The sequence below is a fragment of the Cryptomeria japonica genome, chromosome 10 (assembly GCF_030272615.1).
Source record: "Cryptomeria japonica chromosome 10, Sugi_1.0, whole genome shotgun sequence".
Lineage (NCBI taxonomy): Eukaryota > Viridiplantae > Streptophyta > Pinopsida > Cupressales > Cupressaceae > Cryptomeria > Cryptomeria japonica.
Genome location: NC_081414.1, coordinates 795,860,027 through 795,932,115, shown reverse-complemented (window position 1 = coordinate 795,932,115; position 72,089 = coordinate 795,860,027).

Here is a 72,089-nt window from a genome sequence, read left to right as displayed (position 1 = left end):
AAAGAATATATCGGATGATATACTGATCACTCCGAAAGGAAAGATTGATGTTGAAACTATTCAAGCAGATATGAAGAAAACTTGGAAAAAGAAGCCAAACGAAGTGTCTCTAGAAGAACTAGTTTTTTCACCTGGTGTGGAAATCTCTGAACCGACAAACTAAGCTATATGAAAGCTTAGGGGGAAACAAATCGGTAAAATATTTCAAACCCCCGATTTACACCGATAAAAGACCTTAATCGATATGTGATACTTGTCAATTGGCGAAAAACCAGAAATGGTAGAAGGCAAATTAGGGTTTATGCCCTAATGGTGGAGCATTTATTATGGTAGGCGGAGAATTCATTTAAAAGGGATTTTCAAGTCATTTTCACTTATCAATTTTTGAGCGAAGAAGTTTTCAAGTGCAGAGCGATAAAAGACGATTTGTCTTGCAATTAGGAGAGATTTCAAAACCTTGAAGAAGAATCTGAAGATAACATCAATCGGTCAAGTGTAGAACTCAAAGCGGTAACCCAATAACTAAAGTAGTGAGTGGAAAAGAAAAATTTGCAAGCCCTAAATATCGACTTTCGAAGGTATTTTTTGAGTTTTTCTATTTATCATGGCTTCATCATCTCACTCTAGTTCTAGTGCACCTGTTGATTCAGTAGATTTCATCCAATGGTAGGCAAAATATAATGCACTATCCCAAATACCCACTGGTGTTATAGTAGAGGAAGGTATTTCAGATTATATTGACTGTAAAATTGAAGACCTAGGATCTCTAGTGATCCATTCTCAGTTGAGTTTGTTCTACGGAAAGGATAAGAAGATCAAACCGGAATTCAACATCTTGGAAAAGAAGAAGCTTCATAATGCGGTCTATTTCCTTGAAGAATTCATAAATGATCACATCCGCATTCTAAGCAGAGTGCACAGTGACAAAATATATTTGTAGCGGACACATGACATCACACCAGAAGTGATTCATATTGTCACCAGTTTCTGTAACGCTGGAGAAGTGCCAGCCCTAAGCAAGATTAGCAAGACTGATATGACCAAGCTCACCAGTTGTGTGAGTGACCAATGGGGAATGACCATCAATACCATCAAGGATGATCTGGTCAAGTATGCCTGCATGGTGATAGGTTATCGGACATTCTATGCTAGCAGGATCAACTCTGTCTCTGCTATAGCGGTAAATGTTGGCTACAGGATGATCATGGAAGATGCCTCATTTGATTTATGCACCTGTATGCAAAGGCAATTACTGGTGAACCTAAAGTCAATCAAACAGGACAATGCCTTGAGATTTAAATTCGGACAACTATTGGTCGGATTGTTCTTCTACTTCCAAGGCTACTTCCCAGGAGTCCGCGATATTCAGTGGTCTGCTGACCAACCGGTTACAAAGAAAATCAGGGAAAGTCTTCAAGTGGTTGGAACCAGTTATCCTAAAGTCCTGAACAAATACTTTGATGAGTTCAGATGCAAGATGAGCCAAAGGGTGAGAATATCTGGTGACATTGTCAAGAAGTATGAAGAGGACATCTACTTCACCATCAAAGTAGATGAGTGCTTAATGGAGGCTGTTGAGCCCAGAAAGGAAGAAGTGGAACCTATGGGTTATGAGGTGATGTATGATATGCTAGATGGGTATGCTTCTACCCTACTTGCCTCACCGCTTGACCCTAAGAAGAAGAGAACTGACACCTATCTAGAAAGGGTTACACCGGTTGAAGAACCCTTAGTGAAGAAAGGAAAGGCAGTGCCATTTGTATCAGCACCGGTTACTTCATCAAGTCCTAAAGTGACCAAGCGGTCATTGACAAAGAAGAAACTGAAAGTTGCACCCGCCAAAGTATTTGAGAGAAAGCGGAAGACAAAAGGCAACACACCGGACTCAGAAGCTACAGAATCTAAAGAACAACCTAAGAAGACTAGACAGACAAGAAAGAAGACAAAGACAACCAGCAATGAACCGACATCATCAACACCGGTAAATATTGATATTTCTTCTTACAAACCTTTGACACATTGTCAAAGAACTATTAAGAAAATTAGGAGAAAAGTGCTGAGTGATTTGGCAGATTATTTTGATGATTTCAATGATAATGAGAAGGAGGAAGTAGAACAGGAAGTCATTCAATATTTATGTATTAATGACCGGTCGCCATCAGAAATTAAATCTGGGACACCAGATTCTTTATATAATTCTTTAGACAACAAATGACACATTGCAATAGAAAAGGAACAGGAGATAAGAGATGAAATATTTTCTCAATATTTTCCTAATGTGTCTAATTCTGAACTTTATGAAGTTATGGAAAAATATAAAGGCCTCTTCTTTAAGAGAAGAAGGAGACTCTTGTTGCTAGAAGGGAAAGTCCCCGAGGTGGTAAAAGATACCCACTCTCATGCCCAAGCTGCTCTGAAGTTGCACCAAGTGTCTGAAGCCAACAAGAAGGCTGAACAAGAACCAAAAATTGCAAAATTGGATGAGGTGTATAACAGTGAAGGAGAACAGGTCATTGAGCAAATGGACCCTATTGATGTTGATGCTTTGGATGGTGAAGATGTTGGCATATGCACACTCCAATGAGACATTGTAGGTGATTGAAGGTTTTGTCATTGATGGCAACCTTGCAATCCTATGGCACGAGCAAGGCATTACACCAACAAGATAGTGCACCGGTATCAATAGATCACACTCTACACTGGCACTTAGGACACCAACACCGACACAAAGAAAGGAAGTATACTAGCACAAAGGCTGACATGATTTTGTTATATTATATTTTGTTTATTATTGTAAAAACTTTGTAAGCCGACTTGGCAAATTGTAAAATGACTCTTATATATAAAAGAGATCATTGTAGACATTTTGTAAGTGAAGAAAAATAAAAAAATATAAGGTAGACCTATTATATGAAATATAGGCTAAAATGTTTATGTAAGAAGTAGAGCAACAACCGGTATTGGATCTGGCATTATAGATGCTATTGTAAAGCAGTATAAGATATTAGATTTGTATAATCCACATTGTAAGTCAGTGAGACTTCCCATTGAGCAGTGGCCTCTAGGCAGTTGGCCTTCTTGCATGTGCAGGCCCCTATTGTAAATAATATTCTCTTATTGGCCAGTGAGTGAATATTGTGGGTCACAAATCCCACCGAGGTTTTTCCCACACAGGGTTTCCTCATTAAATCCTTGTGTTATGGTGTGATTTTCATGTAGATGTTCTTGATTCTGTTTATTGCATTATTTCTTCCATACCGGTACTCTGTTATAATATGTTCTGCATGTTTTAAGTTAAGAAATTCTAATTACCGGTTAGATACTGATTCACCCCCCCCTCTCAGTATTTGTGGATTCCTAACAGAAGATGTTACTCTGGATACACCAACAGAAAAAATAGGATAGGAAAAACTAGACAAGGAAAAGGATGACAAGGAGCAAGAAGAGAAATAGAAAAAGAATCAAGAGGAAGAAAAGAGAAAGTAGGTGGAGGAAGAGAAGAGGAAACAGGCAGAAGAAGAGAAGAAGCAATAGGAAGAAGAGAAGAGAAAAGAAGAGGAGAAGAGAAAAGAGAAGGAATAAGAAAAGAAATAGGAAGAGGAGATGAAGAAGAAGGAAGAAGAAAAGAAATAGGAAGAGGAGAATAAGAAGAAGGAAGAGGAGAAGAAAGAAGAAGAGAAGAAGAAGAAAGAAGAGGAGAAGAAATAAGAGAAGAAGAAGAAGGAAGAGGAGAAGAAAGAAGAAGAGAAGTGGAAAGAAGAAAAAAGGAAGCAGGAAGAAGAGAAAAGAAAGAAAGAAGTTGAGGAGAAAAAGAAGGTAGAAGAAGATAAGCAAAAAGCCAAGGAAAAGGAGGAAGTGGCAAAGAGTGTACATGTAGAGACCCCAAAGGCAACTGGTGGTCAAGCTAAATCGGCTGACATCACCAGTCCAATTGACCTCCAATCTGCAAATGTAACAGAGCTACTACAGAGCATTAAGCTTGCTCAAGAGCGACTGGAATCGCCGAGGAGGAAGAAGGAGCAAGATGTCATTCAAACTATGGTAGAAACTCTTACCAACTTGATTCCCAGTACCAATCTCCCAAGTATCGATTCCTCTCTAGCTCAGTTGAAACTCCTATGCATAGTTGTAGAGGACCAGCTGCAATGCCTGGAAGATGTTTCTGAAGCCAATGCTCAAAAGAGCATCAAAAGGCTTTAAACACTACCCTGGTGAAGAAGTTGAATGAGCTCCGGTCCAAACTTCAAAAGGCATAGAAGGACATAAGAGATGCTCTGGATGAGGGGAATTTACTGCTCAGTAAGATATGTCAACCTCATCTATTTTGTGATGTTGTGCTTTCTCAAAAAGACAAATTGCAAACTGATTTGCAGACATACATAAGCACCTTCAAGATGCCTTATGATTCCTTCATCGCATATGGGCAAACCGTTCACCGGTTTCAACTTCAGGCTGCAAGAATAGAGTTAGAAATCAGCAATCGGACTAGAGATTTGCAGGAACTTCAACTAGTTCTGCTACCAAGACTACAAATACTTCAAAAATGCGATTTCAATCTGGATGCCTTAACCGTTAGTCAAGAGATGAGTACCTTGGATGCCATGGAGGAACAAGTATCCTAGATGTAAACAAAGAGCGAGGTTGCTACCTCATTGCTTGAGTCATGGTCTGTATCCATGAAGACATTTATGCAAGACTTTAAATCAGTTTTTGACAAGTTTCACTCTTTATTTTCATAAACACTTATTATTTAATGATAATGAAACAAGGGTTATTCAGCTGTACTTTGTCATTGTTGGCAAAGGGGGAGTAGTATTCTGTATTTAAAAATTTGATGCATGTTATGTATACTTTCATGTTTATCTCTTTAAGAGAGTAGTATACATTGTATTTTCTACAAAAGGGATAGTGTATATGCTTAGGGGGAGTAATTTTGATTATGGCATATTTTTGTAAAACACTTAGATGTCAAAATTTTACTAAGTGTTGCCATCAATGCCAAAGGGGGAGATTGTTGGCATTCTTAATGATTATGTTGTGATTGTCATTGATCAACACACACTTGCTTTGAGATCACTTTTTATGTATGATTTATGCTCAACCGGTATTACGTATTATAGTCTTTAGGCTATCAGTGTTTTGCAGAAAGTGTTTACCAATCTCAAGCATGTTGGCAATATTGCATTATAACAGACAATGAAAGATTGTTGGCATTTCTTAAGGATATTGAGAAGGTTGTTGATGGTTATGGATATAACTGATTAAAGATGTTTTACTGTCTTGATATTATTATTTTATCATTGATGTCAAGAAATTGATTTTCTAATTCAGTATGATGTTGCCATATCTTGAGAAGTATGATATGAAGATTATAAAGTTGTTGGTAAAAGACACAGGAAAGAATATGATGAATAAGGTATTCAATGGGCAACTACTACTGAGTCAGACAATGATGAGATCATGATGTTTTAGATTGTTTTAACATCATACATATATTGTAAATTGTAAAGGTTTATACTATACTATGTTATCCAACAAAGAACCTAGTCAGTAAACCCTAAGGTTGTCGCTATCGGTTAATGAAGGCAGAATGTCTACCGAGTGGAGTTTAGTATTCACCGAGTTGTTACCGAGTTGTAACCGAGCTATAACAAAATGCATTAAATGTTTACATGCGGTATTTAATGAAGGAAGCTGATGAGCTGGAGCGGATTAAATGATTGGTAAGCTAAGGAAGAAGTTTGTTAACGAATCTAAGGAAATGGAAAGTCGGCATGAAGATCTACAACTCAGATTGAACTGCAATACCCTGTCACAAGTTCCAAGGCGGGGTAAAATGTTTTCAGATCAAAAGATGCATTGAACCTGGACAAGATTGAAGATCTGATGGCTATCATTGATCATGGGAAATGTGATCAAGGAGATTAAGCGGTTACCTAATTGTTTATAAATAGGAAACCGTTGATAAACAATGTATGCAAGCAAGTGTATGCACAGGGATGCTACATAGTGATTACCGAGCACAGAAGCTTGAAGACCTGTTAGAATAACAGAGTATAGAAGCCCAGTAGATAGACAAGATTAGTTCTATGTCTAGATTGTATTGAACAAATAGGAATTTGCTTTAGCATTTTAGATGTGAAGTTGCAGATAGATTTTTATTATTGTTATTTTGTGAAAGTGATAGAAAATCTCTTAACCGAGTAGACTTAACAGTCTTATATGTAAACCCTCTAGCAAGGTGACATTCTGATTGAATGTTTGAAATCCTTTAACAAGGCCACTTCTAACAAAGTGAAGATCCTAATAGATCTGAGGGAAATCCCTTAACTGGGTCACATCTAGCAATGTGTTTGTAATCTTTAATAGGAATTGCTTTTAACCGAGGATACTCTAGAAGAGTATATTTCTTAGTGGGTCCAAAATCCCACAGTGGTTTTTCCCTATTTGGGTTTCCATGTTAAATCTAGTGTTATGAGGTTTATATTGTTCATATGCTTTTGAGTTTGCATGTTTAATACTTTTGGTTATATTACTGTTATATATGTTACTGAGGTTGAATCTGATGTTTTTATGGACGATTAAGTTTGTATGATTCACCCCCCCCCTCTCATCTTGTTGGCTATTGGATCTATACTTATATTAAGTATCAAAACTATCAATTGGTATCAGAGCTTTGGACTCAGGAAAGAAAGTTTAAAGGCACTTGAGTTAAAGATCCAAAGATGTATAAGAGGGATGTACCGAAGCTGAAAAAGTCAAGTTTCTCTACATGGCAGAAAAGGATGAAGCTACATCTATCAAGAGTTGGAGAATATGCTGTATACTATCTGGAGAATGATTTTGTTACACCAAGCACCTATCCATTGACTATGGAAGAAATAAAGGCAAAGCAAGAACATATTCAAGCAATGATTGAAATAACATCTGCATTGACCGATTCAGAGTTTAATGATCTAGAAGGCTGCAATGATGCAAAGGCAATGTGGGATAAGCTCATATCAGTATATGGAGGAGATGAACATGTTCAAAGAGAAAAAGTAGACAGTCTGAGAGGACAACTTGAATCTATGAGGATGAATGAAGGTGAGAACATAACTCAGTACAGTACAAGCCTAAAGGAGATTGTCAATCAAATCAAAGGAGCAGGTGGAACTATTGAAGAAAAGGATATAACAAGTAAGTTGTTAAGAACCCTTCTACTAGCTTATGTAATCCAAGTCTCTGCAATCAATGAATTGAGGTCTGTACCTAATATGCCAGTTTCTTTGGATGCTACTATTGGTAAGCTACATGCATTTGAGTTAAGTAATTTTGATAATAGTGGATCTTCGGTAAATAAAGTTGAATCTGCATTTAGTTCTTTTCATCTTGATGAATCTAATGATTACAATGAAAGAAAGTATAAGTACTCTAAACGAGATCATAGTGGAGCAAGTGAAAGATTTTGGAAGAACATGGAAGAAGTACACAAACTGTATGAAGAAATCAGAAAGCAAGAAGAGTTTGAAGCACTATTAGCCAAAAGGTTACCGAGAGGCAAAGGTAAGTATAAAGGAAAACTACCTTTGAAATGTTTCAATTGTGATAAGATAGGACATATGGCTTCTAACTGTCCTGACAAAGATTTTATTGAAAAGAGAGATTACTGAGATAACAGACAGAAAGATAACCATTACAGAGGACACCGAGACTTCAGAAGAAGAGATAGAAAGACATGCTTAATAGCTGATGAGGAATCTAACAATGATAAATCAGATGAGACTAATACAGAGGAAGTAGTTTATGTGGCTATCAAGGATGGCTTAGATGAACAAAGGTATGAAGAAAAAGCCCTAATATCTCACATAAACACTAATGATTCTTGGATTATAGATAGTGGATGCTCACATCATATGACAGGTGATAAACACAAGTTTGTTATGTTAGAAGATTATGATGGAGGCTATGTTAGATTTGGTAATGATGCACCATGTCTGATAAGAGGTAAAGGATCTATAACACTTCTTGATAATGCAAGATGCAATGATGTTTATTGGGTTGAAGGTTTGAAATACAATTTGTTGAGTGTAGCACAGCTAAACAACACAGGTTACTGAATAGAATTTCAGAAAGGAATTGTCAAAGCTCATGACAAGAATGGAAAGTTAGCTGCTACCAAGACACAAACAAAAGGTAATACATTTCACCTTGACTCAACTCGGAATAAGTGTTTGAATGAAAAGATTGATGATACCTGGTTATGGCATAAAAGGTTTTGTCATGTAAATTTTGATAATCTGATCAAGATAAGTAAGAAGCACAAAGTAAGAGGTCTACCGAGTCTTGAAAAACCTGAGAATGCTATGTGCTGAGGATGCCAGATGGGTAAGATGACAAGATCAAGATTTACAAGTAAGTCTTACACTTCTAAGGGAATTTTAGATCTAGTGCACACTGATCTTTGTGGTCCTATGAAAGTTCAAAGTTATTATGGTGATAAGTATTTCATATTATTTGTGGATGACTATTCAAGGATGATGTTAGTAATGTTTTTAAAGGAAAAATCAGAAGCTTTTCAAATGTTTAAATGGTACAAGGCAAGAGTTGAAAATGAAACAGGAAGACAACTGAAATGTCTTAGATCAGATAGAGGAGGAGAGTTCACATCTGATGAATTCAACTTATTCTGCAATGATCATGGTATTAAAAGACAAGTCTCTGCACCGAGAACTCCACAGCAGAATAGAATAGCTGAAAGAAGAAACAGATCTATTGTGGATTGTGCTAGAACACTGATGATTGAAAAGAAGGTGCCACAAACATTTTGGAGAGAAGCAATAAGTACAGTTGTTTACACCTTGAACCGAGTTCAATTGAAGAAAGGTACTTTGAAGACACCATATGAAATCTGGTATGATAAGAAACCTAATGATAGTTATTTTAAAATCTTTGGAAGTAGATGCTATGTTCATAAAGATGATAGAAATGGCAAGTTTGATGAGAAAAGTGAAGAAGGAACATTTCTAGGTTATTCTTCCAGAAGCAAAGCATTTAAATGTCTGACCAAATCATCTAACAAAATAGTAGAAAGTGCAAATGTGAAAATTGATGAATTTGCAGAAAGAAACGATGAAGGAAATACCAAGGAACCAAAAGACTATGATGAATTTGTCTATGTTCAACCGTGAAGTCCTACCGAGAAGACTGTTGAAGAAAATGAAGAGAATATCCAGTTACCGAGTGATGAAGAAGATCATACAGAGCCTACCAAGCCTGTATTAGCCAAGTATGTCAGAAGACATCATGCACCAAGTCAGATTATAGGAGATAAGGATGATCCAGTGATGACAAGGAACAAACTGAGAGAGAACACATGTTTGATATCTGAATTTGAACCGAGAATAGTGAAAGAGGCATTTAACAGTGAAGATTGGGTAAATGCTATGATAGAAGAGATTGATCAAATCAAGAAGAATGACACATGGACACTAATCCCAAGACCGAAGGACAAAAATGTAATCGGTACAAAGTGGATTTTCATAAACAAGCTAAATGAAAAAGGAGAAGTCATTCGAAACAAAGCAAGATTAGTTTGCAAAGGTTATGCTCAAGAAGAAGGAATTGATTATGGTGAAACCTTTGCACCTGTTGCTAGACTTGAAGGAGTAAGAACATTGTTGGCCTATGCTGCTTTAAAGAACTTCAAGGTATATCAAATGGATGTCAAATCTGCATTTCTGAATGGAATATTAGAAGAAGAAGTTTTCATTGAACAACCTGAAGGATTTGTTGAAGACAATAATAAAGATCAGGTATGTAAATTGAACAAAGCTTTATATGGTTTGAAACAAGCACCAAGAGCATGGTATGAAAGATTGCACTCTTATTTGATTGAGATTGGTTTTATAAGGACAAGTGAGAACAACAACATGTACATGAAGAATGATAAAAATGGAATACTGATCTCAGCCATATTTGTTGATGATATTATATTTTGTGGAAATGACTCTTTATGCAAGAACTTTGGAAATGAAATGAGCAAAGAATTTGAGATGTCATTAATCGGTGAGATAAAGTATTTTATAGGTTTACAGATACTGCAAATGAAAAATGAGATTTTCATTACTCAATCCAAGTACATAAAGGAAATCTTGAAGAAATTTGGAATGGATGATTCAAAACCAGTAAGTACTCCTATGGCTACCAACTATAAATTATCTAAGAATGATGAAACTACATCTGTTGATGAGACACTCTACCAATCCATGATTGGAAAACTACAATATGTTGTTCATAGCAGACTAGACATAGCACATGCAGTAGGTATAGTTGCAAGATTCTCTGCAGATCCTAAGGAAACACACATGACAACAATCAAAAGAATTTTTAGATACTTGAAAGGCACAGAGGATTATGGCTTAGTATATCAGAAAGGAAATGATTTTGATTTAAAAGTTTATACTGATGCTGATTGGGCAGGCAACATTGATGACAGAAAAAGCACAAGTGGAGGAGCTTTCTTTTTACAAGAAAGACTAGTGAGTTGGCTTAGCAAGAAACAAGGATGTGTTTCACAGTCAACAACAGAAGCTGAATACGTTGCTACAACATTGAATTGTACCAACATTGCATGGATCAAACAACTGTTGGAAGGTATAAATGAGAAAGTTACCGAGCCAGTAACTATATTCTGTGACAATACTAGTGCCATTAATATTTCAAAGAATTCTGTTATGCACTCTAAGACAAAGCACATATCTATCAAATATCATTATCTTAGAGAAGAAGCTCAAGAGAAGAAAGTGGTGTTGGAATATGTTAGCACAAAGGAGCAAATAGCAGATATCTTCACCAAGTCACTACCAAAGGACACTTTTGAATATCTCAGAAGCAAGTTAGGGGTCCTACCCCTATCTTCTACTCACTGATCAAGTTCAGTGAAAGCATCAATCCAATGACTCTAATGAATATGTTTTAGGAGTTGATGCTGAGTTATACACTTTAGGATATTTTCTAAAAGTGTACTGGAATTAATATAGGAAATATTATAGGGAACATGAATTGCAGACAAATGCTCTGATTGAGATTCAGTTGATACACAATAGTAGGAAATCACTTCTTACATAAAGAAATTTTGTTTTAGTTCTTTATTTTCTTTTTGGAATTGTTGTCAAAGGGGGAGAAGAGTACTATAAAGGAGAGAAGACTAAGAGAAGATCTATCAGGGGAGAAGACTAAGAGAAAATTGAGCAGACTACAGATTGGGAAGAAGACTGAAGAAATGAGGAGAAGTCTAATGTATGGGGGAGAGCATTTCAGCATTTCAGAATCATAGCAATCTGAATCTATTAAGGTCAAATCAATTGGTTTTTCCATCAATGCCAAAGGGGGAGATTGTTGGAAATATTGCATTATAATAGACAATGAAAGATTGTTGGCATTTCTTAAGGATATTGAGAAGGTTGTTGATGATTATGGATATAACTGATTAAAGATGTTTTACTGTCTTGATATTATTATTTTGTCATTGATGTCAAGAAATTGATTTTCTAATTCACTATGATGTTGCCATATCTTGTGAAGAATGATATGAAGATTATAAAGTTGTCGGTAAAAGACACAGGAAAGAATATGATGAATAAGGTATTCAATGGGCAACTTCTACCGAGTCAGACAATGATGAGATCATGATGTTTTATATTGTTTTAACATCATACATATATTGTAAATTGTAAAGGTTTATACTATACTATGTTATCCAGCAAAGAACCTAATCGGTAAACCCTAAGGAACCTAGTCGGTAAACCCTAAGGTTATCACTATTGGTTAATGAAGGCGGAATGTCTACCGAGTGGAGTTTAGTATTCACCAAGTTGTAACCGAGCTATAATAGAATGCATTAAATGTTTACATGTGGTATTTAATGAAGGAAGCTGATGAGCTAGAGCAGATTAAATGATTGGTAAGCCGTGGAAGAAGTTTGTTAATGAATCTAAGGAAATGGAAAGTCGGCATGAAGATCTACAACTTAGATTGAACCGCAATACCTTGGCACAAGTTTCAAGACTATTATGCAAGTTCCAAGGCGGGGTAAAACATTTTCAGATCAAAAGATGCATTGAACCTGGACAAGATTGAAGATCTGATGGCTATCATTGATCATGGGAAACGTGATCAAGGAGATTAAGCAGTTACCTAATTGTTTATAAATAGGAAACTGTTGATAAACAATGTATGCAGGCAAGTGTATGCACAAGGATGCTACATAGTGATTACCGAGCACAGAAGCTTGAAGACCTGTTAGAATAACAGAGTATAGAAGCCCAGTAGATAGACAAGATTAGTTATATGTCTAGATTTCTATTGAACAAATAGGAATCTGCTTTAGCATTTTAGATGTGAAGTTGCAGATAGATTTTTATTACTGTTATTTTGTGAAAGTGACAGAAAATCTCTTAACCGAGTAGACTTAACAGTCTTATATGTAAACCCTCTAGCAAGGTGACATTCTGTTTGAATGTTTGAAATCCTTTAACAAGGTTACTTCTAACAAAATGAAGATCCTAATAGATCTGAGGGAAATCCCTTAACTGGGTCACATCTAGCAATGTGTTTGTAATCTTTAACAGGATTTGCTTTTAACCGAGCATACTCTAGAAAAGTATATTTCTTAGTGGGTCCAAAATCCCACAGTGGGTTTTCCCTATTTGGGTTTCCATGTTAAATCTGGTGTTATGAGGTTTATATTGTTCATATTCTTTTGAGTTTGCATGTTTAACAATTTTGGTTATATTACTGTTATATATGTTACCGAGGTTGAATCTGATGTTTTTATGGATGATTAAGTTTGTATGATTCACCCCCCCCTCTCATCTTGTTGGCTATTGGATCTGTACTTATATTAAGTATTAGAACTATCAAAGCAGTATGAAGACCTCAAGCGGTTCGAGGATCTCAAGCGGTGTGAAGAAACTAAAGCAGCAGTTATCATTTTCCTAGTCTTCATTTTTGACAACCGGTAATCGGTTTAATGTTTGAACCGGTATTACTCTGTGATGAGTTACCAACTAGTGATCGGTAAAGTTGTATGAACCAGTAATACTCTATGATGAGTTACCAACTGGTATTTTTGTGATGAGTTACCATCCCCTGACACTTTGACGGTGATTTTGTGCCATGTTATCAAATGGGTTTAGATGCAATGAACCTAGGAACTTGCAATGTAATCCTATTGGACCGACATGAAATCAGATTCCTTTTTTTAAGGACATCATGTCTAGAGTTTGAGTAGATGTAGCTATTAGGGTTTTTGTTGGTTGATGAGTTTTTGTATGTGCGATCTTAGAAGAGAAGATCGAGTCTGTGTGCTGTAACAAAGTGTGGATTTATTGAAGACTAAAGTAATGCTGAAATGCATTAGCAATGAGCTATCATGGATCTAACCAAACAGACTGTGCTATTTGCTAGATCATTCACTTGTTGATTACTCACATCTTTGACAAGTCTGAAACCCTTAACCGGGTAGCCCAGAAAAGCCTTTGTGAATCCTCTAACAAGGTGGTTCACATCTGTGGATCAGAAATCCTTTCACAAGGTAGTCTTTAATCAAGATTATCTCCTAACTGAGATTGAGATTCCTAATAGGATCTGTAATGGTGAAGAACATTGTATGACCTTAATCGGTCTGGTTACTATTCTGTAGATAGTTACTTGTGAGTTTCATCTCACCGTGGTTTTTCCCATTTGGGTTTCCATGTCAAAATCTCATGTTATGGTGATTGTGCTTATATGGGTGAATGCCTTTTTTGGTGTCTGGTTTGCATTTGTGTTAACCGGTTTGTTAGTAAAAGTGTTATACCGATTTACTACTAAACTGTTTAAGTGTTTAAGTTTAGTATTCTTGGGTATACTAATTCACCCCCCCTCTCAGTATTCATCAACGACTTGTGGGAAGGTATTATGTTATGGAATTTTCCTATCAGTGTAACTTTGGTTGATGAACATGTTGTAGAAAAGTATCAAGTTAGGTTTACCCAATGTATCCTCCTTGTTTGGTTATTAGGAAGTAGTGTTCGGATCCGCTTTTGTGGTCATCGAGTTAACATTGCCTATCAGGTTAGCCATATTGAAGTCGTTCCGATGTCTTGATGTAGCCTGCTGGATGTTGTCCTGATCACCCAATGAAGTCGCCTTCACGTGCTTCATCTATCAGAGGAGCACTGTTGGAGTCTAGTCGATGACCCGATGAAGTCACCTTCGACGATCGGGTTGTCATCGGCTATCGGTGGAACAAGTTGGAAGCTATGCCGATGTCCGATGAGTTTGACTTTTTCTGACTTGGAGTGCATCGCTCATCGGGGAAATAGTTTAGGGTATGTGCTGATGACCTGATGAAGCTGCTTGAGGTGATCAGGGTAACTTTTTAGTGTTGGTTCTAATGGCTGATGGGGAAGTATCTGACTACAGATGGTTGCCCGAACTGAAGTCCAAAAGACTAGTAGGCGGACACTTGGAATGTTTCTGTCAGCGTATTTGAATACAAACTGATCCGACTTCCGGATGAATGTGGGATAATATGTTTTCCACGAGTTCATGAATGGACAGGCTGTTACTTAATGATTATGTTCCAAGGCCGTTATACAAACTGATAGAGGAATGTTTGGTTGGATAGATGGCGGTTGCTAGAGATGTAATCGATGAGCAGAGTGAAGAAGGGTGTGTGGAGGTGATGGTTTTATAAGTAGCCAAGTCGATGTGTCTGCATGTGAGCATGAAAGTTTTAAGATTAGAGTCCGTAAAATAGGATCTAATAACTTTATTGTAATCATGTTGTTTACTAAATAAAGTGATCTCTCTTTAGTGGTGGGTTTTTTTACCCGTAAGGGTTTTCTCACGTATATCTGGTGTCTTTCTCTAGTGCTATTTTGTCTAGTTCATCTTAATCTTCTGTTTGTGTTTATTTTAATATACTGCAAACTGAAATTGAAATACTTCCTTGCTTGCTAATCCCCTTAGAATTGACAATAGGAGAGCATTTTCCACACATGGCTTTCCTTACAATATGTGTATATGTATATATATAAATAACAAACTGAAACAAATCTCTTTCTGCAAAAAAATAGACGACAAACATATAACTGAGGCCAAATTTCCATTGGCTGGGCCCGTGAAAGTGATGCAGAGGCCTCCTTATCACCTAAGGAAAAGTACAAAAGGTTAGGGTTTGACCCTTCAAATGACAAAAATGACCCTACAAGGAAGGACTCCACATCTTAAGGTTTTGAACTACTCTCCACTACTCAAGCCTAACACCTACTCAAGATGAGTAAATGACATGAACTTCTCAAACATGCCTCACTGGTAAATCCTTCTCTTAGGGGCTTTGGAATTGGTCCATTATTGACTACTAAGGACTGTTACAAGCATTGGTTTATGGTTTTGTCTTCAAATCCTTATATCTCCTTTGGAAACCTACCCCCTAGGCTAGTAGCCCTCCTAGACCGATATTTTGCCTTTAACTCCAAAATATTCCACACACTCTGACAAAATAATCACCATTATAGACACCCTTTTGGGAGTTACACTCATCCCCAAAATGGGTTGGCAATATCTGCAACCTAAGGGTCTGAACCCCTTAGAAGCCTAGAGACGTAATTAGGGCGATTAGGCCTAATTTACAAAGCAACCCCCATTACCGGTATCCCAACTAAAAAAAAAACTTTATGAGCATGTGAAGAATGGTGAATAACCTCTAATTATAGGGTTACATGCCTAGAATCCATCGCTATCAGATTTTATGATGACTGTCCTAAATTTGCTTAAGGTAGTCACATAGAGATGCCAACCTAGTTTTGCTTCTTTCTCCTCACAACCAAGTATCCCCTGCAAACCCCCATGAAAATCCTAAAATAAATTGGCCAATCCTACACTCCACCAAAGGAAGAAACTTCTAGTTGACTAGAATGCAAGATATGACCATTTTTTTGCTAATACCCTAGTTAAACCCTTACTTTCTAGGTTACAGTCAAAAAATGGAGGGTTCTCTCTTCACAGACACAATCAAACCTCTGACCACCACAAAATAAAATCTAATTAATTCCTCCATCTAATCCATGAATTATTTTTGTCAAGGATGTACAACCCCTGTAAACTGAAAATTTCTGGGAAAACTCAATTTTCCAGTATTTTATTGCTTTCAAACTTCAATCCAAAATAACACCCAACCTTGAGAATCATGTCCACAATCCACAAGGTATATAGCACTTTCCAATGGTTACCAACCAAATTTGGAAGAGGTTGGAGCCATTGAAAGGCTTACATCAACCACATTTTGAAAAGTTGCACTTTTGCTCTTAAAAATTGCATTTTTGCATAAAAGTTGTCAAACACTACCGGTTTGGGATCCACACAACTTGGATAAACCAAAAACCACTAAGACATCCTAAAAACCTATCAAACACAAAAACAAACATCCTACTACCCCTATTGACCACATTGTCCCAATTGGCTTATCAAGTTGCCTAATCAGTGACATTGGTTTACATGGTGGGGTCTTTATTGAATACATAAAACTTGCATAAACAAAAAACACTAAGACAAACACTATGATCCTAGTCTTCATCCTCAGATCCATGATTTTCTTGTTGAAGAGGTGCTCCTTCACCATACTCCTCAAGAGAATACATCTCAAGCCCACTTGAGATCAAAGTTTGGAGGTCTGTACCATGGTTGGAAATTTAGTTGTCTATCATCCAAACTGCTTCAGAGTCTGGTTTGCCTTGCCAAGCCACTAAATACTCGATGCAATCCTTGATCCTTGTCCTCTTGGTGATTCTAGTGTCTAGAATCTTGCTCAACTTTGGTGAATCATGCTTTGGAATATCATCATCTGCTGCAACCAACATTGGTTCTTCTTCTTCATTACCATTACCTTTGAAAAGTGTAAGATCACACACATTGAAAATGGGTGACAATCCAAGATCAAGAGGAAGTTGGATTTCATAGGCATTCTGTCCATATTTCTTCAAAATATGAGATGGTCCAATATTCCTCTGCATGAGCTTAGTGTGCTTACCTTTTGGGAGTCTCTCCTTCTTCAAATGTACCCATACCAAGTCCCCAACACTAAACTGCACATCCCTCTTTTTCTTGTCAGCATAAGCCTTGTACTTCTCTATGGATTGTTGGAGATGAGACTTCACTTGGTCATGGACTTCCTTTATGGCTGATGCAAAAGATTCACCATTTTCACTAATGGGTTCTTCTTTGGGAAAATCCCTCAACTCCAATACACCCCATGGGTGGATGACATACACAATTTGAAAAGGAGACTTACCTATGCTTCTATTTATGGTGTCATTGTATGAGAACTCTGCCCCTGATAGTATATTGTCCCATTTCTCTCCATGTTTTCTAGTCAAACATATTAATAGGTGATGCTCTGCAAAAAGGACAAGGTTAGGATAAACAAACACCTGAACAAGAAACAACAAGAGTCGATTGTTAGATGTTAGAAAATCATAAATTAAAAACTATCCAAAGCAAGCATATCAAAAAAGACACTACTAAGCAAAAAATTAAACTTAAGGAATCTACAAAAAGCAACTAAGCTCCTCCAAATGCTCTCTACCATGCTGGTAGTTTCTCCTTCCTTGTTCCTCTCCTCTCCAAGTTCCAAAATGGTTGAGCTCTCAGCAGATTTTTGCACTATGGATGCTTATGGAGATTCAAGATTAAAGTATTTGCTCTAAATATGAATGAAAATTTAATACTAGATGCTATAGATACTAAGATGATTTGTTTTAAACCAAAATGACAATTATATGAGTTTATTATGCTAAAATGCTCTCTAAAATTCACTATAGATTAAATGCATACAAGTTTTCAGGATTATGACTATGAATGCTAAATGCTTGAGAATGCTTGAGGCTTGAGCATTTGAAAATGAGGAATGTGAGCTCTATTTATAGGTAAAATGGAGCAATGGATGGTTTGAGATTGAGTAATCTCAACAAGGGTCAGCATTGAATGAAATTCAATCCATGTGAGGGCTTTCAACCCAATCCCAGGATGACAAATGTCAATGTGAGATAGGTTGAGAGGAGAGGGAATAAACATTAAATGCTTGACATGACCTGAGAGTTAACTTGGGAGTTAAGGTCAAGGTTGGGTTGAGTGAATAAATTCTTTATTCAAAGAATAAAGCCTTTATCCAATGGATAAACTCTTGTGCAAAAAGAAAAAGGGATAACCATGGTCAAAGCAATAAATGCTTGAGGAGACACATGAGTGCAAGTTGAAATAACCATAAATGGTTATCTAAGAGCCATAAATGGTCATGTAAGAGCCATTAGTGGTTTTGGAAGACTTTGGAGGTTAAATTGTTGAACACACAAAGCATTAAATGCTTTTCAAAGACTTTGAAGTCTTTGAGAAGTGACTCCAAGTTTTTTAGGACCGTGACAATAATTAGGGGATGGACTAGGCTAATTAGGAAGGGGTTAGAAGAATCTAGAAGGGGGTTTATGAATGCAAGTGGATTTGGTGGGTGAGGGAAAATAGGATTTATTAAAATAAAATTCATTTATTTCAATAAATGTGTGCAAGTTGCATTTGTAGGAAAATACAAGTGGGGGGGGCATAAATGATTTAAATAAATGTTTTATTTATTTTATTTAAAAGAGGAAAAGGGGATTTAATTAAATAAATAGTATTTATTCATTTAATTGATTTGTGATTTTGGTTGAATGAATTAATTAAAATAAATTGAATAATTTATTTAATTAATAGGAAAATGTTTGAAGATGAATTAATTAAATATTAATTTAATTAACTGATGGCTAGTGGATTTTTAATCAAATAAATACAAAATATTCGTTTAATTAAAATGGACAGATTTATGTAACTACATTTGCCCCTCTTTGAGATGGTGCGGTTTATCGCGTCGTTTCAAAGAAAGAAACATAGGTGTGAAGAATATGCCCCATAAATGTTAATTTAGTGGGTGGTATGCCCCCTTGAGAGATGGGCTGAAATTTTTTGAAAAAATCGGACGATCTCTAGAAAAAGAATGAAAATTGGCAGGGTGATAGAAGAGAAGAAGTTAGCAACACGGGTGAAAAATAGAAGAAATCGGAGGTAAAATAGAGAAATGGGAGGCTTGGGAAGTTCACGGGGACCACGATGGTGAGCGGGGGAAAGTTACGGTGATGATGAAGGGTTTATATGGGGAGAAAGGGGTGAAAACATGACCATTTGTTGCCGCGACCAGTGTAAAACTAGAGCTTTGATAGTGACATTTTTAGAGGAGCGAGCAATAGTCAGGATGCCAGTACCCATTGCAGAGCACCTTTTCAAGCGAGTCCATCGATTCCATCGGCCAGACGACTACGGACCAACAGTACGCAAATTCAAAAATTTGAATTTTACGCATTTTTGTCATGTTTTTTGCTGAGTCCAAGTTGAGTCAGGACAATAGCGCTGAAACTATGTTTTGGCACTTTTGTCCAATTAACTAGTGCTTTTGTGCCGCAATGGCAATGGCTATTGTGCTGTTGTTTGAGCGCTATTGAAAATATTAGCGCTATTGTGTGCATGTTTAAGCGCTATTGTTTGTTGAGCGCTATTGAGGGGTCAATTGAGTGCTTTTGTCTTTAAGTAGTGCTATTGCATAGGTCTTGTAGCGCTTTTGCAATTTGAGCACTTTTGTAGGGTTGATTAAGCGATTGTGTTAGGGGTTTAGTGCTATTGTGAGGGGTTTAGTGCTATTGTTTAGGAAGTAGCACTTTTTGTTGAGGAAAATAGATGCCCCAGTTTGTGTGAACAAAAAATCTCTCGATGCCAATGATGGATGAAAAAGGGATGTGAAGTGAGAGTTGTTTTGAACCATAGCAGCCCTGATGAGACTTAGGTCATTAGGATAAATGCCTGTTGAAGTCTAGGTGTGCCATGATTGCTTACCTATTGAGACCCGAAGATACTTGATCAAAGTATCTATTGATAGTCTAAGTTTAAACTTTAAGAAAGTTTGAAAATAAAACAACTGATGATGATTGATTGATGTCCGTGTGTAGGAGGATCTACGTGTGTTACAGTTATGTGAGAGACATCTAGTGACACAGGGGTTACAGGATCGGCTGACAAAGGCCGAGATTGATTGCATTGTAGCGACTAGGCTGTATGATGTGATGCATATGCTCATGATTAAGATGAATCACGGTTTGATTACAGCCTTGGCAGAGCGCTGGCACAGTGAGATGTGCATGTTTCAGCTAGCACAGGGGGAGATGACAGTGACATTGGAGGATGTGTGGCATATCCTTTATATTCGCATTTGGGGTGAGCTAGTCACATATGATAGATCATGGGGGACTCTAGCATTGCAGTGATTCTTTGATGAGGATGTGTTCATTGATGACGGCTCCATAGCCTGGGAGGAGATCACGGCATTGTACGAGCCATTGCCCGTAGTTTTGTCTAGGATCGTGGGAGGGCTTCTCTGTCCTGATAGGTGATCGCATGGTCTGGCCGTTGGATGGGGATAGTTTATAGAGCAGATGATGATGGAGGGGACCCGATTTGCCTGGGGACCGTGCGTGTTAGTGCACATGTATCAGGAGCTGCATGAGGTAGCGTACTGTGGGAGAGGCTCGTTGGCAGTGGGAGTGACGCTGCTGCATATTTGGGCATGGGAGCACTTAGCGATGACTTGACCAGTGAGTCTGAGATTTTAGGCAGTTGATCAGACCTATATGTTCATGTACAACGGTATGATAAGTCAGCCCCACCTGGGGAAGTTAGAGTGGTGGCGGTGGGCATTAGATGATCTTGATGTGATGATCTAGAGACCTTATCTAGAGTGTGAGCCATGGGAGGATGATGCAGAGGCCTTTCCATATGTATTCATGACCCGATTCTTGATTGGGCGGACATCCTAAAATGTAGAGAGACAGATGCCAAGAAGGGTTCTGAGGCAGTTTGGATGGCAGCAGGGATTGTCGAGGGGATCAGGAGAGTATGCCAGAGTGGTCTGAGAGAGATATGCATGTGGGCCAGTACTTCCATATGATCAGGCATTGGTGGAGTTTTAGATGCTTCAGGCAAGGCCATGGGATATACGGTCGAGGGTGGTGGATGCTGGGGTGTCAGATGAGTATACACAGTATATGGCAGCTCATCTGATTATGCGGATATCAGATCTAGCAGAGCCTATTCCTGATTTTGAGGAGGAGAGGGGATAGAGACAGAGGAGGGGAGGAAGTCGAGGACCGATGATAGGTGGACAAGGGAGGGGGGATGGTGGTCCAGGAGGTGGCTTAGGTGGTCGGGTCCAGCAGAGAGAGAGAGGCAGATTGGCACTGCAGATATCATAGGGACTGTTGGTGCCAGGTGGAGTCAGATTAGGTGGCCAAGGTATGGAGAGGGAGATACCGATGGACAGAGGGGAGGGAGCCACTGGAGAGGCACCTATGGAGATAGGGGAGGGAGCGATAGGGGGTGGTGATCCTCTTGAGCATATGCTAGCACATTTGCATACTCGACTGATAGTAGCTGAGACATGGGTAGAGGATCTGGAGGTGGAGGTTGCAGTGAGAGATGTGCAACTATTTGCACGAGAGTCAGAGCTGACTGTAGTGCTGCGGGAGAGAGATTAGGCTGTTGATAGGGTGGTCCAGTTGCAGGATAGAGTGAGGGTTTTGGAGGGAGTACAGGGACAGGGGCCATCTGTGGAGGCTTTGGCGAGGGAGGTATGGAGAGCAGGTGGAGAGGTTGACTACTAGCAGGGTCTATATGAGCAGGTGGTGCCGTCTAGTTAGCGAGCACTGAGATATTCACAGATGCGACAGGCCAGATCACAACGATCTCAGAGGATGCAGAGCAGTGGAGGTGTGATGGGTCCTCTACCGAGAGATAGGTCAGGGGGTGCCGAAGCTAGTGGGGGTTTGATGGGGCCTCCACGGAGAGATAGATCAGATGGTGTGGGGACTAGTAGTGGAGCAAGTGGCGGTGGGGGTGCATCATCTGGTCAGAGTGGCATCTGCGAGAGCATTTTGCATGCATGTATTTTATATTTGTTATTTTTGGACTGTATCTTGGATGGCTCTTGGTAGCCGATTTTTGTAGACTTCATTGTACTTTGATACATGAGATGATATATATGAGGAGATCCCATATTTTGATGATATGCATTTGATATGTATGGATGTTATGCAGGATGGTGATTTTATGAGTTTATTCTTAGATGGATACGTGTATATGTATGCATTTATGAGATGATTCCTATATGCATGTTTTTATGATGATTTTATGATGTTGGATACTGACATATGAATGCAGGTTTATACATGTGTGCATGTTTTGTTTGATGTAATTCTTTATGTATGTAATGCCATGATGATGATGTATGCTCATGATGATTTATGAACAGGATTTTGTGATATATTTATGAGATAATGATATGCAATGATGTTAATGCAAAGAATGAATGATTTATGTATGGATATGCATCTAGATGTTTTTTAGATGAATGAAATATGGATAAACAAATGTAAAGTACAAATGTTTATATGATGATGTCTAAATGAATGCATATGTATAATAGATATATAAAATGGTATGAACCAATGTTTGAGACAAATGTTTTTATGATTCTAAATGCCTAAATATGATTAAGTAAAATGATAATGTGATGATAATGCAACTTATGGTTAATAACTGCACCTTAATGCAATTAAAAAAGGATAATGAATGCAATGTAAATGAATCCTAAAATGAGCATAATAAGACATTTAATAATGGATGAATGAATGCACTTTTTTAACTAATGAATAGATAAATGAATGTATGCAACGATACATGATAAAGGATAATAAAGGATGATAATATGATAATTGATAACTGACACTTAAATGAATGCATAGTAAATGGCTAATACAATCAGGGATAATTGGTTTATATGAATGAATCTAAACATCCTGATTATGCAATGATGAGATGATATAAATGTTTAATAAATGATAATGAACTATATGCATTTTAACCTACTAAAATGATATGAAATGTACTTGATGCAAAATGCAACTAAATGTAATGATGATGATGATATGACCATGATGAATGCAAGGTATTTTAGACTTTGCATGATACATTGATGATGTATCAGAGTACTTGGTTGCGATTGTATCCAAGACCAGCTCAATTATCACAAAACTTGCTCATTTAAACTTTGTTCATATTGGCATACAAAAATCATACATATGAATGAGTGAATGGATGGGTGATATGCAATGGAATGCAACATATAAATAGATGAGATGAAATGATGATCCATAGTGCTTTATTTTTCATCATTGAGCTTTAAAATGTTGTAAGAAAATACAAGCATCTTGACATAATGATTCAAGATGACCAAAGTATTGCTTACATGGATTTGATATAGCAAGTTAATACAAACAACTTGATATAATGGGTCAAGTTGACCAGAGTATTGCTTGTGGAACAGACAAGGATCATCTCCGTTTATGCATGACTTGGATCGTCCTCCTTGATCTTGGGCTGATCATATCCTGAGACAAGTTCACACCTTAATAAGAGACAAAAAACCTTTATCCAAATTGGATGACAAGGAACCAAAGAAGGAGCATTGTTTCCGCAAACAAAAATAGTATATACATAAAGAATAAAGAATATGGATCCTTGGTAATGATTCATGCTCATATGGTCAAGGTATACGCTGTAGTCAGCAAACCGCAGTGATCTATGACTGCATTTTGCATAAGATCATGTAGCTTAGTGAACTTCTGACATACACACCATTAGTACATGCCCCAAAACTTCATCGGAATAATGCATTGAAGATACACAAACAATGTTGTAGGAACCTGATACATATAAATGAATGAATTACTCACAAATCAACCAAGTATCTGATAGCTTAAACAAAATTTTCTTGTCAAAAAAAATGTCATCTTGTCTTTGTTTTGGTAAGGAAGGATGCATCCTTGTTGAAGATAGGTTTGAGTGTTGATGTTGATTGTTTGGTTGATTGATAAGTGGTCATTTGTTTGGAGTATGTCGCAATGTTGTTTGGTATCCTCTTTGAAGAATATATGTACAGGGTGTTGCCATGTTTTTGATTGATTTTTGATATTTTCTGATGTTTTTGGATTTTGTGAGACATTTTGAATGTTTTTGGATTTTGCAAGACAATTTTGGAATGTTTTTGGTATTTTTGTGAGACGATTTTGGAATGTTTTTGGATGAAGAACTCAGTGAATCACAATATAAGATAGAATCCACTTCCATCAATAAGTTAAGGGCATTGCCCCTAGTTTAGACATGACTATGAAAAAGTGGGATGTCAGATGCATGAAGTACTTTTCTTGATTGCAGATTAATAACAAGCCATGGTTTGGGCGGATGGATGAATGGATGGAGTGGATGTGATCGCAACAAGTCTGAAAGAAAATGGAGCCATAGCCTTTACGAGTGGTGCCTATTTTCTAGGTTTTCACCATCGCACTTACCCCAGGTGCCACCGGAGTGGTTGTTCACTGTTTGGATGTATGATTTTTCTTTACTATTTTGATGTTTTTGTATGTTTCTTCAGGACCTTTATCTAGATGTTTTTGGTATTTTTGCTAGTATGTAGGGGAGCCTGATGCTCTGTGCAGCTTATGTATAAAACCGTTTGAGGTGCATGCTATTGATCAGATCTGCTAGTGGTTCTCCTTTTGAAGTAGCCAACTAATATGCCCCAGACCCAAATACAATAGTGACAACATATGGACCCAGCCAGTTTGATTCAAACTTTCCCTGATGTTCGTGGTTGGGTTGGTTATGAGGATTTTCTCAAAGAACAAGATCACCTACCTCGAATGTATGAGGTTTAACTCGATGATTATAGCTTTTGCTCATGCACTACTGATAGGCCTTGAGGTGATTGTATGCAGCTTGTCATTTCTGATCAAGTAGCTCTAAGTCTTGGAGATGGGATACTCTGTATGCTTCATCATCGATACGATTGTGCAAGGAAACCCGTAGTGATAGTATCTCAACTTCAATAGGTAAAATAGATTTTACACCATAGACCAATGAGTAGGGAGTTGCGCCTGTAGGGGTTCGAATTCTAGTTTGATATGCCCATAGTGCTGGATTCAATTGAATGTGCCAATCGTGACCGACATCATTGACTGTCTTCTTTAGGATTCTTAATATGTTCTTGTTTGACGCTTCGGCCTGACCATTACCTTGTGGGTAATAGGGAGTGGAAAAGCGGTGTTGGATGTGAAATTTCTCACAGAGTTCATAGACATCTTGATTTTTGAAAGGAAGACCGTTATCTGTGATGATGGACATGGGTACACCATACCGGCAGATGATGTAATTGAGGATGAATGAGGTGATCTGCTTGCTGGTAACTTGGGTAAGTGGAACAACTTCGATCCACTTTGTGAAATATTCGATGGTGGTAATAATGAATTTGTGGCCGTTGGATGAAGATGGATGAATTTTACCCACAAGGTCAAGACCCCATTGACAAAAAGACCATGGTGTTGTGATTGGTTGCAATTCTTGTGCTAGTGCATGTATCAGGTCACCATGAACTTGGCATTTCATGCACTTTCTAACAAAGTAGTAGGAGTCCTTTTCCATAGATGGCCAATAGTATCCAACTCGCATGATCTTCTTGGCTAGTGATGAGCCACTTGAGTGAGTTCCACAAATTCCTTCATCCAAGGCCTTTGTTATCTCCTCTTTTTCTAGACATTGAAGGAGAGTACCATCAAGACTACGTTGGTATAAGGTTTCGGCAATAATGGTATATCAAGCAGTTTGGCGAATGAAGGTTTTACGTTGGTTATTCGATTGGTTAGGAGGAAGGGTGTGATCATGAAGATAGGTGTAGAAATCACCGTACCATGGGGATTCAGAACCGACAAGGCAACATATCATCTCAGATTCGGGGATATCATAAGCGGGAATCCAAAGCTGTTCTACCAAGAACTCATAGTGTGTTGAATTTTGTGGAAGATCTAGGAGAGATGCAATGGTAGCCATAGCGTCAGTAGCTCGATTTTGATCTCTTGGTATCTGCTCAAAGGTGATAGTAGTAAATGATGCCTTTAATTTGTCCACCATTTATTTGTATGGCATGAGTTTGTCATCCTTGGTCTAATATTCATCAGTTGCTTGTCGAATGACCAGTTGGGAGTCGCCATATACTTGTAGTTCTTGTGATTTCCATTGTATGGCTAGCCCGAGTCCTGTGATCAAGGCCTCATACTCTGCTATGTTGTTGGTGCATGGAAATGTGAGCTTGTAATACTTCAGGATGCTGTCACCTTGAGGTGTGATAAACAGAATGCCTGCCCCCGAGCCATGCCTAGTGTACGAACCATCAAAGTATAGTTTCCATGGTTGTGTTGTTGTGATCATGAATATCTCTTCATCTGGAAAATTGGAAATGAGAGGATGATCGCCTATGAGTGGTGCATCGGCCAACTGATCTGTAATAACTTGTCCTTTGATAGCTTTATGGTCTACATACCCGATGTCAAATTCACTGAGAATCATCACCCATTTGGCCAAGCGGCCTGTCAATGCTGCTTTACTGAGTAAGTATTTGAGTGGATAAATCTTTGCAATGAGATGTACCTTGTGTGTTAATAGATAGTGCCTCAGTTTAGTGGCTACCAAGATTACTGCTAGGCAAGTTCGCTCAATAGGTGTATAATTGAGTTCATAGCCAACCAGTGTGCGAGAGATGTAGTAAACAACACACTCTTTCCCTTCTACATTATGTTGTGCTAGTAGTACACCCAATGCTATACTTGTTGCGGAGATATAGAGTAACAGAGGTCTGCTTGGATCTGGTGGGATCAACAATGGTGTATTCGTGAGATAGTTTTTAAGCATATGAAATGCTTGCTGGCATCTAGTATCCCACTGAAAGTGGATGTTTTTGTGTAGCAGATGTGTAAAGGGGTGACACTTATCTGCCAGTTGTGCAATGAATCTTTGGATGGATTGTAGCCGTCCTTGTAATGTCCTTAGCTGACTGATGTTCTTTGGTGGTGGCATGTCCATGATTGCTTTGACCTTTGCTGGGTCGACCTCAATGCCTTTGCTGGAGACAATGTATCCAAGAAGTTTCCCTGAGGTTACTCCAAAGACACATTTATTTGGGTTGAGTTGAACATGATATTGTTCCAGTCTATCAAATATTTTATCTAATATGTCTAGATGACCGGCTCTGGTGAGTGATTTTGCTAGTAAGTCATCAACATAATCTTCCATTATGGTATGCATCATGTCATGGAAGATGGTGGTCATTGCTCATTGGTAGGTCGCTCCTGCATTTTTGAGACCAAAAGGCATCACATTCCAGTAGTATGTGCCCCATGGACATGTGAAGGCTATCTTATGTTGATCCTCTGGTGTGATCTTTATCTGATTGTATCCTGAAAATCCATCCATGAGTGAAAGCATGGCATGTCTTGCTGTTAGGTCCACTATGATGTTGATGTTTGGTAGGGGGAAGTCATCTTTAGGACATGCCTTATTCAAATCTCTGAAGTCAGTACAAATATGGATGCCCCCATTTGGTTTGCCGATAGGCACAATATTGGATATCCAATCTGCATAATCAATTGGTCTAATAAAACCAACATCTAGGAGTATCTTGAGTTCTGCTTTGACTAATACTGCAATCTAAGGATGCATCTTGCGAAGCTTCTGCTTGATAGGCTTGGCTCCTTCTGCTATGGTGAGGTGATGCATGACTAAATTAGGATCAAGCCTAGGCATGTATGCATATGACCATGCAAAGTTGATTTGACGCTTCTGGAAGAATTCTACAAACTTAGGCTGTTCCTCTGGAGTTAGAAGAGATGCCAGATGTATGAGGTGAGGAGTTTCAGGAGTCCCCACATTGTATTCTTTTATTTCCTCGATAAGAATCATTGATAGTTCTCGTTGTGTGCTACAGGGAAGGATGTCAAACCTTTCATCCTCAGGCACCTCAGAGAGGTTTTCACCGTTGGATACACTCTTTCTTTTTACTTTTGTTGAATCAAACAGTGCCACGGTGTGGTTTTCACTGGAAGATCCATGTTTTATTGTTATATTTTTGCAGCTGAAAGATTTGGCATCCTCCCCAAAGTATGCTGTGCTATTAAGGTCAATGGCAAATCCATCTTTGTGATCCCCGCTTGGTATGTTATCCTGCAGTTCCAAAAAGTCAATGATCGCCTCATCATTTTGGAAAAGGTCAAGACATGGGGGATTTGGTTGGTTCCATTCGATGAGTTCAGGATGGATAATGGGCATTACCTCATTGATTAGGTTAAGTTCGTTAGATGTGTTAGTGAGGGTTAAGACGGTGTGGTGAAGGTCGTTGATGGTACCCTCCCTATCAGAATCAGGCGTTGGATGTGACGTAGGGTCTATGGAAGAATTTTCTAGCTCAGGAACCCAAGAAGTCTTTATTTGTGCTTCTCCATAAACATGGACGTCTTTGCGAGGTGGAGGTAGTGATGTGTCTTCCCCATCTGAAGTATTAAGCTGGATTGTATCAAATTCCCATTCATGTAAGTCGGTCTCTGAATCACTTTCCAATATCTAATTACTATACCATACTGGGATGTCCTTTGTGTTAAACACTGCAGGTGTGGTCGGTTGATGTACCTTTGTAGATGAAATGATCGGAGTTGTAGGAAGGATGATAGGGATCAATGAATCCGATACGGGGAGTATCAGTAAGATTGATTCTACTGCTTCTGCTGGAATTGCTTATGTCATAGATACTGTTGTGGGTTCTGATACAGTTGTTGTTGCTAATGGTGCTATTGATGTTATTGTTGCTGCTGATGGGATCACTGGTTTGATTGGTGGGATGATTGGCGTTGTAGATGGTTGTGTTGGGATTTTGAGCCTTGTTACGGCAGTTGCGATGGTGCTTGATGCTGCTTTGATAATAAAAGGTGTCTACTTTGTAATAGGTTGATATAGTGGTTTGCTGGGTTTTCCTTTGAATCTGAGCTTAGGAAATATCTCCTTTTGAAAGCCTAGGCTTGCATTATCCTTGGGCTTTAATTTCGGTAGTAGTGGTTCATGTCTTCCTTGTTTGCAAGGTCCCAAAGCACTCTGACCATCATAACCCATTCTTTGCATAATGAGGAGGCCTTTGTCATACTGATCCATAGGAAGTGTAGCTTGCGGTATATCGGTGGTGATGGGATCTTTATAGATCCATTCTGCTAAGTCCTCATCTTTGGTTTCTTCTTCTTGACTCTTCCCAAGGATGAAAGGCGTCAAAGCACATGCTGGCATGATTAGTGGTGTTTGAAGTAACTACTGAGGTTTTCCATGTGTTCTAGGAGAAGTTGGCATTTTTCCCACACAAAAGAGTTGACTCAAATTGTATTCCCTAGGACCTTCCTCTGCTATTTTCATCTTAAGCTTTTCTTGCTTGGGTATAGTGGTGTTTGAATTGGAAAGAGAGGTTGGACTTATGTATGATGTAGAGGAGATGGCTTCTCTATTGTTAGGAATGGTAATCTTTGGTTGATGACTGATATTATGACAATATGCAAAGGGATTTGCATCGCCCAGGATTGTGATCTCTACACCGTTATGTGGGAATTTGATACACTGATGGTAAGTAGATGGAATGGCTTGCATGGTGTGTATCCAAGGTCTTCCCAACAACAAATTATATGGTAGAGGAAGGTCCAGAACTTGACAGATGATGTGCTTCACCACAGGGCCACTCGGATAGGTAGTACCACAGCTCCTTTGGATGAACGCTCTGCATCATCATAAGCTTTGATTGTTATCTTCTTGCAAGGATCCACAGATTCAATGGCATATCCCAAAGCTATGACCAACTGCAGTGTACAAATATTCAGGCCTACTCCATTATCGATCAAGACTCGCTTGATCCTATGCTGGTTGATAAATCCTTCAATGTGTAGTGAAGTGTTATGAGGTTGCTGGAAGGAAGAGTTGTCACTTTTAGAAAAAGTGAGACAAGGTGATGACTTTAGACTTCCAACCATGGCTTGGAATTGATCTGTATTTAGGTTTGCAGGGACTGACGCCTATTGGAGAGCTTGATCCAAGATTGTTTTATGGGATGGAGATAGGCACAATAGCTCTAAAATGGATATAAGCGTAGGCATTTTGTCTAATTGTTCCACAAGATTGTACTGCTTTGGGATAGATGGGGTGCCTTGTGGAGCTTCTTTTATGGTAATCTTGTTGTGGCATGTAACAACATTGCAAGTGGAGCTGGGATTTTTGATGGTTATAGTTGCAATTTGTTCACTGGCATCGTACAGGTGATTTACAATATAATTATATGCGGCTTGCGTATAATCAATGGTATCAGTGCCTCTCTTGGAAGTGGAAGGACCCCTTTAATTTGGTGATGGAAGTGGATTTTTGAACATCAGATGATCATTGTTTGTTGTTTTTGGGTCATGTCCTTCAATTTTGATTTCACCTCAGTCAATAAGATCCCGAATAAGATCTTTCAATCTATGACAATTGCTTGTCTTGTGTCCTCTCCCTTGATGGAAATCACAATGTTCAGTATCCCTCCATCATGCAGGTTTGACTTGAGGTTCATAGTTTGATGTTTTAGGTAGGGTTACCAGATTTTGAGAAACTAGTTGTCGCAACACTCTTTCGATGGGTTCCCCTAAGGGAGTGTATGTTCGCTTTTGTTTTTGCTGACGAGGTCTGGGTTCATCGTGAGATGTAATGTGGCCTTGATTGGGAGAAACAACTATGTTAGTCTGAGGTGGGGGATTCTGTCCTACAAATTGAACTACAGGTTGTGCACTTTTAATAGTTCTTGCATCCACAACCCCGTCATTGACAATATTTTTGTTTTTGTTCTAGAAGCTTGGTTTGTCACTATTGAAGCGTGGGCGAGGAACATCCTTTGGTTCATTATAGATTTTGATAAGTCCTTTCTTGATGAGAGCTCGCTCACATTTTAAGCCTTTGGTGATCATGTCATTGAAAGAGTCTATGTCTTTGACATCCAGGTGAAAGTCCATTTCTTTGTTTAAGTTGGAAATAAATATTTCCATTAGTTCTTGTTCAAGTAACTGAAGAGAACGTCTGCTAGACATTTGATGCCATCGTTGCAGGAAGACTGAGAATAGTTCACTTGGTTTTTGTTTAGTGTTACATAGATCAGCCATGCTGATATCACATTCAATGTTATGAGAGTAATGTGCCAAGAACTTCTGAACTAGCTCTTCAAAGGTCCTAATGGCACCTGGTAGTCGAGAAAACCATGATGTGGTTGTTCCTCCCAAGCTTTGGGGAAAAAGGCACATTAGTTATGTATCTTCGTATGCCACTTTGAGGTAAGCTGAATGGAATTCTCTGACATGATCGCGAGGATCTCCTTTTCCTCGATACTTTTCAAACTTGGGTGTTTCGAACCCTCGTGGAAAAGGTGGCATATAAAGATTTCTATCAAAGGGATAGGGACAAATGTCATTGAGTGAAAATTGATTAGTCTTCACACCACTATGAAGTTGTTGGCCAAGATTTTCAACTTGTTGCCTCAACATCTCTATTTCATTTGGAGAAGGAGGTGGTGGGTTACCTTGAGGAATGTTATATCTGATGGGATCTCTACCTCTTTCTTCTTCATGGAGACTTTTTTGTTCTGATGCTTATCTTAGTGCAAGGTCAAAGTCAGAGGGGAGTTTGGCTCCTTCTTGAGCAAGCTTTAAAAAGTGAGCATTCACATTACTCCTGAGTATTTCATCAAAAAGTTTGTTAAAGAGAGGGTTGTGCTGGGCCCTTTCTATTGTTGCAGGAGTAGGAGTACTTGGGTTTTCGTCATTCGCATTTCCTCCAAGTGCTTCTTGAAATTCATTGATATTTTCCTCCTCTTCTTCTTCAATTTCTATTTCTTGTTGCCTTGACTATGATCAGGTATGAGCCATTTTGTTGAAGTTGGGTGAAAATGATGATGAATTGTTTGATGAAATGAAAGAATGATGGTTGGTGAATTACATATGGATCTCTAGCACTTAAAGGTAGATGTGACCAAAATTCTTTCTTTGAATTGCTTGTTGTTTTTGATAAGATTTGATGTGATAAGGTTTAGAGAAATCTGAGATGTGTTACAGACTTAACTACCTAGTAATGAGAGGATTCACTCATAAAGTAGTTTTAACCTATGTAGATATGTCTCTTAGGATGAGCTTATCCTAGATGTAGAAACAATCTAAAAGTGATGTGATGTGTTTGATTCAAGCAATATCCAAAAGAGAATTTAGGACAAGAACCTCTTAAAGTTTGGAGAGTTGAAATGGATTGATGATGAAGTGATGATGTGTGAATGAGATAATGGATGAAATGTTTTAACTTCAATAAAAGCTTTGTGTCACAAATGGAACAAACTCTACCTCTTCCCTTTCAGGAATTGGTGGCATTTCTTGAGCTATGTTGTATGTGATACAAATGTTTGGGAAGAAGTTGGGATTGATCTTGCCTCCTTGGTTTTTGTGATAACTCAAAGCTCTATATTGTATAAAAGCTTTGCGGTTTAATGATTCTAAATCAAATTCGTTTGATTTACCTTGAAGGTATAGACGCATGTGACGTAGAAAAGCTCTATGAGAGACAAAAATTTGTCTATTTAGATAGAAGAATTTCCTCCTTTTGATCAAAGCTTTTGAGCTCAATGGTCTTATTTTCAAGTTGATGTTTTGATGAAGATTCTTTTTTCTCAAGATGTGAAGAATGGTCATAAAATTTGATATTTTGTTGTTGCACTTTGTTTTTGATATTTTTGGTTGTTTTGACAAATGTTTGGTTGGATGAATACTTGTTTTGATTTTTTGATTTTATGATGTTTCTTTGACAAGAAAACAAAGCAAGCACACAAACACAAGAATGTTGCCTCAAAAGGCACAAATGAGTATGGGTCTAGATCAACCCAGCCCTTGGACTTTTATGACCCTTTCCTTTAAGTGTATTTTAGGTGTTTTTCTTTCCAAAGCTTGAAGTTGGCTCAATTTGCACTTGGTTTTGACTAAAAAGAAAACACTTCAAACACTTTGTATCCCTAAGGTCAAATGGCCAGTTGCGATAAATTCAGCCCACATCTTGATATTTCTTCAACTTTGGTACTACATACCTTATGAATACCGCTGTGGTAGGTAAGGATGTGATATACTAAGTCTTGCACATGCATAACAAATAGATGATCCCTATGATGGGGGAGTCACCACTTTTATCAAGCCACAAGTGACTTTTCAAAAAGCTATGTTTCTACTCAAGGAAATATGTATGGTGAGTATCTTGGGAGCAAAACCATCTATGCTCTTGCACTGAATTATATCACAAATATCCTCAATCAATAGAATAGGTGGGCTACTATTTAAAGGTGTTTAGTAATTTTCGATGGCTTTGGACATAAGTTCATTCTGTAGTGACTCACTTAAGAGCCTTGTAACTTATGGTGGGGCCCATTTGTCCTTTCAACTAGTTACACTGTAGGAACATCTATACCCAAGGCTACAACTTTCGCTCTCACCTGATTTCTATAGCGGCTCGAAGGATTTACCGCACGAAGTCATTCCCAAGAGTGGTGTGTCTCTTGGCAGGCCTCTCTTAAAAATAGAAACTTTGAGTGTTACTAACACTTTTCTCTTGCACCTAGGACCACAAAAGCCAAGGGAGAGGATAGTGTATGTTAGAAGTAGGACCACTCGACCAACTTTTTGCACAAGTGTGCCAATCACAAAAAGCAATGGTTCTTTTTAACTTGTTATTGCAATGATTTTCTATCTAATTGGAGATGTTTCTCCAACAACCATGATGTTATTTTTGTAGGTCTCGGGGACAACTGAGAGGGGGGGGGTGAATCAATTGTCTAATAAATTCAAACCAAAATCTTATTAACCAACTTATTGCTTAATACCGGTAAGACAGTTAATTGTGCCGGTAAACAATGTTAACAGGAAATGCTGTACCGGTAAGAATTAATGCATGAAACATAAGCACAAAGTCAACCACAACACATGACACAAATATTTGTCCGAGGAAACCCTATAAGGGGAAAAATCATGGTGGGAAACCTTACCCACAATCAAATGATACTACTGCAGATAGTAAGTGTACAAAGAGGGGTCTGCACATGCAGAAAGGCCAACAGCCTAGAGCTCACTGCTCAAACACAAATGGGAGTCACACTGACTACAGTTGGATGTCTAAATCCAATGAGAATGTACTGCACAAAATAGCATCTTCATATGCTAGATTCAGTACAGGTGTAATGCTGATATGCTTTTCCAAAAACCTAGCTTCACCTTCAAATGATGTCTTCGTGTATACCTCTGCTTAATCTCGCATATACCTTCTTACAATTCTTTTTTTCGCATTCCACATCTAATCTTACAAATAAGATCTTACATTTATATCATACCCTAAGACCAATTTTAGTAGGTCGGTTCTACAAGATATTACAATAAAACATTTTACAAATAATACAATATCTGATGCAATAACTGATTGAACATGTTGGCTTAATGCATTTACAACAATAATAAATCATCTCCATAGCGTGCCATGCTGATCTGGAAAAGATAAACCTGCCGGTGTAACCCTAGATAACCTGGACATATTTGCCGGTAAAAGCAAATATGCAAATAAGAGTATACCAATGATATGACTTCAAGGAAAAGTTTCCACATGATGTCTTCGACATTACCAAGTGTCTTCCATGTCATTGTATGTACCGGTGTACATTATATCCTACCGGTTAACCATATACCGGTGATTGTTGAACAGTTTACTGATTGCTGGTGAATGTTGCTGGATCTCCAAAGTAGGTATATTTAGCAGGTGTTGACATCAATGACAAAACCATACCAAAATACCAACACTTTTTAACTTCAAAGGCAATATGTTTAAGTAACTAGGAAAATGAAATCCTAGTCAACTTAATAAAAAACACATTTTCTTGAAGTAAATCGCTTGCAAAATTGAAACAAGTTGATTGTGAATTTTACTTGCACCAAAATTTGAAGTGTGGATTGTAAACTTTAGTTTGATGCAAGAAAGAAATTTGTCTTGTTTTGTTTTTAAGCACCAAAATAAAATGAACCTAACTTGCAAGGAAGTAAATTTGTTTTGTTCAATTTTTAGAACACCAAAATGTAAAATTTGATCCTATCTTGCAAGAAAGCAAATTTGTTTTGTTCAATTTTTAAAACACCAAAAACAAAATTTTGACTTTAAGGAAGTGAGTTTTAGACCTGCACAAAAAGCAAACAATTAGTGAAATCCACACCTAAGGGGGGCTTCCACAAGCCTAAAATAAATCAATTTTTCGATTACAAGGCCTCCCCTACAATGTTCTATTACAATAGTGCTAGTCTGTGTGAAAACAAAAGCGCTAGTTAACCAAAAACACGTTTTTACAGAGACAAGAGCGCTAAAAGAAGATTTGGACAGTGAATACAAAAGCACTAGAATAAACTCAACAACACTGAAATAAGCACAAAGGCGCTAAAACAATCACAATAGCACCAAACTTGAGACAATAGCGCTATTGTAAAAAACAATAGCGCTAGAATAACAAGTTGCAATAGCGCTACAACGTGAGCAAAAGCGCTAAAGCATGACCTGTGTGACAATTTCAACATTTAAACATGTTAGTTGGTTTTTAAAAAAAAGTTTTTAGGTGTTTGCGATTCACGTCAGGTTCACCAAATGATGCTTTGCAAAAAGGACAAGGTTAGGATAAACAAACACCTGAACAAGAAACAACAAGAGTCGATTGTTAGATGTTAGAAAATCATAAATTAAAAACTATCCTAAGCAAGCATATCAAGAAAGACACTACTAAGCAAAAAGAAAACTTAAGGAATCTACAAAAAGCAACTAAGGTCCTCCAAATGCTCTCTACCATGCTGGTAGTTTCTCCTTCCTTGTTCCTCTCCTCTCCAAGTTCCAAAATAGTGTAGCTCTTAGCAGCTTTTTGCACTATGGATGCTTATGGAGATTCAAGATTAAAGTATTTGCTCTAAATATGAATGAAAAGCTAATACTAGATGCTATAGATACTAAGATGATTTGTTTTAAACCAAAATGACAATTATATGAGTTTATTATGCTAAAATGCTCTCTAAAATTCACTATAGATTAAATGCATACAAGTTTTCAGGATTATGACTATGAATGCTAAATGCTTGAGAATGCTTGAGGCTTGAGCATTTGAAAATGAGGAATGTGAGCTCTATTTATAGGTAAAATGGAGCAATGGATGGTTTGAGATTGAATGAAATTCAATCCATGTGAGGGCTTTCAACCCAATCCCAGGATGACAAGTGTCAATGTGAGATAGGTTGAGAGGAGAGGAAATAAGCATTAGATGCTTGACATGACCTGAGAGTTAACTTGGGAGTTAAGGTCAAGGTTGGGTTGAGTGAATAAATTCTTTACTCAAAGAATAAAGCCTTTATCCAATGGATAAACTCTTGTGCAAAAGGCAAAAGGGATAAGCATGGTCAAAGCAATAAATGCTTAAGGAGACACATGAGTGCAAGTTGAAATAACCATAAATGGTTATGTAAGAGCCATAAATAGTCATGTAAGAGCCATTAGTGGTTTTGGAAGATTTTGGAGGTTAAATTGTTGAACACACAAAGCATTAAATGCTTTTCAAAGACTTTGAAGTCTTTGAGAAGTGACTCCAAGTTTCTTAGGATTGTGACAATAATTAGGGGATGGATTAGGCTAATTAGGAAAGGGTTAGAAGAATCTAGAAGGGGGTTTAGGAATGCAAGTGGATTTGGTGGGTGAGGGAAAAGAGGATTTTATTAAAATAAAATTCATTTATTTCAATAAATGTGTGCAAGTTGCATTTGTAGGAAAATGCAAGTAGGGGGGGATAAATGATTTAAATAAATGTTTTATTTATTTTATTTAAAAGAGGAAAAGGGGGATTTAATTAAATAAATAGTATTTATTCATTTAATTGATTTGTGATTTTGGTTGAATGAATTAATTAAAATAAATTGAATAATTTATTTAATTAATAGGAGAATGTTTAAAGATGAATTAATTAAATATTAATTTAATTAACTGATGGCTAATGGATTTTTAATCAAATAAATACAAAATATTCATTTAATTAAAATGGACAGATTTATGTGACTACAATAGGTTCCCAAAGGACCTATTGACAACCATGTTTAGTGGCAACCCATGTATCCAAACTATTTCTTTGAAAAACAAGTCTGCAACATATGAGGCATCACAAGAGGTTTTACATGGCAAGAAATGAGCCATTTTGCTAAATCTGTCCACCACTACAAAAACACTGTCAAAACCCCTCTTTGTCCTAGGAAGACCCAACACAAAATCCATGCTTATGCTCTCCCATGGCCTAGAAGGAATGGGTAAGGGTTGGTACAAGCCTGCATTGGTGGATTTCCCCTTGGCTTTTTGACAGATTACACATGTCTCTACAAACTTCCTTACATCTGCCTGTAACATAGGCTAGTAGTAGTGTCTTTTCACAAGGTCAAGGGTCTTGTCAAGACCAAAATGACCTACCATTTTTCCACATTGCTTCTCCCTAATGATATTCAGTCTCATTGAACACTTAGGAATGCATAACTATCCACCTTTAAATAACAATCCCTCTTGTATCAGAAATTCAGAATATTCAACATGATACCGGTCACCAAAAGACTCACATAGCTTGTAGATCTCTCCAAAGTCTTCATCAGCATCATACATGTTCTTCAAGGAGTCAATACCAACACTTTCCATCTTGATTTTATTTATAGTTAAGACCCTCCTGCTCAAGGCATCTGCAACTTCATTCTTGACCCCCTTTTTATGCTTGAGGTTAAAGGTGAAAGCTTGTAGGTTCTCTGCCCACTTCATGTGCTGATGGCTTAACTTCTCTTGACTGTTTATGAAACTGAGTGCCTAATGATCAGTGAAAAATATGAAATCATTAGGCAATAAATAGTGCCTCCATTTCTTCAATGACTGAACCAAAGCATACATCTCCAAGTCATAGGATGAGTATCTCCTCTTGGCATCATTTATCTTTTCACTAAAAAAAGCAATTGACCTTCCTTCCTAACTAAGTACTTGATAGGGAGGCAACCTAGTTTTCCATCAATTTAGTTTCTTTGATGGTTTTCTTCTATCCCTTTCCAGGTTCCAAGTCTACCCCTCTAGACTTCTAAGGGATTCCCTACCATTTGTTTTCTTATCTCACCTTCCTCAAGCTCACAAAGTAAGCTTGTTCACTAAATCCTTGCAGGGGTTTAGGACACACACACACATTCGCTCTCTTTTTGCAAAACCACCCATCTTGTTTGGTTTAGCAAACTTTTCCCTATGGTTACACAATGTCTCATTTTTAGGCTTGTAGCCTTCTAGATCTTTTCCCAGTTCTCAGTAGTTTCCTTCCCTTGCAAGTTATCTCCTTCAAATTATTGATACCTAGTCAGACAATCACCAAGCTCGCCTAGGCTCAGTACGTAGAAATGGCGATTGCCATTTCTTGGTCTCTCTCAAACAAAAACCCACTGTACATTTCTGTCTTTGCTTAACAATCTGCAAAGATATTGTGGAGTTTCAAGTTAGAGCCATTTGATTATTGTAAACAAGGAACAAAAACTGAAAAGGAAAGCTTTATTTACAGATCCCAAATTTATTCGCGGGTTCAAACCAGCAACTCATAGAATAGAGAAATGAAAAACTTACATTAACAAATTACATGAAATGAACATAAATGAAAATCTAATTGAAACCAGAAAATGGACTTCTCTATTACATTTCAGAAAAAACAAAATGTATTCTCCAAGGTAATCGACAAACAATGATCAATGATCCAAGATCAAAGATCTGCAATTAATCATTTTTCTCTTACAGATGCTCGTTGGGTCTTTTTATACATACATCTTCTATTTGGAACTCCTCCTATTGGACAAGATAAATCTCGTTACCAACCATTTCCATTTGCAACTGCACCAATGGTTTGAAATTTAACCATCCGCGATAGTCTGCATTCATGAGAAACACAATATCCCACATGCACCAAGAAGTCGGGTCAGTTTGTATTAAAAAAACACTGACAAGACCATCTTCAGTGTCCAAGTGTTTACCTTTTGGACTATGGTTTGAGTGCACACCCGCAGTCAATCTCTACTCCTTTGGCCATCGGTAAGACCACAAATGCACTGCTCCAATCTCTCGATGAACCAGTAGATGACTCCTCCAATAGAATATGACATCTCGATCATCTGATCTTCCTCGATTTGCTTGATCTTTATCTCAATTGAACTACTCTCTCTTTTGCCATGGTGTTACTTCCTGGTTTGTCCGTGCATCCCATTGGGTGTCACCTGACCTGCCACTGGACCGCCACCTCACCAGTCACTATGTCGCAGGGGATAACTAGCGAGTATCTTCATCATGCGATATAGCGACAATCATTCAATCATCCCAGACTTTCTCACCCATTAACTCACCTGAGCTTCTCTCTTGTCGGGTCCCACCACTTGGTCACCAAGTTGCTGGGAATAACTTTCATGCATCTCTCTATTGCAGTATAGTGACCGCCGTTGATCCACCTTCAACCTACACGGTCGTTAACTCACCTCTTTTTGCACGTGCTTTATCACCAAGTCATGAGGATTATCTAGTGATCATCTTCCCATCGTGGTATAGTAGCAGTCGTTGGATCATCTGCGATCACTGTCTGAATACAGGTCAAGTTAATCATCAGGGTAACGTGAAACTGCTCCTTCCGATACCTGATACAACCACTCCAAACTCTGGTGAACTCATCAGGGTAAGACTTTCCGATTGGGGGTAGGTCTTGCCGATAAGAGAAATTTTAAAAACTACAATTAAACAACCATACAAATGGACTAGAGCCAGTCCTTATGTATTTACATGACCACTGGAAGGTCTCCCAAGCCAAAATTGGTTAAGGGCATTTCAACCTTTAGGTGCTCCTGCACCGTACTCCCCCCAAAACAAAGAAGTCAAGTGACTGCCCTTGGCAGCAAGGAAAGATCAATTCCCAACTTAATAAAATCTGATTCAGGGACCCAAGTCACTTTAGAATCAGGTTTATGCATCCACTTGACCAAATGTTCCATGTAGACCTGTTGTCTAGTCTTCTTGAGAACACAGGAATCCAACACTTTCTTAGCCTGAGGCATGGAAGGATAAAGTAATGGCAGGTCGACAAGTGACTGTTGAACATCTGAAACTCGCACATCCTCCTTGGGAAGTTGTCCCTTGTAGACAACCAAATCTGCGACATTGAAAATGGGAGACAAAGCAATATCAGATGGAAAATCAATCTTATAGGCATTGATGAATAATGATGAACAATAAATACTCAACAGATACTGAGAGGGGGGGTGAGTCAGTATGGACAAAAAATTCTTCAACAACTTAAACTGCAAAGACTGCACTGATCTGATAAACAATATCACCGATCTAAATCAAGGCAATACTGGTAGAACACAGTATGACTGTAACAGACATAAACCGGTAACATCTAGATCATCTCACAACCTAATATCTCATCTCAACTTCACCCATATGCTTAAGCAAGTAACACATCAGAAATACAATGACCGCTTAACAGAAAACACTTAAAACATCACATGAAAAGACATCACACATAACACAGTCATTTATCACGTGGAAACCCAACTGGGAAAAACCACGGTGGGGATGAATACCCACAAGTTGTTCTTGAACTCTTCTGAAGTTCACTCTGTTACGAGCCTAGTCCAGTTAAAGACTTTTACAACAGGTTCTGGTAGGAACCGATCCTGCTAGGGATCACCCAGTTAAGGGATGGCTAAATACCTGGTTAGAGGTTAAAATCATGTTAAAGGTTATCTTGTGAGAGGATTTTAAGAACTCAATGATTTTGAGTCACCCTCTTAAAGGATTTACAAAAAGCTTGTTAAAGCTACCCGGTTAAGGGATTTTCCAACTGCTGAAATGGTTAGAAGTCAATAGGTAATACACTGATCTGATAACATCACTCAATGCCAAGATAGATCTATTTCAGTTCCTATACTTCTGCAATCACACTCTGCAGATCTCTACTTACTCCTCTGGTCTGGTAAGAAACACCTCACATACAATCATTTGCCAACAACTTTATAATAACAAACATCATCGACCTTATAGACAACAATTAGGTCGGTGGCCAAAACCTAAAACCCTAAGCATCTAGGTTAACAATACAGTCAGTCCAATCTTGGCCGTTTAAACACATTACATAGGATAAAACAATCTTGAACAAATCTCAAGACATTCTCCATCATTCGGTCTTCACCATTTTTGGAAGCTGATAACCCATCACACACTCTCCACCGTTTACTGTGATTTTACACATTCCCGAGGTGGATAGAATCAATCTTCTTCATGCAAGATCCTCAAGGAGATCCTTCACATGCACATGGCTGACATGGCAACATGATCTAATCTTCATTTCAATGCTAACTCATCACAAAATGTCATCGGTCAAATCACACAGACTTGGAATGCATCAATCGGAAACCCTGAAGCTGAGACTACCAACCGATAGTCATATCAAATGAAACCCTGATACAAACTTTGCATATACTAGTTCACATTCCAACATACCGCTTCAATTTTTGCATATAACGGTTCATACCATCATACCGACTTACTTGCGAGTTTGGTTACTTTAATATATCGGTTCATACTTTAGCATATTGACATCAATGACAACATACAATATCATCATGTCATCAAACTCTGCACATATGCCAACAATCTCCCCCTTTGGCATTGATGGCAATACACAAAGATATCTCATCATCTTCACATCTTCTCCCCAATCTCTTCCATATTATATGTCTTCAATACTGCAAATATCTTCTCTGCTTCACATCTTCTCCCCCTTTGACAACAATGCCAAAGTGGAGGCATAAACATCCATGATCTACTATGCTGCTCCCCTCGAGGAGTAGCATCCTTCAACACATCAATCCTGAAAAGATTTGATAATACAGTACCTGACTGATGTGGAGCACATACCTTTAGTTCACCTCTTGAAGGGGTAGCACCCCTAATTCACCTCTTAAATAGATAAATGTATCCTTCAGTAGAGGCTTGGTGAATAAATCTGCTAACTGCTCTTTACTGGAAATATGTTCCAATACAACCTCTTTGTTTTGAACTTTCTCCCTCAAGAAATGATACTTGAGCTTGAAGTGCTTGGTTCAAGCATGCAATACTGGATTCTTAGAAATATTAATTGCACTTGTGTTATCACAAAATATACTCATCAGTTCAGATACAGGGACTTTCAAACCACATAATACATGCTTCATCCAAATTGTCTGAGTGCAGTTCATAAATGCTGCTACATATTCCGCTTCTATTGTGGACTGAGAGATACAATTTTGCTTCTTGCTCATCCATGAGACTAGTCTACCACTGAGAAAGAATGCACCACTGGTTGTGCTCTTCCAGTTGTCCACATTACCAGCCCAATCGGCATTGGTAAACACTTTGAGATTGAAATCATTACTGTATGGATACCACAATCCATAATCTATAGTTCCCTTCAAATATCTAAGAATCCGCTTGACCGCTACCAAGTGGGATTCTCTTGGAATTTTTTCAAAATGTGTAGCAATGCCCATTGCATGTGCAATGTCTGATCTGTTGTGTACTACATAATGCAAATTACCAATCATTGACCAATATTCCTTCTCATTCACCAATGTTGAGTCATCTTCTTTTAACAATTTACAACCGGTCATCATTGGTGTACCAACCGATTTTCTTTCTTCCATGCTAAAGGTCTTCAACACCTCTTTGACATACTTGGATTGAGTGATAAAGATACCATCTTTCATTTGTTGAATCTATAGTCCAATGAAGAACTTAATCTCTTTGATTAGTGACATCTCGAATTCCTTCTTCATTTTATCTGCAAACGCATGGCTCATCTTGTCATCTCCACCAAAAATTATGTCATCAACAAACACTTCACAGATTAGAATCTGTTCTCCTTCCATCTTCATATATTGCTATCTTCACTTGTTCTTTCAAATCCAATTTTTACAAGATGGGAGTTTAAACGTTCATACCATGCTCTAGGTGCTTGCTTCAATCCATACAGAGCTTTATGTAGCCTACACACCATATCACTGTCTTCTGATAGGGAAAACCCATCTGGTTTCTCTATATACACTTCCTCTTCAAGTATTCCATTCAGGAATGTAGATTTCACATCCATCTGGTACACTTTGAAACCCTTGAAGGTTGCATATGAAAGTAGCATTCAAACTCCTTCCAATCTAGCTACTGGAGCAAAGGTTTCTCCATAGTCTTCTCCTTCTTCTTGAGCATATCCCTTATATACCAATCTTGCTTTGTTTCTTACCACTGTGCCATCTTCATTCAACTTGTTTCTAAAAACCCATTTGGTGCCAATAACATTTTTGTGCTCAGGTCTAGGTACCAAACACTATGTACCATTCTTTTCTATCTGGTCAAGTTCCTCTTCCATAGCCTTAATCCAATCTTCATCTTTGTGCGCCTCTTTAAATGTTTTGGGCTCAAATTTAGAAAACATGCAAGAATTCTCTCTGACCTTTCTTCTTGTAAGTATTCCTACATCCTTATCCCCTATGATCTGCTTTGGATCATGATCTAGCTTTATATACCTATGAATGATCTTAATTGATTCCTCTTGCTTTTCTTCTTCATCCTCATCTTCATCAGCATCTACTAGTGTAGGAGCACTATTACTTGTACTTGGTTGTTTTGCAACTAGTTCCCAGAAGGTTACATCTAGTTCATCTACTGCTTGCTCATTGCTGGTTTCCTCAGGTTTCTTAGAGGTTTCATCAACTCTAACATTGATACTTTCAATAATTCTCTGAGTCCTATTGTTAAAACACTTAAGAGCTTAGCTCTTGGTGGAATACCCTAGGAATATTCCCTCATCACATTTTGCATCAAACTTGTTATGGTATTCACTTCTCTTGATATAACACTTGCTACCAAACACTCTAAAGTAGCTTACTACTGGAGTTTTATCCTTACCTTTCTTTATGAGTACCTGGTTCATAGTGTAAACTACAGTGTTCACTGCTTCTCTCCAAAAAGTTTGAGCAACCTTCCCTTGAATCAACATCGTTCTAGTAGCTTCAACTATAGTCCAGTTGTTCCTTTCTGCTCGGCCATTCTGCTATGGAGTCCGGGGGGCAGACAGTTTCCTCTTGATGCCATTCTCTTCACTGTAATTATTGAATTCACCAGAAGTGAACTCCCCTCCTTGGTCGGTTCTAAGGCATTTAATCCTCTTACCGCTTTCCTTTTCAACTAGTGCTCTGAAGGCTTTAAACTTTTCAAAAGCTCCAGACTTGTCTTTCAAGAATGTGACCCATATCATTGTTGAGCAATTATCAATAAGAATCATAAAGTACCTATCTCCCTAAACACTCCTAGTTTTCATAGGACCACACAAATCAATATGCACAAGATCAAGTAAATTATTTGCTGTGAAAGATTTACCTATGAAGGTTGAGGAAGACATTTTCCCCAGTTGACATTCTCTGCACAAAGGATTATCCGGTTTTTTCAGCATAAACAATCCTCTAACTGCCTTAATCTTACTGGCCTTCACAATATTATCAAAATTTACATGGCAGAGTCTCCTATGCCATATCCAACTGTCATCAAACTTAGCCATTAAACATTGAATGATATTTGTATTTAACTGAAATAAGTTACCTTTGGTCTGCATACCAGTGGCCATCAGTTCACCACTCTTTCCTTTTATTTTGCACACTCCATCTTTGAATTCCAGAGTGAGTCCTTTATCATTCAGCTAGGCAACACTCAAAAGGTTATTCCAGAGACCTTCTACCTAATACACATTATCAGCACTACTTTTCTATTTAGGGAGATGGACCCGTTTCCTTTTACCATACATGGTGCATCATTACCAAATTGGACTACACCTCCATCATACTCTTCCAGAGACAAAAAATTTCTCCGGTCACCAGTCATGTGGTGAGAACATCCACTGTCAATAATCCACTCATTAGAATTATCAAAGTGGGAGACAAGAGCCTTCTTGTTTGACACATCTTCCTTAACGACTACAAACACTATGTCTTCACTTTCTTCATCTTCTAATTCATCATCAGTGACACCTTCATCGACTGCAACAAGAAAATTTCTCCTATTTCCTCCTTTGAACTTTTTAAATTTCTTCGGTTTGTCCTTATTATCACTGTTAGGACAGTTGACAGTAATGTGTCCTATCCTATTGCAAGAAAAATATTTCAAAGGGAGCTTACCTCTATATTTTCAAGTTCCCTTAGGAAGTCTCTTGGCAAGAAGAGCTTCAAATTCCATCAGGATCTCCTCATCATCCATATCTCTACTTTGTCTAGGTTCAAAACTAGTACTAGCTTCTTTTCCCTTTCTAGATAGTGCAACAAATGCTCTAAAGGCTGATTCAGCCTTCTGAACACTGCCATCATAACTGTTTAGCTCATATGCGGTCAACTTAGCAATGATGGAGTCAAGGGATACCTTTGTCTTGTCAATAGATCTCAATTCCTAAATAGTGGCAACCCTTATTGCATAGACCGATAACAAGGATATCAAAACTTTGCTAACAACGGTGGAATCATCCATTGTACCTCCTGCACTCTTGATGTCTCCAACAACAATTTTAATTCTTATCCCATATTGTTGAATTATCTCTCCTTCAACCATCCGCATGTCTTCAAATTTTCCTCTAAGGTTTTCTTCCTTAGCTTGCTTTACATGCTCATCACCGCCATAGATAGACTCCAAAGTATCACATACATCTTTGGGATTTTCTTTATCCTAAGCATATATAAACTCTATATCAGATAGACTGCTGATAAGAGCTTCCATAACTTGCCCATTCTCCTAAATTTATCTTCTTTGATCATCGGTGAGAGTACCGGTAGAGACAACATAAGTATTCTCAATATAGTTCTAGTGTTGAGCACCCATGCTTTTAATGTAGATCTTCATTCTGTCCTTCCATATCTTAAAGTTATCTTTGTTGAACTTAGGACCTTCCCTCTTCATCATTAGAATAGGTTCTTTTCCTCAATCGGTTAAGCTTATAAAATAGAGGACCTGGAGGACTACTCTGATACCAATTAATGAATAATGATGAATAGTAATACTCAATAGATACTGAGAGGGGGGGGGGTGAATAAGTATGGACAAAAAAATCTTCAACAACTTAAACTGCAAAGACTGCACTGATCTGATAAATAATATCACCGATCTAAATCAAGGCACTACCGGTAGAATATAGTATGATTGTAACAAACATAAAATGATAACATCTAGATCATCTCACAACCTAATATCTCATCTCAACTTCACCCACATGCTTAAACAAGTAACACATTAGAAATACAATGACCATTGGATCAACTTGCATTACCGTTTAACAGAGAACACTTAAAACATCACATGAAAAGACATCACACATAACACAGTCATTTTTCATGTGGAAACCCAACTGGGAAAAACCACGGTGGGGATGAATACCCACAAGTTGTTCTTGAACTCTTTTGAAGTTCGCTCTGTTAGGAGCCTAGTCTGGTTAAAGACTTTTACAATAGGTTCTGCTAGGAACCAATCTTGTTAGGGATCACTTGGTTAAGGGATGGCTAAATACCTGGATAGAGGTTAAAACCCTATTAAAGGTTACCTTGTGAGAGGATTTTAAGAACTCAATGATTTTGAGTCACCCTATTAAAGGATTTACAAAAAGCCTATTAAAGCTACCCAGTTAAGGGATTTTCCAACTGTTAAAATAGTTAGAAGTTAACAGGTAATACACTAATCTGATAACAATACTCAATGCCAAGATAGATCCATTTCAGTTCCTATACTTCTACAATCACACTGTGTAGATATTTGCTTACTCCTCTGTTCTGGCAAGAAACACCTCACATACAATCATTTGCCAACAACTTTACAATAAGAAACATCATTGACCTTATATACAACAATTAGGTCGGTGGCTAAAACCTAAAACCCTAAGCATCTAGGTTAACAATACAGTCAGTCCAATCCTGGCCATTTAAAGACATTATATAGGATAAAACAATCTTGAACAAATCTCAAGACATTCTCCATCGTCCGCTCTTCACCGCTTCTGGAAGCTGATAACCCATCACACGCTCTCCACCATTTACTGTGATTTTGCACATTCTCGAGGTGGATAGAATCAATCTTCTTCATGAAAGATCCTCAAGGATATTCTTCATGTGCACAAGGTTGACGTGGCAACATGATTTAATCTTCATTTCAATGCTAACTCATCATAGAATATCATCGGTCAAATCACACAGACTTGGAATGCATCAATCGGAATCCTTGAAGCTAAGACTACCAACAGGTAGTCATATCAAATGAAACCCCAATACAAACTTTGCATATACCAGTTTAAATTCCAACATACCAGTTCACTTTCTGCATATACCAGTTCATACCATCATACTGGTTCACTTGCCAGTTTGCTTACTTCAATATACTAGTTCATACTTCAGCATATTGACATCAATGACAACATACAATGTTGGTGTAAATAATTATTCATCATGGATATTATTACACTTACTTAAGTTTACTTAGGATAATGCATTTCATAGTAGTTTGGATATGAGACACTTGGGTGTTTGTGCCACATTGGGATAGTGTGTGTAGGAGAAATTCCACCTCTTATGGTGTTGATCTTGTTATTACACTATCATATCCACTTATTGTGGAGTGATAATTCCACCTTCGGTGGGTGATCCACCTCATGTGGAATATTATATTATTTCTCCTACCTACCCACACCTATTTCCTACCTACCCTTGTTTCTTATTGAGCCACATGTCATATTTGTGTGTTCATACATATCCCTAGCCTTGCCTATATAAGCAGGCTCATCTACATTGTATGTAATAGGGATAATCTAGTTGATTATTGATCATTTTTCTATTGATGAGAATACAGTTTATTCTTGTCCCATATTATGTCTCTATCTTGTACATTTCATTGACCTCTTGATCTTGGCAAAATCCAACATGGTATCAGAGCTATTGGGGCTTCATTGATTCGTCTTGAAGAGGCATTATTGTGATGTCAAGAGGCAGATCTGAGGAGCATCATCATTTGGGGGCGTCCTAGACTAGATCCGACCTCTCCATTGCGTCCGGAAGGCCATTTCCATGAATTTTGGTTATAAAGTTGGCCTATTTTGGTGAGAAATTTTTTTTCTCCATTTTTGCCCTATATCGTACGGATTTCGAAATTTTTTTATTAATATTCGAATTTTTTTTTTTTTTCTTTTTGTCTGAAAAATTGTTTTGAAAAATTTAAAATCAAAAAAAAAATCAAAAAAATTGAAAAAGTTTTGAAAAAGAAAAGGGAAAAAATCATTTTTCAGGGGGTCCGCAGACCCCCCCCCGTGCCGATCGTACCTGTCATTCCGTAGGTCACAGTGTACCGTCTGTCTGCTTGCCGCACCCATACTCTGCGCCTGCTGTGCACGCTGCCGTCTGAGCGGCGCCTCCCGGATCCTGCACCTGCGTCACCCAGCACCCGGCGCCACCCTTGCTTCCCGGCACCTTCTGGCACGTCCCGCCGCCTGCTATCGTCGCCGCAGCCCGAGCGACTCCTCCCCGGACTCCGGCGCCGACTCCCACAGCACGCGGTGCCTCCCGCGTCCTTGCCTCCTGACACCAGCAGTGCCCTCCGCTTGCAGCTCCCCGGTCACCGCCGCTGCGCCTCCCGTGCAGCCCGAGCGCCTCCTCCTCGGCTCCTGGCCCTCGCCTCCGCAGGTCCTCCGCCTTCAGCACAGCCACACGAACAGGACAACTCCTCCGCCACGCGGCACACTCGTGGACATAGACACGTCGGATTTTCCGTACGACACGCAGAAAACCGTATGCCACGTCAACCGTACGGACGCCACATCAGCCCTGCACAGTCAGCATTTCCGTACAGTACGGACATACAGTCAGCTTGCCACGTGATCCATCCGTACAGTACGGATGCCCAGTTAGCCAGGCAGTGAATTTTTGGTGATGGTCATACGGCCGTCAAATTTAACATAGTGTTTTGATGATGTCAGCGCCACATCAGCAGGGTTTGAAAATTTTTGGACCCCCTCTCATTTGCATTTTTGATTTTGCAGTTCAACTTCAAATGGCCATAACTTGCTCATTTTTGCTCCTTTTTAGGTGCAATTTTTTTTGAAATGGGCTAGAATTTCGTGCTCTCTGCAGTGGTGAAAGAATTTTTTGATTTTGATGCACGTATTTTTCAGAAAATGCAGTTTTTGGTGACTGTCCCTGAGTAATCCCAATTTTTGCAACTTCAGAGGCTTCGTTTGGGGTCATCCGACCTCCTTTTTAGGTGCCGTTTTTTTTGAAAGAGCGTATTTTTTCATCTACTTTCACATGATACTATCAGATTGATGTCATTGTAAGTAGAAATTGTACTTTCAGATCTTGGCCTTTTTTGGCTCTCTTGGTACTTGTATATTTGATTGAATCTCAGTTAGATTCATTTCACTATTGATTGAAGTCTCTTGTATCTCATTTGAGAAGTTGTAAAATTTGCATCATAAGCCCACTTTGCCTTGTTTTGCAAGTGGCTCATTGTAATCACACTAAGTATAAAGTGCCAAAATCATCACTTTAGGGGGGGTACTTTGATTGATTGAATTTGGGGGGTGTCTCTTGTGCTTTTGTGCTCTTGTGTTCTTTCCTTTTTGCTGCTATGGGTTCTTCTAAATTTCCTCTCTTAACTCCACATAATTATGCTACTTGGAAAACTGATGCATGGAGTAAACTTATGGAAAAAGGACTCACTCATTACATTGATGGAACTATTGTTGCTCCAGCTGATCCTAAGGCTGATCCAGTTGGTCACTTAGATTGGCTCACTAAAAATATCATGGCAATTGGTACCTTAAGAAAGTATGTATCAAAGGATCTCATTTTTCATATTGAGAAATGTACTCTAATCAAGGATGCTTGGCAAAAGTTTCAAGACTTGTATGGTCAAGTTGATGAGATTAGGGGATATCAAATTGATAGTGATCTCACCATGTTAGATCCCAAGAACTTTGATACTATACAAGATTATGTCACTAAGGCAAATGAGTTGAGGGCACAACTCAAAGATTGTGGCATCGATAAAAAGGATACTCAATTGATATTCAACTTGATAGGCAAGCTTCCACAAGAATATGCAGCATTTGTTTCTAGTTTCCAAACTCATAGGATGACAATGGGTTCAAGCTACAAAATGCCTACATTTGATGCTTTCAATGAAATGTTGATGATGGAACAAACTAAGTTGATAAGCATGGGCATTCTTAAGGCTTCTTCTAAGTCTCAAGCATTAGTGGCAAATCAAGGGAACAAAGGAAATCAAGGAAATGACAACTCAAACAAGAAGAAATGGCAATCAAAGCCTAAAGAAAAAGCACCATCTTCTCCACAACAAGGAGATTCATCCTCTTCCAAGAGAGATAATTCACCAAAGAGAGAGAGACCTACTTGTGCTTATTGTAAAAAGATTGGTCATGAGGAACATCGTTGCCATACTAAGAAGATTGATGAGCTCACACATATCATCAAGAAGCATAACATTGATTTTCCTAAAGTCTACAAGAAGGATGATTCATCAACTTCCACTTCCTCACATTCAAAAGGAAAAGGGCAAGCATTCATGGCTTCTACAAGTGGAAAGACTCACTCTTTTGGCACAAGAAAAGGAAAAGCTCTATGTGCTACAACAAATCATACTTCAGAGAGATGGCTTCTAGATTTAGGGGCTTCTCATCATATGGCATCTTCACAATCTATGTTCTCTACATTTGAGCCTTGCACCATGCCACAGATTTTGATGGGCAATCATACATACATGGATGTGATTGGGAAAGGATCTATTGACATTGGGGATAACTCCTTCAATGATGTGTTGTGTGTACCCCACTTGACAAACAATCTCCTTTCTATCTATCAAATCACACATGGTACAACTAAGAGAGTTGTGGAGTTCACACCTGACTCAGTTTTCATTAGAGACATGGAGACTAGAGCTATCATTGCAACTGGGGTGGTTGATCATGCATCTCGGTTATACACCTTTTTAGATTTTGTTGATGATGATGATTTCACATTTGATGATTCTACACATGATGATCACACTTATTGTGATGATTCAGATTTTGAGGAGAACTTTGGACACTTGAACTTGGGGATTCTCACATGTAACCCCGTTCTTGAGTCTTGTATTTCATCTCCTCATATTGATATCACATCACCTATTGCACCTGATGATGCAGATAGTGCGACAGTTTTGCCTTCATGTGATTCAGTGCAGCAGGATATACATTGTCTTCCAGCTTCAGATTCATGGGATGATTACTTGACAGATATTGCAGGTTTGTTTATGGAATCCTACATTGCAGATTTGGGAGACATCATTGATGACATACATCTTCTCTTTGATGAAGATGATCTTTCTTCGATTTTTGCGAGGGCACACTCTGACCCTCTTGTTCATTCTCTACATGATCATTCTTTCGAGGTTGACATGATTGTGGATACTTATGTACAGCAGTTGGAGGAGGTCTCTTTATTCTTTGAGGAGACACATGAGTCTTTGGATATTGTTCTACATCCATCTCCACTAGATCTTGGAGTGCCTTTTTCAGTAGTGTGGAGCAGTTCACCACCTTTGGAAGGGGTATCTTTCAGCATCGACATGGGGACACTTGAGCAGTTTTCAGAGATTCCTTTCATCATGAGTTTTCTTCATACATCTTCCCTTCATGATTGGGGAGACTTCATGGATACACCTTTGGTTTTGTTTCTTCCTAAGGGGAGGAATGTTGTTCGATGTTCGTGGAGCAGTTTCTTCATACATCGAGCTTCTATCATTGGTGCAGATTCTTCATTGAGGGAGGATCACAGTTTGACTTCTCTTCTTCTCTCATATGGGGGGGACTTTTTCCTCACATGGGGTTTTGTTCCTCACATACTTCTTTGAGAGTTCTCTTGTATAGCTTTCATCTCTCTTTTTGGGGGAGGGTTTTCTCCCATTGGGTTTTTCTCTCTTTCCCCACTTTGTGAGAGATTTCATTGCATTTGTGCATGGGTACCTAACATGGCCTCGTAGCCGGGACTCATCTTGCATTGCTTAGTTGCATTGTAGACTTAAGTGCATTCCCCTAAGTTGCACTTAAGGGGGGGTGTTGGTGTAAATAATTATTCATCATGGATATTATTACACTTACTTAAGTTTACTTAGGATAATGCATTTCATAGTAGTTTGGATATGAGACACTTGGGTGTTTGTGCCACATTGGGATAGTGTGTGTAGGAGAAATTCCACCTCTTATGGTGTTGATCTTGTTATTACACTATCATATCCACTTATTGTGGAGTGATAATTCCACCTTCGGTGGGTGATCCACCTCATGTGGAATATTATATTATTTCTCCTACCTACCCACACCTATTTCCTACCTACCCTTGTTTCTTATTGAGCCACATGTCATATTTGTGTGTTCATACATATCCCTAGCCTTGCCTATATAAGCAGGCTCATCTACATTGTATGTAATAGGGATAATCTAGTTGATTATTGATCATTTTTCTATTGATGAGAATACAGTTTATTCTTGTCCCATATTATGTCTCTATCTTGTACATTTCATTGACCTCTTGATCTTGGCAAAATCCAACACTCATCATGTCATCAAACTCTGCACATATACCAACATACACTAGAGCCATGCTTGGCTAAAACTTTACAAGGGCCTATTCTCCTCATTTGTAGCTTACTAGGAACCCCTTTCTGAAGTCAAGCCTTGTTCAAATGTACCATCACCAAATCTCCAACTGAAAATTGCACATCTCTCCAGGTGGTATCACCTCGGGCTTTAAATTTTTTGTGAAGAATACTGGAGAGCTCGCTTGACTTGGTCATGAACCTCCTTCATAGATTGAGCGATATCATCAGCTTGACCACTTCTGTGCGACAAATTACCAAGATCTCGTAATTCCATAACACCTCGTGGGTGCATACCATACACTGTCTCAAAAGGACTCTTCCTAGTAGATCCGTTGACATTATCATTATAGGCAAACTCCGCCTGGTGAAGAACCTGATCCCAACTCTGTCCATATTCTTTTGTTAAACACCTTAAAAGGTTTCCAAGTGTCCTATTGACCACCTCTGTTTGACCATCTATTTGGGGATGATAGGCTGAATCAAAATACAAGTTAGTGTAGATCAGGAAATTGGGAAATCATCAAAGCAAATAGCAATTAGGACAATCACAAAAACCTAAAGCAATGAAAGCAATCCTCACCCAATCAATGAAGACATAAAGACAAGATATTCAAATTGCATGAAATCAAAGCAAACCAATGTAGATATCTCCTTCATGTGGCTCCATTGTTCTTCTTTCACCTTCAAATTTGATGTTGATCTCACCTACAAGTGCAAAATGCAAGTAGAAAGCAAGTTGAGAGATGAAATTTGCAGCACAAGGCTACTCAAAAATGTGATTGATTGATTTCTTGATTGAAGAAACTCATCCAATTTATAGACAAATTGGAGAGAGGACATGATTAGCATGAAATTGATATTAGAGGAAATTGATTTCAAAAATGGCAAAAATTGAGTTGAAGGAAGAAGGTTATGACACCTTCAATGTCATGAATTATGACATATTGCCAATGCAAAGGTTAGAGGACTAAAAGCCTATGACATCTTACTATGCCAATGGTATGACGCATGAGAAATCCATGCTTCCACCGAAGCACAAAAATAGGGAGAGACTAGAGAGGAATTGATTAGGTGGAAATTGAATTTAGCAAATTAGAAAATTAGGAATTAGGAAAATTAGAAATGAGGTGGAAATTAGGTGAATTAATTAATAGGTTTTCATCCATTAATTAATTCATGAAAGAGACCTAGGACTAAATAAATAAATTTATTTAACCCACAAAGAATAAGAAAAGGATTAAATGAACAAATCATAAAACCCTAGAAATAAGAGGACAAAGAATTAGGTCATGACAACAAGAAATTAATGTAGGTTTGATCATGATTCTGATTGACAAAGGACCAATGTTGATAAATAATTAAAATTGGTTGACAAAAATCAATGACAAATTGACCAAGATTGACAAGGAGATCAAATTGATAAGCACCAATTGACGAGGAACAATGACTAATCAATCCAAATTGACTTGATTGAAAAGGAGAAGGATCGATGATGAATTGATCGCAAAATGACAAGATTGACAAGTTGATAATCACAAATGATTACAAACAAGCTAAAGATGATTGAAAGATTGACAAGAGGACAAAACCCTAATTTTGTTATCGATTAGGATTGACGATGTCCAAAATGATGATAAATAAGCACACACATTGATGCGACAGGATAAGATCGACCAAAATCATGACTGAAGATTGTTATCGACAAGACCTAACTTGAAAGTGATTAAAATGAGGAATGCTGAACAAGTACTCGATGCTCACAAATGATAAAGACCAAATGCACAACTTAGAAGAAATGTTAATGCGACGCAAGAACCCTAAAATAAGGCAATGCGTACATGTTAAAGTATGACTCCGCAAGCATTGACCATTTTTAGACATCTACATTTTGCCCCTCTTTGAGACAATGTGATTCGAAGCGTTGTTTCAAAGAACAATAATGAAAATGCCCCGGACAATAACAATGACATATGAATGCCCCCTCGAGGAATTGGCTGGAAAAATCCAGAAAAGAGGCCAAGTGATCGATAAGAATGACAGAAAATGATAGGTTCGAACGGACTGCCAAGACTGACGGAAGAAATGTTAGTAAGCAGAAATTAGACAGAGGACAGTTAGAGATGAAGGAAAAATTGCTTTCACAAATGCACATAAGTAGGTGAGAACTTTTATTTAATGTAGCAAAGCAGATGCAGAGCATCATGGCATTGAAGGCCAGAGTTGGAATGTAACCCCTTTTGCAAAAGACAGACACATCGCACACAAGGAATGAGTGAAGCATCCTAGGGTGCATACATCAAGGGTCGAGGTATGTGCGACATTCACAAAGCAAACGTACTTATCACAGACACCCAATGATATAGTTGCCCCAGTTGGTGAAAAAAATTCCACAAACAACAAACACAACAAAAAAAGGAAAGGGACCATGAACCATCCCGGTCACTCTAAATCACTCGGTGACATCATCGAGCAACATAGGAACATGATCGAAGCCAAAGATAAATCAGTAAAAAGATAAGATGCACAAATTCAACCAAGTCAAACAAACAGTCTGATCGTCATTGTCAAAAGTGGAAAACAAGAATGATCATGCTATCTGGTTTCAGAAAATGCGGTACCCCGTCTAAGACAGGACACAGTCTGGTTTCGAGTATACCACACCTTGTATAAGACCCATGATAATATTGACAAGGACCAATGGTAATGTTGATGCTATTTTGATTGATGTGACAACTGTGATCAGGTTGAATGCTTGCTTGGTTGAACAGTTTATCTGTTAATGCGTGATTTCATTAAAGCACAATGTTTGATAGATTGTCATTGGATGTATGCTCAACGATCTGTCTATGCACAAAGGGGACCATTTATTGACAAAATGCAAAATGCCAAAGAAATTGTTTTTTTGGATTTCTGATGTTTTCACTTTGTAGGAATTTTGAGTTTTTTACAATTTTTTTTTTTCATTTTTCAGGACTTTATTTGACCTTTTAGGGATTTTTTCAGGACATTATATGATTTTTAGGGATTTTTTTTTCAGGACATTATTTGATTTTTAGGGATTTTTTTCAGGACATTTTATGATTTTTTTGGATTTTGACATTTTAGCTGAAAATGAACACATGATTTTTTTGATGTTTTTGAATGTTTTCAGGATGTTTTTCAATTTTTTTTTTATTATTTTAGGACATTTTTCAATTTTTATGATTTTTCCCCCAGTGTCTAGCAAGGCAAGGAATATAATAGGTGAATAAATAGGCTTTCGAAAATGTTGGTGGATAGAGGGAAGACAAAGGCCTTTTATCATGGAGACAATACGGGTGCAATTTTCAAGGGCTATTGCATGATGGGACAAGAGACTGGATATGACAATGTAAAGCAGTGACATGGCATGAGGGATATGTCGAGGTTTTGAAAAACATGTTTAAATTTTGCGTCCTTATGTCAGATCAAGATCAAGGAATGAAAAAGAGTGTATGGATAGTGATAAGATATGGATAGGATAAGCAAGACCAAGAATGGATAAGGGACATGGACTAAAGGTCGGGATTGGCTAAGGGATAGTGGCAAAAAGTTGCAATAAGCTAGGGTATATGGATGAAAGGTTGTAATAAGCAAATGGATAAATACCAAAAGCCATGATAGACTAAAAGCTCCAAATAAGATGCATGATGCTCATGAAGATCCTCAGCCTTGTCAAGATCAAAGGTGGAAAGGGAAACTGGACATGAGGGACAATAGGATATGAAGGGTAATGACATGGTATGATAGGATAATGAAGGGCAATAGGATATGAAGGAGGAAACCTGCCCCCAAGTGTGGTGTGCAAGAAGTTCATAGATTATGCATGATGCCTGTTTGCCAGGTTTTCATCACAGTACTTGCCCAAAGCGCCTGTTTGCCAGGTTTTCACCAGTGGACAAATTATTTTTCTTTATTATTTTTTTCTTTTTTTGTCTTTTTTTTTTTTTTTTATATTTTGACTTTTTCAAGAGAAGATGGACACATGATAGGGGATAGAAGAAGGACTCAAACATCTTTTTGTTTGGATAGTAGCCTTGAAAAAAATGGACCATGACCTTTAAAAACATGCTCAAAGACGTTGGTAGGATAAGGACATGGAAAATGAGATGAAACTAAGGCAAGGATTTATGCAAAGGATTGGATCAAAGGGATCGAAGGATGGAAAATATGCATTGGATAATAGATAGGATATTGGAAGAATTGGGCTTCAGTGGATGGAAATGTTGGCAAGATTGACATTGGCACACACCTTGAGGGGTGATGGACTGATGGAGGAAAGATGTATTTTGGATATTGAGATTTTGATGAAGGAATAGCTTGGGATTTTGGGACATAAGGGCCCAAAATGGATGAAGAAGGTGATGGAGGAACAAATTTGAGAGGGTTGGATGGGGGAATAGCAACTTTGGATGCCAAGTTGGATGTTTCTTTAGGCTTTTGTGCTTCAAGGAGCCGCTTAGGGATCCACATGGTTTTTGATTTTTCATGCTTTTGTGGTTCCTTGGAGTGCATTTCTTGCACAAGGGATTTAGGAACCCATATATATTTTGACTTTGCTTTATTTTTCTCAATGGGCCTTTGTGGCCTTTTGGATTTTTCCTTTTCTTTATAGTTCCAATTTTTCTTTGTTTTGACATGTTGATTATATTGGACATGTTGATCCTTGAATACATGTGGATTTCTAGACTTATGACTTTTATACTTGGCATCCAAATTGCTTGGAGGGGGAAAGGAATGCATGGATGGATAGGAATGAAGTGGAGTTATTTTGGATGGATGAAATCTACTCAAGGATGTGTGCCTTTGCTGACCTTGCATAGAGGAGGAAGGGATATAAGGACCTAAGATGGATGGAAGGTATGATGGGGAAGGTGTATGTTTGGATTTTGAAGGGATGTTGGATTTAGTAGGGGTACCCACGTCTTGAGGAATTTCATTGAGGCCATGACCCTTAATATTTTCTTTAACATGAAGGGATTCTTGCTTATGGAGATCTACTCCTTTGCCTTTATGAATATCTTGACTTGTAGGATACTCTTTTCTTTGGGAAGAAGACGCGAGTCCATTATGAGGGGGATTAGGATCATGAGGGGGACTAGGATTGTGTAGTGGACATGGTTCAATGACAAGCTCTTCAAGAGAGGGAATAGGAGAAATAATGGGATCATCACAAGAAATGAGATCTTGGAGTGTATATGGAGGATTAAGACAAGGAGATGGAGGAACAAAAGGATCTTGTGGAGGATTTAAAGGAATAATTTGATCTTGACAAGGAGGAAGATCATTGGAATCCTCTTTAAAGTTGCTTTTCTCTGGACTTTTAATGGGATCATCGGAAAGGATGGAAGGGATATCTATAATGTCAATGGGATTTGAAAGGACATTTTTTTCATGAAATGGAATGGGATCATTTGGGATTGGATGGATTGGGATATCTTGATCTTGTTCAGGGAATGAAGTGTTAATAGGAATTTGGATAGGATGGACAAGAATAGGGGGATCATCTTGAGTGTCTGGGAACATGGGGTCCTGGTCAACAATTGGATGGGATAATAAGGTTTCGGGATCTTGATCTTGATCTTTTTTAAGACACGTTTCTTCATGCTCTAAATTATCCTCTTGACATGGGGTTGGACTTTGGATATACATGGAGGATTTTGGCAAGGGATTAATGTTTTGGCATGAAGGAAATGCACTTTGAACATTTGTGATGGATTTTGGCAAGGAATCAATGCTTTAACATGAGGAAGAAGGACTTTGAATGGGGTCCTCTAAAATAGGTAATGGCAATAAAGTGCATGGTGGCATTGGGTCTTGTATTTCTGAAACATGACAAGGATGTGCATCATGAATTGGATTATCTTGGCAATCAATTATGGATAGCCCTTGGATAATTTCATCCTTGGGTGTATTGTTTGATGAGGACAATATGGAAGGTTCTTGGGAAACTTCTAAAGGTGTAGGGATAGATGCCACTGGAGAGTCCATTTGTTTGTGGGGAGATGAGGCATTGCTAGACATAAGTGTATTAGCTTGATCTTCCTCAAAGAACTCACTTGGTAATTTCCTTAAGATCCTTGCAATAAAGCCACCTTTCTTTCAAGGTTTTGACATAATTGTATCTAGAATTTGAACTTGTTTGGAAAGGAGTTGGTTCTGGTTTGATGTCATGTTTTGTTTTCAAACTAGATGTTGATCAAATTGGTTTGACATGTTCAAAATTTGGCTTGGTGCATGTTGCAACCTTTGTTTTTGAATGTTTGGTTGTGGTTGTTGACATTGATATGTTGATTGAACTTGTTGATATTCCACCATTGGTTGAACTATTTGTTGACATTGTATAGTTGGTTGGACATATTGTTGAAATTGGACCATTGGTTGTGTCTGTTGAAAATACTCGAACTGTTGAACAATTGGTTGTGATGGTTGAAAATCTGATTGATAGTAAACACCTTCTTGTTCTTGTTGTGAAAGCACATAATGTTGTTGTCTCTTTTCTTGAAATTGTTTCATCATCTCTATTTGTGAGAGGAGATCTGGTATGTTTGATTGTTCGATAAGAGATCTTACATCAATTGGCTCAATATTTGGATTTCGAACTGGAAATTTTTGAAACATTTTGGACGTTTGTGATCTATTCTTCTCAATGTTTTTAACTTTTTGCTCCAAAATCTCCTTTTCTCGAACTAGTTTCTCCTCTAATTTTTGTATTTGGACATTTACATCATCATGATAAGTTTGATCCAAGTTCTGAGACATGTAGAGATTGGATTGACATGATTGATTTCTCAATTGTGATGACATGGCTTCGTAAGAAGGTTGAGACCTCATTTCAACAAACATGTCACTATGCAATGCAACTAATGGGATTGACAAATGCAACCTAAAAGGATGACGATGCAACTTAATGTTTTTGTTGTTTTTTTGAATTTTTGGAATGACAACTAGATGCAACTAAATGCAATGAAAATGTGACCTTGCTTTGGACCTTTGAGTTTCTATGGTTTGATAATGTTATCCAACTAAGTGCAACCTATTTTTTTGTTATTATTTCAATAATTTTTGGAAATGATATGCAATCTTAAGCAATGGTAATACAACCTATTTTTTTTTTTTTTGTTCAAGATTTTGACAAACTTTTTGGAATGCAAACCTAAAGACTCAACCTTGGGAAGTTGAAATGAAGCCAAGACCTTAAAGGACAAAGGACCAAATGACAATAGGACAAATTGACAATGTCTCACCTATATGCTTGGATACTAAGCTAGGTTTGACAAAAATGATATTAATGAAAGGACAAAATTTAGACAAGGTCAAGACTCCCTAACAACAACTTAGGGTATCATCCAAAGTTTTGATTTTTCAAGTTTGACAAACCAAAATTTTGAGATTAAATGCAAGAAGGCAATGATTATGACAATGACTTAGGATATGACATTAAAATGATCTAAGGATATGATATGACAAGATGAAGCCAAGACAAGATGACAATACAATGATAAGGATATGCGAAGACCAATGACTTGGAATATGCAAAATGCAACCTAGGCAAGATCTAATTTTAGCATGACAAGGATAATGCACAAATGTCACCTAAATGGAAATCTAGCTTGGATATGATAATGAAATGCAAAATAGGGAAATGATTTTAAACCTAAGTGCAAAATGAGGATGCTTGCAATGAAAAGGACTAAAATGAAGGGATATGACAATATGCCCTAGGACCTAAGTTGGACTATGCAAAACCTAGCCTAAAGTGACATGAATTTTGAAACAAAGATATTCAATGTTTTGACAATCCATGTTCAAATGTTGGATGAATACTTGGACAAATTTGGACTTTTGTTTGGATTTTGTTTTGAATTGAAGGTTGTTGATTTTGAAAACCCAAGTTGATTATGAGCACTTTTGAAAGGTTTTTTTTTTATTTAACTTTTGACAATCACGGAAGACAAAATGTTTGTTTGAATTTGACTCAAGACAATCAAGCACATTCACAACAAATCCTATGGCTAGCAGGGCAATATCTATTGAATCCTCTAACCATAAAATACAACACTCAGCCGGATAGCTAGATGCTTGGTAGCACTGGCTCCCCCTTACAATGCACTCACTTCTCGGCCATAGCAAGCTTCGAGTTCAAGGGGCATCACTTCCCAAGAACTTGCTATCTCTAACTGAGGAGTACATGAGAGGTGTCTTCGGCATGCACATATCACAACACTTGAGCCAATAGATAGAAGGATTTTGGCATCTAAAAAACAAGAGATTCTAGTAAGGGCATCCGTTTAGGTGGGTATTGATCCAGTGAATAAATCATCGCAATACCATTCCAGCACCCGTTGTATACAACTTTCGTTGCATCCACAGTTATTTAGAGTGGTTCAGAAGAGCTTGGCTTTAGCCCATCACCACTTTGGGTCATTCCCTCTCACCAATGCCTGTGCAATGTGCCAGGCAAATTGGGAGGCAGGCCCAATTCTAAGGGTTAAAACATGCAATCAAATTAAAAACAAACAAAGCATGCATGGTGTTCATTATCCTTTAAGAAACGAAATGTGCAACTACTTTAAAAATTTGCAAGAAAGATGTTTTAATGTGAGTCTTTGACCGCATCCTGCATAAGATTCGTTAGTAGTTGCATTTTTAGTCTTCGTCACATGTAACTCCAAGATGCTGCATAGAGAATTAGTACCAAAGAAAAACTAGAATGCAAGAAACAGATTGCAAACAAACAAACTTGCAAGAAAAACAACTAATTTTACCCCTATTTTTGGCCTTACACAGGCATAGATCTCATCAACATAGGCACAGATCCCTTCTACATAGGAATAGATATCATCTACACAGGCACAAATCCCTTCTACATAGGTGCAGATCCCTTCTACACAAGTGCAGAAGTGTCCAGAAAGCTCTGAGTTGCCCTGTTTCTTGAGTTTTTCACCTGCAAACAACTCAAAAAGCACTCAAAACATGGTTAAATGGTTAGTTCACATCGAGTTCACCAAAATGTAGATCAGGAAATTGGGAAATCATCAAAGCAAATAGCAATTAGGACAATCACAAAAACCTAAAGCAATGAAAGCAATCCTAACCCAATCAATGAAGACATAAAGACAAGATATTCAAATTGCATGAAATCAAAGCAAACCAATGCAAATATCTCCTTCATGTGGCTCCATTGTTCTTCTTTCACCTTCAAATCTGATGTTGATCTCACCTACAAGTGCAAAATGCAAGTAGAAAGCAAGTTGAGAGATGAAATTTGCAGCATAAGGCTACTCGAAAATGTGATTGATTGATTTCTTGATTGAAGAAACTCATCCAATTTATAGAAAAATTGGAGAGAGGACATGATTAGCATGAAATTGATATTAGAGGCAATTTATTTCAAAAATGGCAAAATTGAGCTGAAGGAAGAAGGTTATGACACCTTCAATGTCATGAATTATGACATATTACCAATGCAAAGGTTAGAGGACTAAAATCCCGTGACATCTTGCTATGCTAACAGTATGATGCATGAGAAATTCATGCTTCCACCGAAGCACAAAATAGGGAGAGACTAGAGAGGAATTGACTAGGTGGAAATTGAATTTAGCAAATTAGAAAATTAGGAATTAGGAAAATTAGAAATGAGGTGGAAATTAGGTGAATTAATTAATAGGTTTTCATCCATTAATTAATTCATGAAAGAGACCTAGGACTAAATAAATAAATTTATTTAACCCACAAAGAATAAGAAAAGGATTAAATGAACAAATCATAAAAACCTAGAAATAAGAGGACAAGGAATTAGGTCACAAGAACAAGAAATTAATGTAGGTTCGATCATGATTCTGACTGACAAAGGACCAATGTTGATAAATGATTAAAATTGGTTGACAAAAGTCAATGATAAATTGACCAAGATTGACAAGGAGATCAAATTGATAAGTGCCAATTGACGAGGAACAATGACTAATCGATCCAAATTGACATGATTGAAAAGGACTAGGATCGATGACGAATCGATCGCAAAATGACAAGATTGACAAGTTGATAATCGCAAATGATTACAAAAAAGATAAAGATGATTGAAAGATTGACAAGAGGAAAAAACCCTAATTCTATTATTGATTAGGATTGACGATGTCCAAAATGATGATAAATAAGCACGCACATTGATGCGACAGGATAAGATCGACCAAAATCATGACTGAAGATTGTTATCGACAAGACCTAATTTGAAAGCGATAAAAATGAGGAATGCAGAAGAAGGACTCAATGCTCACAAATGATAAAGACCAAATGCACAACATAGAAGAAATGTTAATGCGACGCAAGAACCCTAAAATAAGGCAATGCGTACATGTTAAAGTATGACTCCACAAGCGTTGACCATTTTTAGACGTCTACAGTTAGTTCCCAGTATTTTCCAAAGAGTTTTCCAAAAATGTCCAAGGAATTTGACATCTCTATTTGAAACAATACTAACCAACAAACCATGGAACCTCTTTGAAAAACAAGTGTGGAATGTGACTAGCATCATGGGTAGTTTTACAAGGAACAAAATGTACCATGTTACTAAATCTGTCAACAACAACAAAAATGCTATCACAACCAAGCTTTCTTTTGGGTAATCCAACCACAAAATCCATACTTAAACATTCCCATGCCCTTGTAGGAATGAGTTATGGCTAATAAAGACCAGCATTAGTAGTTGTACCTTTAGCTTTCTGACAAACCATACACTACTTAACATACCTTCAGATATCCCTCTGCATTCTGGGCCAATAGTAGAACCTTTACACAAGTTCCAATTCTTGGGATAGGAAATTTGTACCTGATAGTGATTCTATTTATGGCTCTTGAATTTGTGTATAGCCTCCATGTTCCTCCTTTCTTGGGTGCTAACACTGTAGGTACGACACAAGGACTTATGCTCTTTTTTATCAATCCTTGGTCCAATAATTCTTGGACTTGTCTAGACACTTCCTTGTTCTATTTGGGAGTCATATTATAGGGTTCTTTGTTAGGTAATGATGCTCCTAAAATGAAATCAATTTGATGGCTTATGGCTCTAACAGGTGGCAGAGTTTTTGGTGCTCCATCACTTATGATCGCTTTGAAATTGTCTAGTATCTGTTGTAGTTCATGAGGTATTTGAACCTTATTTTCTTTCTTTGCTTCCTTTGGTTTCACTATAAGAGAAAACCCCCTCCTTCTCCTTCCTTGAGAGTGTTAATGAACTCCTTTTCACCTACCAGTAACACATTTGGGCCTTTAGTTTTGCTGCTCTCTCCTTCATCACTTAGGGACTGAATATGGTATGTAACGCCATCCTTTTGAAAAGAATAAGAGTTCTTCTCTCCATTGTGAATGGCCTTTCTATCAAACTGCCATGGTCTACCAAGAAGTAGATGGCAAGCATCCATAGGCAGGATGTCACACAAGACTTTATCCTTATAACTACCTATGTTGAACTCAACCCATGTTTGTTCATTCACTACCACATGCTGCTCCTTGTTGAGCCAAGTGACCCTATATGGATTACTATGTGGAATTCTTTTCAACTTCAGTTTACTTACTTCTTCTTTTGACATAATGTTGTCAGTAGACCCTGAGTCTATCACCACTCTACAAACCTTACCAAGGACCTTGCATTTGATTCTAAACAAAGCTCTTCTTTGAGTTGGTTCTTCTTTGATTGGTTCCTTAATCAAGGCTCTTCTCATCATTAAATTTTTTCCATATTCAGGAGCTAAGCTCACACATTCTGTCTTTCTTATTTCTACATCTTCTTGCGCATATGTCACTCTTGTTTCACTTACTTGAGATGAAGAGGATTTCTCTAGACATCTATAGGCAGGGTGACCCAACTTTTGGAAATTGTAACACTTCATGATGGAGAAGTAGGACCCTCTTCCCAGGTTTCTAGATCTACCTCTTCTGGGTTACTAGATGATCCCCTTACTCTATAGTTGATGAATACTAAGAGGGGGGGGGGGGGGGTGAATTAGTATGCCAAAAATCTTTGCACTTAAACACTTTGCAAGACTAATAGTAAACTGGTAAAATAGTTTAGCAGACAAACCGGTTAGCACACATGCAAACCAAATAGCAAATAATGCATTCACCCACAAAAGCACAAAGACCATAACAAATGAGATTTTGATGTGGAAACCCAAAAGGGAAAAAACCATGGTGAGATGGAACTCACAAGTAACTATCTGCAGAATAGGAGCCAGACCGGTTAAGGTTAGACCGGTTAAGGTCTTACAATGTTCTTTACCAGAACAGATCCTATTAGGAACCTCAATCTTTGTTAGGAGATAAGTCCGATTAAAGACTACCTTTCTAAAGGATTTTAGATCCACATATGTGAACCACCTTGTTAGAGGATTTACAAAAGGCTTTTGGGCCTACCTGGTTAAGGGCTACAGACTTGTCAAAGAAGTGAGTAATCAACAAGTGAGTGATCTAGCAAATAGTATAGATTGATTGATTAGATCATTGATAGCTCTTTTCTAATGCATTCTAGCATTACTTCATTCTTCTACACATTCATACTCTCTCTGACTCCTCAACCACCTTAAACCCTAGCAACAATATCAACTTCACCAACAGCAACAACAACATCAACAACCTAAAACCCTAGACATGATGTCCTTATAAAGGAATCTAATTTCATGTCAGTCTGATAGGATTACAATCCAATTCCCTATGTTCAATGCATCTAGACATATTTGGTAACATGACACAAAAAGCAATGTTAAAGTGTCGGCACCGTCAAACAATCGGTGGATGGTAACTCATCATAGAGTATTACTGGTTTATACAAAATACCGGTTCAAGCAAAATGCCGGTTGCCGGTTTGACAAAATGAAGACTAGGAAATATGTGTTCTGCCGCTTTGATCCTTCGTATCGCTTGAGATCCTCGAACCGCTTGGGGTTAACATACCGCTTCAGATTGGTAAACACTTTCTGCAAAACACCAATAGTCTAAGGACTATAATGCTTCATACTGATTGGAACAATTGCCTGTTGAGCATAACTTATACATACAAAAATGATCTCAATGCAAGTGTGTGTCCATCAATGACAATCACAACATAATCATCAAAAATGCCAACAATCTCCCCCTTTGGCATTGATGGCAACACTTAGGAAAATAAAATTTTGACATCTAAGTGTTTTACAACAAAATCATGCCATTAGCAAAATTGCTCCCCCTAAGCATATACACTATCCCTTTTAACAATACAATGTATAACTATTTTGCACATAGAGATATAAGAGCATACATCAAAATTTTAAATACCAGATACTTCTCCTCCTTAGAATACTTCTCCCCCTTTGCCAACAATGACAAAGTACAGCTGAACAACCTCTAGTTTCATTTGGTATTAAAATAATAAAAGTTTATGACAATAAGTAATTAAACTTGTCAAAAATAGATTTAAAGTCCTGCAAGGATTGTTTCATAGATAAAGACCAGCACTCAAGTAGGGAGGTGGCTACTTCTTTCTTTGTCTACATCTGGGAGACCCGTTCTTCCATGGCATCAATTGTGCTCATCTCCTGTGTCACTGTTAAGGCATCCGGATTTAGATAGCACTTTTAAAGAATTTGCAGACATGGGAGTAGAACCAGTTGTAGCTCTTGCAAATCTCAAGACCGGGTGTTGATCTCATGCTCCATTTTTGCTGTCTGGATGTGAAACCGGTGAACGGTTTGCCCATAAGTTGTAAAAGAGTCGTATGGCAGCTTGAAGGTACTCATATACAACTGCAAATCAGATTGAAGCTTTTTCTTTTGTGCAAGCACATCATCACAGAACAGATAGGGTTGACAAATCTTGCCGAGTAGAAGATTCCCCTCATCCAGAGCGTTCCTTATATCCTTTTGTGCTTTTTGGAGTTCAATCCGGAGCCCATTTAACTTCTTCACCAGAGCAATATTTAGAGCCTTTTGATGCTCTTTCTTAGCATTTGCCTCTGCTACCTCTTCTAAGCTCTGCACTTGATCATCTACTACTATGCATAGGAGCTTTAGTTGTGCCAATGATGAGTTGGTAGTGGGGAGGTTTGTACTGGGTAACAAACCAGTAAGGGTGTCCATCGCTGCTTGGATCACATCTTCCTCCTTCTTCCTCCTTAACACCTCAAGGCATTCTTGAGCAACCTTGATTCTCTACAGTAGCTCCATTTCACTTGCAGACTGGAGGTCAATGGGACTAGTGAGGTCAGCCGGTTTGGCTTGACTACCGGTTGCCTTAGGTGTCTCCATCTACATGCTCTTTGCCGCTTCTCCTGCCTTGTCCTCCTCTATTTTCTTCCTTGTCACTTATCTTCTCTTTTCCTCTTCCTTCTCTTCCTCATCCTTCTTCCTTTTCTCTGTTTCATTCCGCTTCTCCTCTTCTTTATCTTCCTCTTCCTTCTTCTTTTCTGCTTCCTTTCGCTTCTCCTCTTCCTTTCTCTTTTTCTCATCCTCTTCCTCTTTCTTCTTCCTTACATCTTCTTGTTTCTTTTTCTCTTCTTCCTCTTCTTTTATTTTCTTTTCTTCTTCTTTTCTCTTTTCTTCATGTTTCCATTTCTCCTCATCTTCTTCCTTTTTCTTCTTCTCCGCTTCATCCTTCTTCTTCTTCTCCTCTTCATCTTTCTTCTTCTTCTCCTCTTCATCTTTCTTCTTCTTTTCCACTTCATCTTTCTTCTTCTTCTCCTCTTCATCTTTCTTCTCCTCCGCTTGCTTCTTTGCTTTCTTCTTTTTGTGGACTCAGTTTCCTTTTTCTTTATTTCTTGTTTTGCCTGCTTCTCCTGTCCTGTAGCTTCCAATGGTGTAACCTGAGCAATATCTTCTCCATCCAGAGCATCAACATCAATAGTGTCGATCGGTTCAACAACCAGATTTCCTTCATCATCAAACACTTCATCCGGTTTAGTTATTGCCGGTTCTTGATCAGCCTTCCTGTTGGCTTCAGCCACTCTATGCATCTTTAGAGCTTCTAGAGCAAGGGTGTGTGTATTATTGAGCACTTCTTTACCCTTCCCTTCATGAGTCTTCTTCTTCTCATGAAGAAGAGGCCTTTGTATTTATTCATTACTTCAAACAATTCTGAATTTGATACATCAGGAAAGTGTTCAGCAAATTTTTTTTCTCTCATTTCCTATTTCTGCTCTATGGCAATGTGCCATTTATTGTCTAAGAATTTATACAAAGAATCTAGTGTCTCAGATCTAATTTCTGAAGGCGACCGGTAATTGACACATAAATGCTGAATTATTTCTTTTTCAACCGCTTCCTTTTCATCATCATTAAAGTCATCAAAATAATCAATCAAATCATTCAACACTTTTCTCCTAATGTTTTTGATAGTTCTTTGACAATGTGTCAAAGGTTTGTAGGAGGAGATGTCAATATTTACTGGTGCCGATGATGCCGGTTCATTCTTTGTCTTTTTCTTTGCTTGACGTGTCTTCTTTGGTTTTTCCTCAGACACAGTTTCTTCTGAGTCTGGAGAGGTATTCCTTGTCTTCCTCTTTCTCTCAAACACTTTAGCAGGTGTCGCTTCAGGTTTCTTTTTAGCTAGTGACTGCTTGGTCACTGTAGGACTGGCTATAGTAGCTGGTGTTGATGTTGAAGGTACTATTTTTGCCTTCTTCATTGAAGGTTCTTTTCCTTTCTTTGCGGAGGGTTCCTCAACCGGTGTTATCCTTTCTAGGTAGGTGTCGGTTCTTTTTGCCTTTGGATCAAGTGGTGAGGCAATAAGGGTAGAGGCATATCCTTCCAGCATATCATTCATTACCTCATAGCCCATAGGCTCCACTTCCTCCTGTCTGGGCTCAACAACCTCCATTATGCGTTGATCCACTTTAATGGTGAAATAGATACCATCTTCATATTTCTTGACAATATCACCTGATATTCTCACCCTCTGACTCATTTTGCATCTAAACTCATCAAAGTACTTGTTTAGAACTTCAGGGTAACTGGTTCCAACTACTTGAATGCTTTCCTTGATTTTCTTGGTTACCGGTTGGTCAGCAGACCACTAGACATCACCAACTTCTAGAAAGTAACCTTGGAAGTAAAAGAATAACCCAACTAGCAGTTGTCCAAACTTCAACCTCAATGCATTATCTTGTTTGATTGATTTCAGATTCAATAGGAGTTGCCTTTGCATACTAGTGCATAGGTCAAATGATGCATCCTCCTTGATCATCCAGTAAGTGGCATTTACCGCTGTAGCAGATAGAGAGTTAATTCTACTGGTTGAGAACGTTCGGTATCCAATCACCATACATGCATATTTCACCAGATCATCCTTGATAGAATTGACGGTTATACCTCATGAGTTGCTCACTGAACCGGTGAGCTTGGACATTTCAGTTTTGCTTACCGTCCTTAGGGCTGGCACTTCCCCTATATTGCAGAAACCGGTGACGACATGGATTGCTTGTGGTCTTATATCATGCGTTCTTTCCAGGCACATCTCGTCACCATGAACTCTTCTCAGAATGATCCTAATGTGATCATCTATGAAATCCTCTAGGAAATAAACAACATTGTGGAGCTTCTTCTTCTCCAAGATACTATACTCTGGTTTGATCTTTTTATCTTGTCCACAAAATAAACCTAGTTGTGAGTGAATTGCTAGAGACCCTAGGTCTTCAATTTTACAATCTATGTAATCTGAGATTCCCTCTTCTACTATCACACCGATTGGAACTTGTGATAGGGCATTATATCTAGACTTGCGTTGAATAAAGCTTGCTGAATCTACAGATGTACTAGAGCTAGTATGGGATGCAGAAGCCATGATAGAAACTGAAAACTCAAAAAATACCTTTCAAAAATTGTGAATTTAGGGCTTTCAGATTCTTCTCCACCTCACACTCTGTCAGTTGCAGAATCAGCGCTTTGCGTTCTTCACTTGACCGTTTGCAATTTGAATTTGAATCTCCTTCAAGGTTCCTTAAATTCTCAGAATCGCAACACAAATCTCTTTGTCATTGCTTTGCACTCGAAAACCTCCTTCGCTTCGAAAACTGATAGTGAGAAATGATTTGAAAAATCCTTTTAAACATATTCCTCACCTACTGCAATTAATGCTCCACCATTAGGGTGTAAACCCTAATTTGCCTTTTATCATTTCTGGTCTTTTACCTATTGACAGGTATCACATACCGGTTAAGGTCTTTTACCGGTGTAAACCGAGGGTTTGAAACATTTCGTTGTTTGCTCCCCCTAAGCTTTTATGAAGCTTAGTTTTTCGGTTTCGTGATTTCCACACTAAGTGCAGAAACCGGTTCCTCTTGTAACATTGCTGGTTTCTTCTTCCAGGTTTTGTTCATGTCTACTTGAATAGTGTCAACATCAATGTTTCCTTCCAGAGTGACTGATATATCATCAGATATGTTCTTTCTTGATCTACAGAATCTGGCAATGTGACCCAGTTTGTTGCAGTGATAGAAAACCAATCCAGGTGCTCTCCAAGGTCCATTATTCATGTTGTTGTTCTTCCTTCTCCATATTACAGCAGTGTGACCATGACCATGACAGACAAGTAACTATCTGCAGAATAGGAACCAGACCGGTTAAGGTCAGACCGATTAAGGTCTTACAATGTTCTTTACCAGAATAGATCCTATTAGGAATCTCAATCTCTGTTAGGAGATAATTCCGATTAAAGACTACCTTGCTAGAGGATTTTAGATCCACAAATGTGAACCACCTTGTGAGAGGATTTACAAAAGGATTTTGGGCCTACCCGGTTAAGGGCTACAGACTTGTCGAAGATGTGAGAGATCTAGAAAATAGCATAGATTACTTGATTAGATCCTTGATAGCTCTTTTCTAATGCATTCCAGCATTACTTCAGTCTTCTACACATTCATACTCTCTTTGACTCCTCAACCACCTTAAACCCTAGCAACAATATCAACTTCACCACCAACAACAACAACATCAACAACCTAAAACCCTAGACATGATGTCCTTATAAAGGAATTTGATTTCATGTCGGTCCAATAGGATTACAATCCAATTCCCTAGGTTCAATGCATCTAGACATATTTGGTAACATGACACAAAAAGCACCGTTAAAGTGTCGGCACCATCAAATAATCGGTGGATGGTAACTCATCACAAAATGTCAGTTGGTAACTCATTACAGAGTATTACTAGTTTATACAAAATACTGGTTCAAGCAAAATGCCAGTTGCCAGTTTGACAAAATGAAGACTGGGAAATATGTGTTTTGCCACTTTGATCCTTTGTACAACTTGAGATCCTCAAACCGCTTGGGGTTAACATATCGCTTCAGATCAGTAAACACTTTATGCAAAACACCAATATTCTAAGGACTATAATGCTTCATACTAGTTTGAACAATTGCCTATTGAGCATAACTTATACATACAAAAATGATCTCAATGCAAGTGTGTCCATCAATGACAATCACAACATAATCATCAAAATGCCAACAATAGTTACTCTTGCTTTGTGAATCCTCACTTTTCTCTATAAGTTTGGACTATCCTTAGGACCTTTGATCTATTCCTCTTCCACCAAAACTTCCTCTTTGGCCTCTACCATCATTTCCTCTGCCTCTTCCTCCTTTGCTTTGTTCTTGCTTCTTTTTACTCTTTTCCTCTAGCTTCAGTGCCAATTTATAGCACTTATGCACAATGTTAGGACATAACAAACTCAACTCCTCTTGAATATTACATCTCAAGCCATTCAAGTATGTGGCTACCTTGATGCTCTCATCCTCTACCACCTTGGATATCAGACACAACTTCTAAAATTCCTCAGTGTAGCTGCTCACATCCAAGTCTCTTTGTCTCAGGTTTTGTCTCCTTTTGTGCAGTTGGATCTCATAATCTTTAGGGATATAGGCTTCCCTCACCTTGGCTACCATTCTGTTCCAACTGGCTATTTGGTTCTTACCCTCTTTTTGCCTTTCTTCTTGGATAAATTTCCACCAAGTCAAGGCTGCTCCTCTCAATCTAGACTTAGCTACCATCACCTTTTGGGCTTCAATAATTCCATCACACTCAAAGTGAATCTCCAATCCTTCAATCCATTCCATAACTACTTCACGCTCTATTTTTCCATAAAAAAGTGGCACTCCTTCTCGGGATTTTCCTCCTAAGGCTTTAATTGCTTTAAGGAAAGGTTCTTCAGGTAGGATTGGGTGTAGGGCAGGTATCC